General features: G+C 39.1%; 4 protein-coding genes across 4 annotated transcripts; all 4 read left to right on the plus strand.

The window, feature by feature from the left end:
• Positions 1-3783: 3783 nt before the first annotated feature.
• On the plus strand, positions 3784-7054 carry LOC146617504 (uncharacterized). Its single transcript, XM_085373468.1, has 6 exons — positions 3784-3844; positions 4102-4384; positions 5165-5260; positions 6402-6496; positions 6605-6742; positions 6939-7054. The coding sequence occupies exons 1-6, from the start codon at positions 3784-3786 to the stop codon at positions 7052-7054; spliced, it is 789 nt and encodes a 262-aa protein (XP_085229594.1).
• Positions 7055-17656: 10602 nt separating this feature from the next.
• On the plus strand, positions 17657-20010 carry LOC146617505 (uncharacterized). The gene is made up of 6 exons (XM_085373469.1): positions 17657-17672; positions 17906-18238; positions 18804-18890; positions 18964-18992; positions 19705-19773; positions 19879-20010. The coding sequence occupies exons 1-6, from the start codon at positions 17657-17659 to the stop codon at positions 20008-20010; spliced, it is 666 nt and encodes a 221-aa protein (XP_085229595.1).
• A 9872-nt stretch (positions 20011-29882) lies between these two features.
• Positions 29883-32578, plus strand: LOC146617506 (uncharacterized). The gene is made up of 7 exons (XM_085373470.1): positions 29883-29898; positions 30137-30472; positions 31108-31254; positions 31649-31735; positions 31848-31876; positions 32283-32351; positions 32459-32578. The coding sequence occupies exons 1-7, from the start codon at positions 29883-29885 to the stop codon at positions 32576-32578; spliced, it is 804 nt and encodes a 267-aa protein (XP_085229596.1).
• A 3149-nt stretch (positions 32579-35727) lies between these two features.
• Positions 35728-37389, plus strand: LOC146617507 (uncharacterized). The gene is made up of 6 exons (XM_085373471.1): positions 35728-35788; positions 36027-36362; positions 36750-36866; positions 36905-36914; positions 37111-37187; positions 37274-37389. The coding sequence occupies exons 1-6, from the start codon at positions 35728-35730 to the stop codon at positions 37387-37389; spliced, it is 717 nt and encodes a 238-aa protein (XP_085229597.1).
• The last annotated feature ends 34700 nt before the right edge of the window (positions 37390-72089 follow it).

Raw genomic sequence — 72089 nt, forward strand, 5'->3', positions numbered from 1 at the left:
TTCTGAACAGAGGATGAAAATCTACAAAATCAAGGCTGTTGGATCTGAGGAGGATGACATTGGCATTGTGCTGGAGGGTGTGAGAGTTATGCCTGCTCTGGGCAATTTTCCAAGAGCATGCGCAATGCTGGTTGGATTGACATATGCAGTCGATCTTGCCTATCCCAAAGAGCTAAAATACACCTTGGAAGTATTCCAGAAACTTTTCCTTGAACTGGATTGTGCTAAGCTCTCACCAAAAGTGAACAGCCTCAAGAACAAGTTATTGGCTTAAACGAGGACTCTGAAAGAATGAAAGGGAAGTAAGCTCACTGAAAACCTTTGGTTTGTCTTTGTTAGATGCAGCTATCTTTTCAGTTTTTAAGTTAATTTCATCTTATTCATATCTTACCCAAATGACCTGCAATGTGTCAGGCTGTATTTGTGCTCTTCATTTTAATTTTGTTTTTTATTACCTACAAGTTTCTTAGGAATATTCTGTTTGAAAGGCAGCAAATTGGAGGAATCACTAGTGAAGCTTTTCTTTGTTTATAGTGTATGTTACTATAAAACATTGGTTTAAAACAACTTTAAAATTTAACAGAAGTGCAGTCCTGTAGCTGTAGAAATGTTACTTCCTCTTACATGTGTCTTAGATTTTCTCAGGTTAAACATCCAAATTGGGATAAAAGGTTGATTTACATTATTGATATTCCATGTACATGAGTGAAAAACCTTTGTTCTACAGTTATATTGAGTGATTCAATTTAACAAAAGATTGACAAACTAAAGTTTTTGTTTGTCAATCATAAATAAGTAACAGAGATAAAGGAAACGGTAAAGGATATTCAAATTTCAGGTTCATGTTGATATTACAGTCTAAAGATTAATTTCTTTTTTACAAAACTGGTTTACATTCATGCAGTTTATGTTGCTGTTGCTCTGTACACAAAGCTGTGTGATAAACTGTTTATGACACTAAAACAAATTTACAGCAGAGGAATGTATTTAGGAGATCAGGAGATTGTTGATGAGAATTCAGTGTATACGAGCAGAAAAATGTTATATTATAAATTACTGTGTTTTATTTTCCACAATAAAACAAATTACTGTTTTGATGTTTTCTTTGTGAAATTGATTCATTTTACTCAGAAAATAAGTAAAATTCATTTCATTTTCTCTTATTATTCAGTCATTATTTTTAAGGTTTATTTGGAAAATTATTGAATCCAATTTGAGTTTTACTGAAAAAACAAGAAGATTTCATTTCTTTGTAATGGATATTTTAGGAAGTTTTTACTAAACCTTTGCCAGATAGTTAGTAAATTCAAAGTAATTTTTCTCAGAGACTTATTTCATATCAATTATTTTTTTTGGTAAAGTTGGGCAATTTCAACCTTCAGTTTGAGATTTTGACCCTAAATCCAACACATATTTACAGTTTAATTCTATTAATATCTACTTTTGTTTTCTATTTGAATTTAATTAACATTTTCTCTACATTTCACATAAATCTTTTGAAATTAAAATCTACTTAATTATTTCAAGTGTCACTTTGTTGCCATAACTTTTTTAAGTAACCTCTAGTCACAGTTTTTACAGTGTGCATATTCATATAAACAAATATAACGAAACACTGCACTACTTTGAGATTAATATAGTTTAATATAATTAAATCTATAGTTTTATAGATTAAGATAGTTTTTAATTAATATTTAAAACTATCACAGTAGGGATAGTTTAACCAAATTTTATGGATCTTTTCTCCCAGTTTCTTAAATTCTTAAGGACAGTGAATTGCACAAAAACAACAGACATTTGTCACCAGCTGTCTTCATGAGACGTTCACAGGAAGAAGAACTTTGTGTGTGATATGTATGTGGTCAGCTTTAGAGGGTTAAACCTCCACAGCTCTGCATATCCTCACCAAACTACTTCCCTTTCACAAATAATTACTTTAAAAAAAAAAAAAGGGGGGGGGGGGGGGGGGAGAGAAAGGAAAGAAAAGGTGGAGTGAGACCACCAATAATTGTTAATATGTTTTTTGTTTTTTTCCCAATTGCTAGCACCGGTGACCTGTGCTGCCCATTCCCTATTTTTTCTTTTATGATGGATAATATGTGCTCTATCAGTTACTGAGCAGGGGGAAGACATCAGTGACAGTAACTAATGTTATACTACATATTATGTTTTTTTTATTGCACGTTTTGCTCTGTCTCCTGACACCTAAGACTAAAGTAGCAGCTAGCATTTATTTTTTTGTGTTAACCATTTATCTGTCAGAAGTTCATCTGGTCATCATGAAACCTTCAGAGCTCTGTTGCTGTTGTACCCACATTCTCACCAAAGCACTTCCCCTTCACTTCTCAGAAAACAAAAAGAGGTGCAATGAGAACCAACAGGTCTCAAACCACTAACACATCTCATTTAGTTTTCTTTTGTAGCTGCTAATAGTGTTTACTGCTGCAGTATCATCATGTTTAATCGTAAAAACTTGGATCAAATTCAGGTGAGTAGAGGTTGAATCTTAACCTCTTATCATGTGTTCAGGAAAACATAGTTATGAACCTGTTTTCTAATAATAAACTATGAGAGAACATTATATACAGTGAGTGAATATATACAAAGAGGACATTGTGTGCAGTAAGCAAGTGAATTATATACATTATATAAAAAAAATAAAATAAAACAATGTGGAAATTTACAGTTCAAAATATGAGAATGTACATTGTGTGTGTGGGGTGTTAAAGTGTCTTGTGCCGTAGTAAAGCCAGAAGAATCAGGCGTGATCTAAGTATGTGTTAGCAATGAGTCCTGTCTCAGTCACTTACTTGTTTGATAATTTACTTCTTTGATATTGAGCTTCGAGCGCACTTGTTGTCAAATGCATTAGTGGTCAGTGGTCACATCTTTTTATCTGGTCCCAAAAATCTTGGAAGAAAATTGAGCTTGGTTCCAAAAATTGAATGCTGCAAACTGAAATTATTATGAAACTACAACTGCATTGAGAATAGGTGAGCACGGATTAAGACTCACACTTTTTTTTCTTCATTTTTCTTAAAGATGCAGTTTCAGATTTTTACTATTACAATTAAATGCAACAGACAGATCAAAATCACTGGTTGTTTTAATTGTGTCATCTGTGTATTTGAATTTTTATCTCTCCTCTTTTGTACTTCTTGAGGTTTGAGCTCAGTTCAAAAGATAATTACAGACAGTAATATGGAGCATGTTATGCTCCTTATTACGATTACAATATTTTCTGTAACTACTTCTCTCTGTGTTCCTTGTACTGTATGTTAATAAATATGTTGCCAGTCTATTGCAGGGTGTTCCTACCATATGATTTCAAATGTTATTAAAATGAAAAAATAATACAAAATTATCTGCAATAGTGTGAAGAGTTTTGATCTCTTTCACATGTGGACAAGAACCACCATAAACACAATTTTAAACAATAAACCGTCAACAAAAGCTGCAAAAATAGACACATCTCAACTAATTATTTTCACACATTTGACTTCTTCTATTCCATTATTGATCATTTTCCATTGTTGCACAGTCCATTAAAGGCACTATAAGTGAGTTTGCAAAATGGATTAAAATACGAATATTTAAATATTTAAAAGGTTTTTACTTCTTTCATATTGAGAGAGAGGTGAGGATGCTTAAAATCTATGAACTGAAATAATTCAGCAAGAGGAGAGAAAAGGAGTGATGTCACTATGAGGAAGTGAGCAGGAAGTTGACGCTGTGTTCATCTCTGAGAGCAAGAACAGAGACTGAGAGAGACAGAGAAGCACGATGGCTGCATTCACATGGATTCAAATGTCTTCATTACTGATACTGATGCTTCAGTTTAAAGGTAAGTGTGCATAGAAACACATTCAATTAATAAACTGCATTATTATCACAAGTGTTATTTATTCTTCCTTTAACTGAGACAGTCATGATTAACTTTTTGACTTTAGCTGATTCTTGGAAACTAAAGTTGAAACTTGTGTTGTATTTAAAATAAACGTCACGTTATAAACATAACACTCATATTCATAACATATTTGATGTTTCACATTTCTCTCCCTCTCTTTTTCTCAACACCTGGACAAAATCAAACTGTCACAGCTGGACGTGGACATGATGTTACTCTGCCTTGTAAAAATGTGATACAAGGTCAGCATAACTGTATCACTACTACCTGGATCTTCAGTGATTCAAGCACCACAGTATCACTCTTTGAGTTTGGGCATATTAAAGAAGCCAAACCTGAATCAGACAGACTGAGTCTTTCTGCAAACTGTTCTCTGGTTATAAAGAAGGTCACAGATCAGGATGTTGGTCGTTTTACCTGCAGACAGTACAAAACAGCAACAGGATCACAAGAAGGTCCAGACTTTATGATTGATCTGTCTGTTATTAACAGTGAGTATTTACATCTTAATGTTTTCAGCTCAAACTGTCCTGTTAGAACAACAAACTGAAACACCACAATAATTATGATCACAGTGATGAAGTTCATTTTTCTATTGTTGCTTTTCTCTTACAATATCTCCATCTTCACCAGTGTGTGTACATGAGAACAATGATAATGTCATGATCCTGGGTCCTTTTGACCCAGCGTTTTGTGTTTTCTCTTCGTGATTGTGGTTCTGTTAATTCTCTGGTTAGTGTTTACTCTGTTGGCCGACTAGAGCACACTGTAGGCATCAAGGGCGCTGCCTTGGATTGGTTTAAATCTTACCTCTCCAATCGGCTCTCTTCGGTTCACTTGGCCACCTCGTCTTCTTCCGCTGTACCTGTTTGCTGTGGTGTCCCCCAGGGATCTGTGTTAGGCCCTACCCTGTTCTCATTATATATGCTTCCTTTAAGTGCTATCTTTGAGAAATACCACATTGCTTTTCATTATTATGCCGATGACATCCAGATCTATTTTGAGTTAAATGATGATCTAGCTCTGTCCTTGAGTAGCTTTCGAGAGTGCATGTGTGAGGTCAAGCAATGGCTTCTGGCAAATACTCTTATCTGATAAGAAAACTGAAATTATGATCTTTGGTAGTGACGCTCTCCGTGCCAAACTTCGTGATGCCTTTGGTTTTCTCACTAGCTCTTTCTCTGACACTGTTAGGAATCTGGGTGTGCTACTTGATAGCTCATTTAAACTTGATAAACAAGTGTCTGCTGTCGTCAGATCCAGTTTTTACCAACTTCGCCTTATTTCTAAGGCCAAACACTATATCCCGCACAATGACCTGGAAAAGCTCATCCATGCCTTTGTAACGTCAAGGTTAGATTATTGTAATTCACTTTATTTTGGTCTCCACTCTACCCTTCTACATAGATTACAGACAGTCCAGAATGCCGCTGCACGCATTCTAACTAAAACTAAGAAGTTTGCTCACATCACTCCCGTCCTTGCTGATCTGCACTGGTTGCCTGTGAAATTTCGTATTCAATTTAAAATTCTGTTGCTTACTTTTAAAATTACTAATAACACAGGACCAAGCTATCTTAAGGAACTCTTAAACTCATATGCTCCTGCGAGGGCTTTAAGATCATCCTCACAGTTATTGTTGGTTCAGCCCAGATCTAGTTTGAAGTCTAGAGGTGATCGAGCGTTTGCTCTAGCTGCACCTGAGCTGTGGAACAATCTCCCGATTGGCATCCGGGCGTCTGATTCTATTCAATCTTTTAAATCACGGCTTAAAACTTACCTGTTTGAACTAGCTTTTTCTACCAGTTAAATCCTGGCCTTGTTTGCAGTGAGTTATTCTATTAATTTTTCTGTTTGTCTTGCGTTGTCTTGCGTTGTCTTGCGTTGTCTATGTTCTCTATCACTGTGTTTGATGGTACAGCTTTACTTTGCTATAGCTATGTGCTATAGTTTACTCTTATTAGTGGTTTTTACCTGTGAACATAATTCCACACTTATATGACTCTGATGTTATAATGTTAATTGTTTTATTGTTTTATTCTTTTATGTAAAGCACTTTGGCATGCCCTTGGCTTTTAAATGTGCTCTATAAATAAAGATTGTTGTTGTTGTTCTGTTCTGCCCGTGTGTTACTGTATCTAGTCCGTGTTTCTTAGTTTGTGTCTTTTCTTGTGTAAGTTCCTGTTTTATTGTGAAGGTCTGTGTCTTATGTGAGTGTTTTCAGTTTGCCTCCCTAGTCTCGTCATGTTAATCACTCCCAGCTGTGTTCCCACCTGTATGTAATCTCCCTGTGTTCTCTGAGTGTATTTAAGTTGTGTCTTCTGTCATAGTAATTGCTGATTCGTCTGTGTTATTTCCCTTCCACCCTTCTGTGTTGATTCTCTGGTCATTCTCCCTGCAAGTCACGTTCGTATTCCGCAGCCTGCAGTTTGGATCCATTATTATTCACACGGCTTGCCCCGGCAAACCGTGACAGATAAAGCATCTTGAACAGCTCTGTGTTGACATATGAACACTGTAGACTCACAGTTGAGTGTCTGTATGAAGATAAAGAGAACATATCCTCAGACATCATCAAAAATGAGACTTGTTAGACTGTTAAACATCTCACCACTGTTTCCTCTCTGTTGTTGTTCACTTACTTTCAAGTCTCTTCTTACTGTCAGTGTCTTTAATGTTGTTATTGTTTTTCTTTAGGTGAAGATGTGAAAACGACAAAATCAGCAAAATCACCAATTAAATTAACATCAACAATAACAAACATGTGGACAAGAAAAGATGAAATAAAACCATCAGAGGGGACACTGACAGCACCATCAAATAGTCAATCAGGAGGTAGAGACTGAATCTCTCTTCTTTTAAAGTGTGGGTGTCAGAGTGAGACTTGGCTCTATGTATTGAGAAATTCATGTTCATGTTTATCATGTTTTAATAATCTCTCCAGTTCCCTCAGGGTTTATCATCATTTCTGTGGGTTTAGCGGTGCTCTTAATAACTGTTGTGGTGATCAAAATTGTTTCTGTCTTTTCAGATTTTCTGTATTTGTTGAGATGCATCATCGTGTCTGTGGGTTTAGCAGCTCTCTTAATATCTGCTGTTACAGTCAACATGTGGATGAAAACTAAAGGTGAGAACATTCACAGATGAAACTTTTATACATAAAAAGCTTTGAGTTTAACTGTTTACTGTACTCTTGTTTTAATTATTTTGTCTTTTCAGTAAGCAAAACACAGTTGGAGAAAACCACTGTGAGTTTGAACACTCAATAGTCCTCTCTAACTTTATAGAGCAAAATCTCTTTGTGGTGTCTGTTCCTGTTTGACACGGTTGATATACAAAGATAGAAAATAATGAAAGATAAGAATATACTGTGCTGACCATGTTCAACTGAAACTTAACTGTAATCATAAGGAATCTAAAAAAAATCACGAGAGTGAAAACATCAGACAAATGAGCAAAATAATATCACAAAGTATGAATATCTGTCACGGTCCTGTGGGGGGGACCCAGTGTTTTGTGCCTTTAATCATTAATAGTCTTTGTTTTCATTATTATTTAGAATTTTTAGTCTCTTGGTTTCTGCGCTCTTCCTGTGATCCATGTGTCCTTTGTGTCCCCTGTCAGTCGTGTCTCCTTGTTTCAGCGTAAAGTCTGTGTCTTCTTGTTTGACTTTGACAGTCTTGTGTGCCGTGTTAGTTTTTTCCGTTTTCCTTCTTCCGGGTCTCGTTGCGTGTGGTTTCTCCAGCTGTGTTTTCCTCCTGTGTCTCATTCCTTCATTACCTTTGTGTTCCTCTGTTTGTTGCTGGGTCGTCTGTGTTTCTCCTTCTGCTATTTCTGTTTTCATTGGCCCTTGTCTCAGATTTTCATGTTTCATATTCAGGCTTTATTCTCAGGTTTAGATTCTTTATATTTATTTCTAGTTTTTCCCAGTTCAGGTTTTAGTTAGTTTTTCACAGTCTCTGATCGCCTTTTGTTTTGGTGTTTTTTGCAGCCCACAATAAAGGCTCGCTTTTTGTTAAACATTCTCCTGCATCTCTGTGTCTGCATTTGGGTCCACGTTCTCTCCTCTTCAGGCCATCTGCCTCATCAGACGTGACAATATCAGAGAGAATCTAAAGTGTGTTGTGTTGTTTTCCACAGGAGCATAATGATGAGGGTGAAGATGGAGTGAACTATGAAAATATTGGAGACTCTTCTGCTTCTGTCAGACTCCACTGATCAACAACTCAAACATCATCTCATCACATAAATTAGCCCATTGCTGTTGAAAACACTGTGTGTCTGTGTGTGTGACTGGGTCTTTGTCTGAGACTTGCTGAGCCTTGACCACTGTGGGACATGGTTATAGAAGGTGAGGGTTGCTCCTCCCTTCCACTCCCTTCTGGTCATTGCCCATGAGAACAGTCCTGAGCTCATGCTTGGATGGTTCTGGCTCTTAAACATTCACCATGGGAGCTCTTTCTGGGCCTCCCTTGTCATTCGTTTCTCCTTCTACTTGTGTCAGCACACGGTTGTCATCTGGACGTGTGGGCTTGGGTCTGCAGTAGTCTTGGGGTGGAGGGCCCAACTAAACTATGTGTTTCTCTTTCATATAAACACAGACATGCAAGATTGTGCATTTTTCTGAGGTGCTGTTTGTTTTTTGTATGTTTTTCTTACAGGTGCAACAGGTGGTGATCTGCTGAGTTGAGCTATGTGTGCTGTGTCCTTTTGGTTTTGTCTTCTCTCAATTTTTCTCTGTTTTTCTTTTTTCCCTTTCTCCTCTCTACCCATTCTTACCTCTCCCTACCTGTCAGCTCTGGTATTGATCAATTACACATAAGTTAATGTGAATAACAATGAAAATGAATAAATCAAGTAGAATAAAAAGAAAGACTAAGATAAGAAACCTATACAAAATTCATATAGCTCCTGGCAAGCAAATGTGTTGGTACAACAGAGCATTCAGATCATGTTTCTGATTGTGAATGCTGTTGGACAAGACAGGTTTAAATAAAGGAAACAAAAATTACATTTTGATTTTATCTCATATTTAGCTAAAAACTTTTTCATGTACATTTAGATTGATCTAACAAGTAAAATACCGTACAACAATTATTTATCCTTTATTTAATTATGATAAACTGAATCTTTTGTTTGTTTAAATTTGCTGTTGATGATTTTTATTAAAGGTTACCCACTGAGTTAAAAATGACAGCTTATTCATTGCTGTTTAAATTTTGTGTTATTTGATTGTTAGTCTTCATACTTTATTTTTATTCCTGAGGTTAATTTTAATGGGATTTAATAACAGTAACAGATCTAATGATCCAAATTAAAACTTTTTGCTTTTTTGCTGCACGATAATAAGAATAAATGTAAATATGTTTGTGGACAACTTTGTGTGTTTTTAAACTCTCTCCATCTCACACCTCACACACACCTGATCCCTCCACCACAGACCACAGTACAATCTACCGTCTGTTATTGTCTCCAGTTTGACTTCCTCTTCTTTCATATTCAGTATTAAACTTTTACTCTGCTGGTTCGAACAGCTCTGTTTGTACTGAACTTGTATTATAACATTTCCAAACATGTGCAAACATCTGCTTTCATTGTTAATATTATTCTTCTGAATTATACTTACACAACATTAAAAAAATAATATGGACCTGCTGTGTGTAGAAACTGCTGTGAATCCTAAAGACAGTTTAGTGTCACGTTCATCGATGTGTTAACCATTTATCTGTCAGAGGTTCATCTGGTCATCATGAAACCTCCAGAGCTCTGCTGCTGTTGTACCCACATTCTCACCAAACACTTCCCCTTCACTTCTCAGAATGAATGACTTCAGAGGTTCAAAGAGGAACAAACAGGTCACAGACCACTAACACATCTGATCTGTGTTCTTATCAAGCTGCTAACAGCGCTCACTGTGGCAGTGTTAGCATGTTTCATTGCAATCATTAAGACTCAGATTCTAGTGTGTAAATAATTTGAGTCTTCACCCTATTTCATGTGTGCAGACAAACATCATCATAAACCTATTTTCTAATAAGAAACACAATGTACAGAAGAGCTGCGTTAATGTAAACACTCACCTCATCTAACAGTCTTCACACATTTAACTTCCTGTGTTCTTTTAATGATCAAGACAGTTTAAACTGTTGAACAGTCCTTTAAAGGAAAAACAGGGGAGTTTGCAAAAGAGATTAAAAACAAAAGTTATTAAATGTTAAAAAGGATTCAGCAAATTTTATATCTACATTAAGACAGAGGGGCAGATACAGATGAGTTCAGATCTGTATCATACAGATTCAGTAAGAGGAGAGTAAAGGAGTGATGTCACTATGAGGAAGTGAGCAGGAAGTTGATGCTGTGTTCATCTCTGAGAGCAAGAACAGAGACTGAGAGAGACAGAGAAGCACGATGGCTGCATTCACATGGATTCAAATGTCTTCATTACTGATTCTGATGCTTCAGTTTAAAGGTAAGTGTACATAGAAACACATTCAATTAATACACTGCATTATTATCACAATGGTAAATGGCCTGCATTTGTATAGCGCTTTTCTAGTCCCTAAGGACCCCAAAGCGCTTCACACTACATTCAGTCATTCACCCATTCACACACACATTCACACACTGACGATGGCAAGCTACATTGTAGCCACAGCTGCCCTGGGGCGCACTGACAGAGGCGAGGCTGCCGGACACTGGCGCCACTGGGCCCTCTGACCACCACCACTAGGCAAACATGGGGTTAGTATCTTGCCCAAGGATATTTAGCATGCAGCCAGGAGGCAGCCTGGGATCGAACCACTGACCTTCTGATTAGTGGCTGACCTGCTCTGCCACCTGAGCTACAGCCACCCCTACAGTGTTATTTATTCTTCCTTTAACTGAGACAGTCATGATTAACTTTTTGACTTGAGCTGACTCTTGGAAACTAAAGTTGAAACTTGTGTTGTATTTAAAATAAACTTCACATTATAAACATAACACTCATATTCATAACATATTTGATGTTTCACATCTCTCTCTCTCTCTTTTTTTTTCAACAGGAACAACTGAGCAAAATCAAACTGTCACAGCTGGACGTGGACATGATGTTACTCTGCCTTGTAAAAATGTGATACAAGGTCAGCATAACTGTATCAGTACTACCTGGATCTTCAGTGATTCAAGCAGCTCAGTAGAACTCTTTGAGTTTGGGCAGATTAAAGAAGCCAAACCTGAATCAGACAGACTGAGTGTTTCTGCAAACTGTTCTCTGGTTATAAAGAAGGTCACAGATCAGGATGTTGGTCGTTTTACCTGCAGACAGTACAAAACAGCAACAGGATCACAAGAAGGTCCAGACTTTATGATTGATCTGTCTGTTATTAACAGTGAGTATTTACATCTTAATGTTTTCAGCTCAAACTGTCCTGTTAGAACAACAAACTGAAACACCACAATAATTATGATCACAGTGATGAAGTTCATTTTTCTATTGTTGCTTTTCTCTTACAATATCTCCATCTTCACCAGTGTGTGTACATGAGAACAATGATAAAGCATCTTGAACAGCTCTGTGTTGACATATGAACACTGTAGACTCACAGTTGAGTGTCTGTATGAAGATAAAGAGAACATATCCTCAGACATGAGGCATCATCAAAAATGAGACTTGTTAGACTGTTAAACATCTCACCACTGTTCCCTCTCTGTTGCTGTTCACTTACTTTCAAGTCTTTTCTTACTGTCAGCATCTTTAATGTTGTTATTGTATTTCTTTAGGTGAAGATGTAACAACGACAACAAAATCAACAAAATCCCCAATTAAACCCACATTAAAAGTAACAAACATGTGGACAATGAAAGAAGAAGTAACAACATCAGAAGGAACGGTGACAATAGCGTCAAATACTCCATCAGCAGGTAGAGACTGAATCATTTACTCAAGCCTAAAGTCTCCAGATTGACTCTGTGGTTTTGATGGAGAGTTTCTTTGGTTCAGTTTCAAGTCAAGTCAAGTCAAGTCAACTTTATTTGTCAATTCTGCCACATGTACAGGACATACAGAGAATAGAAATTTCGTTACTCTCAAACCCTAGTGATTAAAAAATGCAAATAAAATAATTAAAAAGTAAAAATTTTAATAAATACAATACAATTTTACGTATAACAAAAAAAAATCTATGCAATATACAATATACAATATTCAGGTAAGGGTAAATGACATTGAGTGTAAACCAGGCAGAGTAGTGCAAATAGGCAAATAGTGCAAATGGAGATTTAGTAATATACGGTAAGAGATAGTATAACAACAAAGTCTTATGAGGTGATGGCAGTCCAATGCTCCACAAAGTGACTGGTAACTGGTGCAGGCCAGTGAGTGAGTCAGAGAGTGTGTGTGTGTGTGTGTGTGTGTGTGTGTGTGTGTGTGTGTGTGTGTGTGTGTGTGTGTGTGTGTGACAGAGTTCAGTGAGACTGTGGAGGGGAGAGGGGGCAGAATCGGGAGGGAGTTAAGCTTCCTGACAGCCTGATGGATGAAGCTGTCCTTCAGTCTGCTGGTCCTGGCCTGGAGACTCCGCAGTCTCCTCCCTGACGGCAGCAGCTTGAAGAAGCTTTGCATTGGGTGCGTGGGATCAGCCGCTATGCAAAGGGCTTTTTTAGTGTGACGGGTGCTGTAAATGTCCTGGAGGGAGGGGAGAGAGACACCAATGATCCTCTCTGCAGCTCTCACTATGCGTTGGAGGGTTCTATGACAGGACGCATTGCAGGCTCCAAACCACACAGTGATGCAGCTCGACAGGATGCTCTCGATGGTGCCTCTGTAGAAAGTGTACATGATGGGGGCTGGTGCTCCTGCTCTTCTTAGTTTGCGGAGAAAGAAGAGACGCTGCTGTGATTTCTTGGCCAGTGCTGTGGTGTTGTACGTCCAGGAGAGATCCTCTGTGATGTGCACACCCAAGAACTTGGTGCTGCTCACTCTCTCCACAGACGCTCCGTCAATGGTCAGAGGAGCATGTTGGGTGTGCCTTCTCCTGAAGTCCACAACAATCTCCTTTGTCTTCTCCACATTCAGAGAGAGATTGTTGTCAGCACACCACGTGGCCAGGCGTCTCACCTCACTTCTGTAGTCGGTCTCATCCCTGTTGCTAATGAGACCCACCACCGTTGTGTCGTCCGCAAACTTGATGAAGAGGTTGGAGCTATATGATGGAGTGCAGTCATGGGTCAGCAGAGTGAAGAGGAGGGGGCTCAGCACACATCCCTGCGGGGCCCCCGTGTTTAAAATGATGGTGCTGGATGTATTACTGCCAACCCGTACTGCTTGAGGTCTTCCGGTGAGGAAATCCAACAGCCAGTTGCACAGTGAGGTGTTGAGCCCCAGCTGGACCAGTTTTTGAATGAGCTGTTGGGGGATTATAGTGTTGAATGCTGAACTGAAATCTATGAACAGCATTCGAACATATGAGTCTTTTTTGTCCAGGTGTGTGAGTGCCGAGTGGAGTGCAGTGGAGATGGCATCATCGGTTGAGCGGTTGGGCCGATACGCAAACTGGAAGGGATCCAGGGAGGGGGCAGGACAGTCTTGATGTGTTTCATGACTAGTCGTTCGAAGCACTTCATCAGGATGGGAGTAAGTGCAACAGGACGGTAGTCATTAAAGCAGGAGGGAGATGACTTTTTTGGAACCGGAATGATTGTGGTGGCTTTAAAACATGTGGGGACGACAGCCTGGATGAGTGATATGTTGAAGATGTCTGTGAAGACATCAGTGAGTTCCACTGCACAGTCTCTCAGTACACGACCAGGAATGTTGTCAGGACCCGGAGCTTTACGTGCATTGATCCTGCTGAGGGATCTCCTCACGCTGTCCGGGGACAGAGTCATCACCTGGTCACCAGGAGGGGGTGGGGTCTTCTGTGCAGTGGTGCTGTTTCGGACTTCAAAGCGAGCAAAGAAAGTATTCAGCTCGTTCAGCAGGGGGATAGTGCTGCTGAACGTTTATTTAACATTTAACAACTTAAAATCTTTAATGGTTTGAGGTGTTTACAGGGTTCCAGTATTACAAATCTTTAACAAAAACATTCTAAATTATTTGAAACTTGTATTGATAATAAGAAAGATTAGTGAGTGTTAGCTGATTTTTGTACTTTTTGTTCTTGGTTTTTTTTTAGTATACTTTAATTAGAATTTAGAATAAATACTACAGCTAAAAAGTCCTCAGTCCAAAAACACATTCAATCGTCACCACTGTTAGAAAACTGACTGCTTTTCTCACATTTGAAAATCTTTTTTATTTTTGAACTTAACAAAAGGTTAAAGTAAATTTTTTTTATTATTTTCAGATTGTCTGTATTTGTTGAGAATTATCATTGTGTCTGTGGGTTTAGCAGCTCTCTTAATATCTGCTGTTACAGTCAACATGTGGATGAAAACTAAAGGTGAGAACATTCACAGATGAAACTTTTATACATAAAAAGCTTTGAGTTTAACTGTTTACTGTACTCTTTTTTTAATTATTTTTAAAATTATTTTCAGGAAGCAAAACACAGATGGAAAAAAATAATGTGAGTTTGAACACTCAATAGTCCTCTCTAACTTTATAGAGCAAAATCTCTTTGTGGTGTCTGTTCCTGTTTGACACGGTTGATATACAAAGATAGAAAATAATGAAAGATAAGAATATACTGTGCTGACCATGTTCAACTGAAACTTAACTGTAATCATAAGGAATCTAAAAAAAATCACGAGAGTGAAAACATCAGACGAATGAGCAAAATAATATCACAAAGTATGAATATCTGTCACGGTCCTGTGGGGGGGACCCAGTGTTTTGTGCCTTTAATCATTAATAGTCTTTGTTTTCATTATTATTTAGAATTTTTAGTCTCTTGGTTTCTGCGCTCTTCCTGTGATCCATGTGTCCTTTGTGTCCCCTGTCAGTCGTGTCTCCTTGTTTCAGTGTAAAGTCTGTGTCTTCTTGTTTGACTTTGACAGTCTTGTGTGCCGTCTTAGTTTTTTCCGTTTTCCTTCTTCCGGGTCTCGTTGCGTGTGGTTTCTCCAGCTGTGTTTTCCTCCTGTGTCTCATTCCTTCGTTACCTTTGTGTTCCTCTGTTTGTTGCTGGGTCGTCTGTGTTTCTCCTTCTGCTATTTCTGTTTTCATTGGCCCTCGTCTCAGATTTTCATGTTTCATATTCAGGCTTTATTCTCAGGTTTAGATTCTTTATATTTATTTCTAGTTTTTCCCAGTTCAGGTTTTAGTTAGTTTTTCACAGTCTCTGATCGCCTTTTGTTTTGGTGTTTTTTGCAGCCCACAATAAAGGCTCGCTTTTTGTTAAACATTCTCCTGCATCTCTGTGTCTGCATTTGGGTCCACGTTCTCTCCTCTTCAGGCCATCTGCCTCATCAGACGTGACAATATCAGAGAGAATCTAAAGTGTGTTGTGTTGTTTTCCACAGGAGCATAATGATGAGGGTGAAGATGGAGTGAACTATGAAAATATTGGAGACTCTTCTGCTTCTGTCAGACTCCACTGATCAACAACTCAAACATCATCTCATCACATAAATTAGCCCATTGCTGTTGAAAACACTGTGTGTCTGTGTGTGTGACTGGGTCTTTGTCTGAGACTTGCTGAGCCTTGACCACTGTGGGACATGGTTATAGAAGGTGAGGGTTGCTCCTCCCTTCCACTCCCTTCTGGTCATTGCCCATGAGAACAGTCCTGAGCTCATGCTTGGATGGTTCTGGCTCTTAAACGTTCACCATGGGAGCTCTTTCTGGGCCTCCCTTGTCATTCGTTTCTCCTTCTACTTGTGTCAGCACACGGTTGTCATCTGGACGTGTGGGCTTGGGTCTGCAGTAGTCTTGGGGTGGAGGGCCCAACTAAACTATGTGTTTCTCTTTCATATAAACACAGACATGCAAGATTGTGCATTTTTCTGAGGTGCTGTTTGTTTTTTGTATGTTTTTCTTACAGGTGCAACAGGTGGTGATCTGCTGAGTTGAGCTATGTGTGCTGTGTCCTTTTGGTTTTGTCTTCTCTCAATTTTTCTCTGTTTTTCTTTTTTCCCTTTCTCCTCTCTACCCATTCTTACCTCTCCCTACCTGTCAGCTCTGGTATTGATCAATTACACATAAGTTAATGTGAATAACAATGAAAATGAATAAATCAAGTAGAATAAAAAGAAAGACTAAGATAAGAAACCTATACAAAATTCATATAGCTCCTGGCAAGCAAATGTGTTGGTACAACAGAGCATTCAGATCATGTTTCTGATTGTGAATGTTGTTGGACAAGACAGGTTTAAATAAAGGAAACAAAAATTACATTTTGATTTTATCTCATATTTAGCTAAAAACTTTTTCATGTACATTTAGATTGATCTAACAAGTAAAATACCGTACAACAATTATTTATCCTTTATTTAATTATGATAAACTGAATCTTTTGTTTGTTTAAATTTGCTGTTGATGATTTTTATTAAAGGTTACCCACTGAGTTAAAAATGACAGCTTATTCATTGCTGTTTAAATTTTGTGTTATTTGATTGTTAGTCTTCATACTTTATTTTTATTCCTGAGGTTAATTTTAATGGGATTTAATAACAGTAACAGATCTAATGATCCAAATTAAAACTTTTTGCTTTTTTGCTGCACGATAATAAGAATAAATGTAAATATGTTTGTGGACAACTTTGTGTGTTTTTAAACTCTCTCCATCTCACACCTCACACACACCTGATCCCTCCACCACAGACCACAGTACAATCTACCGTCTGTTATTGTCTCCAGTTTGACTTCCTCTTCTTTCATATTCAGTATTAAACTTTTACTCTGCTGGTTCGAACAGCTCTGTTTGTACTGAACTTGTATTATAACATTTCCAAACATGTGCAAACATCTGCTTTCATTGTTAATATTATTCTTCTGAATTATACTTACACAACATTAAAAAAAAAATAAGGACCTGCTGTGTGTAGAAACTGCTGTGAATCCTAAAGACAGTTTAGTGTCACGTTCATCGATGTGTTAACCATTTATCTGTCAGAGGTTCATCTGGTCATCATGAAACCTCCAGAGCTCTGCTGCTGTTGTACCCACATTCTCACCAAACACTTCCCCTTCACTTCTCAGAATGAATGACTTCAGAGGTTCAAAGAGGAACAAACAGGTCTCAGACCACTAACACATCTGATCTGTGTTCTTATCAAGCTGCTAACAGCGCTCACTGTGGCAGTGTTAGCATGTTTCATTGCAATCATTAAGACTCAGATTCTAGTGTGTAAATAATTTGAGTCTTCACCCTATTTCATGTGTGCAGACAAACATCATCATAAACCTATTTTCTAATAAGAAACACAATGTACAGAAGAGCTGCGTTAATGTAAACACTCACCTCATCTAACAGTCTTCACACATTTAACTTCCTGTGTTCTTTTAATGATCAAGACATTTTAAACTGTTGAACAGTCCTTTAAAGGAAAAACAGGGGAGTTTGCAAAAGAGATTAAAAACAAAAGTTATTAAATGTTAAAAAGGATTCAGCAAATTTTATATCTACATTAAGACAGAGAGACAGATACAGATGAGTTCAGATCTGTATCATAAAGATTCAGTAAGAGGAGAGTAAAGGAGTGATGTCACTATGAGGAAGTGAGCAGGAAGTTGACGCTGTATTCATCTCTGAGAGCAAGAACAGAGACTGAGAGAGACAGAGAAGCACGATGGCTGCATTCACATGGATTCAAATGTCTTCATTACTGGTACTGATGCTTCAGTTTAAAGGTAAGTGTACATAGAAACACATTCAATTAACAAACTGCATTATGATCACAAGTGTTATTTATTCTTCCTTTAACTGAGACAGTCATGATTAACTTTTTGACTTGAGCTGATTCTTGGAAACTAAAGTTGAAACTTGTGTTGTATTTAAAATAAACTTCACGTTATAAACATAACACTCATATTCATAACATATTTGATGTTTCACATCTCTCTCTCTCTCTTTTTCTCAACAGGAACAACTGAGCAAAATCAAACTGTCACTGCTGGACGTGGACATGATGTTACTCTGCCTTGTAAAAATGTGATACAAGGTCAGCATAACTGTAACAGTACTACCTGGCTCTTCAGTAACTCAACTAAAACACCAGCAGTAACAGTCTTTGAACTTGGGCAGATTAAAGAAGCCAAACCTGAATCAGACAGACTGAGTGTTTCTGCAAACTGTTCTCTGGTTATAAAGAAGGTCACAGATCAGGATGTTGGTCCTTACACCTGCAGACAGTTCAAAACAGCAACAGGATCACAAGAAGGTTCAGACTTTGTGATTGATCTGTCTGTTATTAACAGTGAGTATTTACATCTTAATGTTTTCAGCTCAAACTGTCCTGTTAGAACAACAAACTGAAACACCACAATAATTATGATCACAGCGATGAAGTTCATTTTTCTATTGTTGCTTTTCTCTTACAATATCTCCATCTTCACCAGTGTGTGTACATGAGAACAATGATAAAGCATCTTGAACAGCTCTGTGTTGACATATGAACACTGTAGACTCACAGTTGAGTGTCTGTATGAAGATAAAGAGAACATATCCTCAGACATGAGGCATCATCAAAAATGAGACTTGTTAGACTGTTAAACATCTCACCACTGTTTCCTCTCTGTTGTTGTTCACTTACTTTCAAGTCTTTTCTTACTGTCAGTGTCAAAAACATCATCGACAACAAAATCCACAACATCAACAATTAAAGTAGCCATGAAAATAACAAACATATGGACAACAAGAGAGGAAGTAAAGACATCAGGAGGTAGAAACTGAATCCCTCTTTTTGGTTGTCTGGTTCTTAGACAACAAGTTTACTATGTGTGGAAAAATTCAATGTTTAACATGTTTAATAATCTCTCCAGTTTGGTCAGGGTTTATCATCATTCCTGTGGGTTTAGTAACACTGTTAATCATTGTTGTGGTGATCATCAGATGGAAGAAAATTAAAGGTGAAAACATTCACAGATTAAAGTTTATGATAAGTTGACTCATAAGTAAACTCATCTTTTTTTCTCTTTTCAGAAAACAAAACACAATGTGGCAACAACACGGTGAGTTCAAATTCAGCCATGTCATCTATATCATCATCTATTAACTCTATAGTTTCATACCAGACTGAGCCTATAATTGGAGATTAAATATTGGAATTTCAGGAGTGGGACCATGCCTCCCAACACGCTCCTTCTGGTTCTCATGTATATATATGGGTTCCCCCAGTTCTACAGGCTGCTCGTTCTCATTTACGTTCCCCACCCTCCCTCTCCTTTTCAATTCTTTAACTTCTTTACTTCTGTTTCGTACATTGGGATCTGCCAGCCCTGGCAGCCACCGCCAGTCCCCTTTGAGGCCTTCCCCAAACCACTAAAACACTGTCAAACCTAAAATGAGGGCGTGGGCCCAGCTAGTTCAGTGACATAAAGTATCAAAGGTTCAAAGGAAGAAACAAGGACTGGGAAATACATTGAATTCATTGATTAAATATTCTTTAGATTAAATTTGTTGTTTACACTGAGCCGATTTTAAAAATAAAACTGTATTTTTTCAGGGACTGAGCTTAAACCCTGCAGATACTCAGTCTGGTCCAGGATCCAGTCAGGACATGGTGAGATCACACACTACTCCCAGAATAAAGTTAGTTTCAACAGAGAAGAGCAGAAACTGTGATGTGATGAGGACCTGATGCTGAACTTAAACAGATGTGAAACAGACTCATTATAAATCCACATATTACTGAGCAGTCATTGTGTTGTATTCACTGTGCAGGCTGATGCTGATGATGGTGTTTCCTACGTCTCCATCAGTTTCACCAAGAAGTCCAAGAATAAATCCAGGGTAAGAATTTGATATTCATACAGATGGTGTTAGTAATAACTTCACCATTTTCAAAGCTCCTGTCAGGTTATGTCTTTAAGACATTTTTGTATTATTTTCTTAAAGTCCCGTGGTGATCATGATGATGATGATGGTGACACTGTGACCTACAGCACTGTGAAAGCTTCCTCTTCACCTGCTGGAATTTCCCCTGATCCCAACAACCTCTACTCCACCATCAATTACCCAAAGAAATAGGATGTTACTCATGCTAAGTTTTTTAACTAGATAGATAGATAGATAGATAGATAGATAGATAGATAGATAGATAGATAGATAGATAGATAGATAGATAGATAGATAGATAGATAGATAGATAGATAGATAGATAGATAGATAGATAGATAGATAGATTAGTCAAACATCAAGTTATGTGATTATGTTTACTTGAGAATACAAAGACTGCAGGATTACTTTTTCATACCACTGCATGTGCTCATAGATTCAGTGGATTACTTTGAACAAGGTGAACATTATTACGATGAATATTATTACATTAAAATTCACCTTAAGGTTTCTTAAATCGATTTAGGTCATTTACAAAACCGTTTTTAAGTAGAATATAAAAACAAGTAAACAAAAAACTAAACCAACACAAAACACAAAGTTACAAATAGTGTACTAGTGAAAATAACATGTCTGATTGCACATGCCTACTTTGTGTTAACCAGAATCCTTAAATAGTAGTTAGTATTTCAGGGCTCTGGTGATGTGTCTTACTATGCCGTGCTGACCTGCTTTCCACCTTCATGGTACAGTAAGAAGAATCTGAGCTTTTTAATGCATGCTAAACTTTTTGCTATAAATACACCAACACTGCAGCAGTGCTTTCAATGATATCCTGTGATTATTGGAGTCAATATAGTGAAATAAATGTATGGGTTAAAGTACACTTTGGTCTATGCACAGACAAAGTATGTGATGGAACAGCATGGTTAGCAGGTGACAGCAAATATTCAGACTCACATATGACAGTGTTAGATAAATGAAAATATTCTGCATGTTCATATAAATACATTAATGAAACACTGCACTAAGATTAACATTAAAAACTATCACAGTAGTGATCTCCCTACAACTGTTTAATTCTGGAGCAATTTGCACTAAAAACAGAACTGTGTAAATGTTAGACTTTTCATTAGGCTGACATTTAGTAGTAAGCAGTAAGTGTGAAGTATAAGTAAACTGTTTTCTTTTCTGATTTTTAATTTATGATTAATCGCTGATTGTACACCAAACTTTATGGTCCTTTCTTAAATTCTTAAGGACAGTAAATTCAAGAAAAAATAACAGCAAACAGACATTTGTCACCAGCTGTCTTCATGAGAAGTTCACAGAAAGAAGAAGTGCATGATGTGCATGTGGTCAGCATTAGAGGGTTAAACCTGCACAGCTCTGCATATCCTCACCAAACCACTTCCCCTTCACAAAAAATACATACAAAAAAAGAGACAGGAAAGAAAAGGTTCAATGGGACCACCCATACATTTAATGGGTTTTGTTGGTTGTTTTTGTGCAGTACTCTTTCCTGGCATCGTTGTATTATACTCAATTGTATTTAGCATTTGTATTCTATTTTATTCTATTGTATGTAGTATTTTATTTTATTTTATTTTATTCTACTATGTACAGTTCTGCACAGTATCTTATTGATATCTTATTCCAGTGGGTTCTTTTTCTTCTAATTTTTCTATGTAACTTTGCACTGTCCACTGCTGTAACAAAACAAATTTCCCACGCGTGGGACTAATAAAGGTTATCTTATCTTATCTTTTTCCTAAATGCTAGCACTGGTGACGTGCTGCACATTCCCTATTTTATCTTTTATGATGGAAAATATCTGCTCTATCTTAGTTATTGAGCTGGGAGAGGACATCAGTGACAGTAACTGATGTTTTATTACATAGTATGTTTTTTTTATTTTATTTTTTGCGGCCTGTCTGAGACCTCAGAGCACAGTATCAGCAAGCATTTAATGTTCTCTCCAGTTATCCTTCCTGTTCTTTCATCTTCAATTTTAAATATTTAATTAATGGTTTGAACAGTTTTGTTTGTACTAACCCTTTTCTAAATAATGCATGAATGGCTCTCCTTACATTTCAGCTGTTATATGATTGGAAATTATACTCAGACAGCATTAAAAACAAGATAAAATGATCTAATATATGTCGAAATGTGTGAAACCTCAACATAGTATATTCTCACGCTCATCAGTGTCTTAACCATCTGTCAGAGGTTCATCTGGTCATCATGAAACCTCCAGAGCTCTGCTGCTGCTGTACCCACATTCTCACCAAAGCACTTCTGCTTCACTTCTCAGAAAACAACATCAACAAAAAATAAAAGACTTTAGAGTTCAACGAGGAACCAACAGGTCTCAAGCTACTAACACATCTCATTTAGTGCTCTTATCAGCAGTCACTGCTGCAGTATTACTGTTTCATTGTGAACAGTTAAATCAAATTTTGAGATTGAATCTTGACCTCTTTTTATGTGTGCAGGAAAACATCATCATGAACCTGTTTTCTAATAATAAACCAAACATACAGGAGACTTGGATTTATGCAACGACTTATCTCACTAACAGTCTTCACACGTTTAACTTCCTCTATTCTATTGTTGGGGGATTCCAGCTTCATCTCCACAACATTACTGGCCTTGCTGGTCAGTTTATTGAGTCTGTTGGCATCTGTGACCCGTCACCTGATGCCCCAGCGTGCAACAGCATAGAGGATGGCACTGAGCATTGTCCGACAGATGTTGTAGGACCTCAGCTGCCTCAGAAAATAGAGACGACTCTGGCCCTTCCTGTAAAGTGCAATGGTGTTTTAAACCTAGTCCAGTTTATTGTCTATGTGTACTCCAAGGTATTTATAGTCCTCCACAATGTCCACATCGACCCCCTGGATTGAAACAGGGGTCAAGGGTTACCTAGTCTTCCTAAAATCCATGATCAGTTCCTTGGTCTTTGCCACGTTGAGCTGCAGATGATTCTGCTCGCACCACGTGACAAAGGAGTCGACCACAGCCCGGTACTCTGTCTCATCATCCCTGCTGATGCATCCAACAACCACAGAGTCATCAGAAAACTTCTGAAGATGGCAGGTCTCTGTGCAGTGGCTGAAGTCTGTGGTGTAGAGGGTGAAGAGGAAGGGGTAGAGTACAGTCCCTTGTGGTGCCCCTGTGTTGCTGATGACCTTGTCAGACACACAATGTGGAAGACGCACATATTGTGGTCTTCCTGTCAGGTAATCAACAATCCAGAGGCATCTATCTGCATCGCTGTTAGCTTATCACCCAGGAGGGTTGGCCTGATGGTGTTGAATCCACTGGAAAAGTCAAAAAACGTGACCCTCACAGTGCTCGCCGGCTGGTCCAGATGGGTGTAGACACAATTGAGCAAGTAGTTGATGGCGTCCTCAGATCCAAGGCGGGGCTGATAAGCAAACTGAAGGGGATCCTGATGTGGCCTGACTATGGGTCGGAGCTGGTCCAGGATGAGTCTTTCCAGAGTCTTTCGTCTCTGAGACTGTGTCATTTGTGAACGTGAGAGCAAGAACAGAGACAGAGACAGAGACAGGCAGTGAGGATGTGCTTTTAACTTTTTGACTTTAGGTGATTCTTGGAAACTAAAGTTGAAATTTAAATGTGTTGTATTCAAAATAAACTTCACATTATAAACATAACACTCATATTCATAACATTTGATGTTTCACATTTCTCTTTTTTTCTCAACTGAGGAACATCCAACTGTTCTTGAATCTTCAGTGATACAGTCAGCTCAGTAGCACTCTTTGAACGTGGGCAGATTAAAGAAGTTAAACCTGAATCTAACAGACTGAGTCTTTCTGCAGACTGTTCTCTGGTTATAAAGAAGGTCACAGATCAGGACGTTGGTTGTATTCACAGATTAAAGTGGATCATAAATAGAAATAGAAATTATGATGCTGTCCCAGCATGGTATCCACCCATGGGCAGGGCCTACAGCCTCCCTCACCTGGAGCTGATTCAGGCAACTAGGTTGGAGATTTAAGCTGCTCGCTGACACTGCTTCCTCGCCAGTTTGTCAACTACCCTATGTTGGTAACCAGGCCTCACACTTCATGCCAGTAAGTCTCAAGTGCTTTGCTTACTTGTGATCTTGTGTTCTAGTTGCTCCTGGGTATTCCACAACGCTGAACAACTCATCCTGGAAATCCGGTTCACCTGCCTGCCCTCCTGCCCTTACACTACCACGGAACCTTCCCCGCTCAGGACAGCCGACACACACCACCAAACCCACCCGGACCGCACCCCCTCTCCTTCAACACTTACATCAGCCACCTGCACATTAAGACGAAGATTTTCATAGTTCCCACCCTCTCCAGAACTCCTCATTGGCTAAGATTTTAACACTGCTCTCCTCTCTTCCATATCGTACCTAATCACCAGCCCAGCTCCCGTTGCTTTCTTGGACCTGCCACCTTGCTTTATTCCTCTCTCCTAGCCAAGACCCCACACCCCATTTGTCAAGCCTTAAGCCATTGTAAATATCATCCTTGTGCTAGTTAATAAAATTTTTAAAACCTTTCCTCAGCCTCCACTTTGAGTTCTCTGCACATGGGTTTGGTTTTGGTACTCGGCCTCCGGGCCTTTTTGTGACAATATACCTGTATGTGCACTGTAGATATGATCTTGAATGATAGTTTACAGTAATTTATTATGTGTCTTGTTTGATGCCCGTATTCATTATTATGAACAAAATGTTGAGTATTTTGGACTAGTAGTTGTTATAGTTTAGTCTCAGTTTTACTGTTGAATTTGTTCCCTTAGAGTTTCCTGTCATAGCTTTTTGTGCCAATTTTCTTATGTGAAGTTGATTCATGTGTCTGTTCCCACCTTTAGTTATGGTTCTCACTTCACTGTTTTATTGTCTTTGTGTTTAGTTTTACTAATCAAATTGTCTTTGATTATTTTCACCTACATCTCATCATCCAACTGCATCCACTTCCTGTAATCATGGTACCCTCATTTATAAGCATATAAGTCTTTATAAGTCTTTCCTTCAGTCTTTGTCTCAGTGTCTCTTATCCTGCCTGGGATTACTCAGTTGGTTTTGAACTCTGTTTATTCGTTTCGTGAACTTTGTATTTTGGACATTTTATCAGTGGAAATAAAGGCTTTTTAATGAGTCAGTCAGTCTTTTGTGTTCATTTTAGTCTGGAAACATGAACATAATTACTTTCTCTTCAGGTAAATGCAAATTCAGTGACTGCTAAAAGTACTAAAGGGTGTGTGTGTGTGTGTGTGTGGGGGGGGGGGGGGGGGGGGGGGGATATTTTGAGTACACCTGAAACAGCCACAGTTGGACTGAAACTTATTGGAGAGAAGCTGCTTCTAGTTTAGTTCAGTAAGTGTCATCTACAGATTTCTGTCCACTGATATGAGGTTTAGTAGATGTGTACTCATTTAATCTATTTAAAAGGTTTTTAAATCATTAATTTAAAAGAAACAGGAAATGACAGCATTGTTGTCAGGTGACATATTAAATGCACAAACCAACACATGACACTCCAATAAAATAGCACTTCACTACCTTAGGATTAATAGAAACTCATTCAAAACCATGACAGTAGTGATCTCCCCACAATGATGGTTTAATTGTGGAGATATTACTACTAAATATCAGAAACATGTATTTTGTTAGATCTTCGACTAGGCTGACCCCAGTACTGAACACCTTGTGTAGTAAAGTGTAGTATAACTAAACTGTTTTCTTTTCCGGGCGCATTAGGAGACTGAGCTATAACAAACTGTTATTGTTCTTTTTTCCTAGTTTTTGCTGGGATGGACAACAAGGGCAAATAAACATTTGTTACCATCTGCCTTCATGAGAATTACACACAAGGGTTCATTACTCAAAGCTTTTCAACACAGTGCTCTTTGGCGCCATGTTGTGGACAAAAGCATGAAAAGCAGCTTGAATCTACAACTTGATATGAACTGCTTGATAGTGACTGCCCACTCTACAGAGCTGAGTTTACAGCTTCTGTTTAATATCATGTGACAGTTCTGTGTGATATTGGGCTACCACTGTGGTGCTTTGAACGTGTATTTTTTGTGGGGGGAGGAGGGGATAACAATGTTATGTCTGTTTGATTAATAAATTTTTGATGAACAAACTTTCTTTGTTTGAACATGAGCCATCGTGTGTTCTCCCTTTGTTTGACATCTTGACATTTGAAAACATAACTGACAAAACAATCTTTATAATAATAAAAAAACACTCTTATAGTAGTTTGGGAGTATGCTTGTGCTGTGAGGTCCATGTGACTGCGTGGGTATGTAGCCTCTCCTTAGCTCTGGATTTAACCACCTTCTCTCTGTTTCAGTTGACTCTTGCTAAGTTCTCCATGTCACCTGTCTCATTTCACTGTGTTCAATAAAGTTTTGTTAAAGTCATCATCTTTCTGTCCATTTAGTCTGCTTTTGGGTCTACTACTGAATGAAAAATGACATCATAGTGCCGTATCACCCCATTAGATCTCTTTGCTGTCAGACTGCGGGCTGATGTGGTTCCAAGAGTATCTAGAATGGGAGGTCAGAATGGGAGAATGGGAGTGGTCATTGCTGCAATATTATCTTGTTTCCTTGCGAACATTAAGACTGAAATTCTGGTGTGTGAAGAATTTGTATCTTGACCTCTTTTCATGTGTCCTGAAAAAACCCAGCATGAACACTGTTTTCTAATAATAAGTCAACATGTAAACAATAGCTTCATTAATGCCACACTTACCTCATCTAACAGTCTTCACACATTTAACTTCCCCGTTTCGAGTGTTCATCACAATTTTTTCCATTGTTGTACAGTCCGTTTAAAGGGACGACAGGGGAGTCTGCAAAAAAGATTAAATATAAACGATAAAATTTAAAGATAATATTCATTTTGTATGTACACTGGGAGAGAGATGGAGCTAAGGATGGTTAAAAGCTATGAAGTGAAATAATTCATTCAGCAACACGAGACAAAAGGAGTGATGTCACTATGAGGAAGTGGGAAGGAAGTTGATGCTGTGTTCATCTCTGAGAGCAAGAAAAAGAGACTGGGAGAGACAGAGAAGCACGATGGCTGCATTCACATGGATTCAGATGTCTTCATTACTGATACTGATGCTTCAGTTTAAACGTCACACATTCAGTTGATAAAGTTCATTATTATCACAAGTGTTGCTTCCTTATTCTTCCTTTAACTCAAACAGTCTTGATGTACCTCCTGACTTTAGCTGACTCTTGGAAACTCAAGTTAAGCCTAAATAAGTTTTGTATTTAAAGAGCAAAGAGAGTTTTGGGCATTTCAATAAGGAGAGATAACTTGAAATAACTGAACATGATTTATTTAGATAGATAAATTAATGTATTTGGCGATTAGACTCTGATAACCCATGGCAGAAGCTCTACACATGGTTATTTTATCATTTAGCTCTGAGAGTAGAATTCGTAAGATTTTTGGTTTTCTTTTTTTTTTTTGCTTGTCCCGTTTGGCTCTTTTGCCATCAGAATTATTGTCTAAAGGCAAAGAAAGATGCCCAACAGATTTACTTTACTAAATGGACCTACCCAGCCTTGCCGTAATGGTCTATTTGATTTTATTTTCACTTGTTAAATATGGGACAGACTTGACTGGGGAAAAGAAATGGGAGAAAGAAAGGGAAATAAAAACAGTGGAGAGGAGGGACGGGGATAAAGGGCAAAAAACAAAAAACAACAAAATAAGCAGACAAAAAATACATATATTACATTATTGTGCAGCACGTAATATCGACAGCACACAGTGTGCTTTGAGGTAGGAGCCAAAAAGGGTGTAGTTTGTGTGTGTGAGCTCCCGTGTGTACACCTGTGAGCATGGACGCGCTTGTATTTAAAAGGTTCCTTCCTGTAATGATCTGCTAGAGGGTGTGGGGAGCCACAGCCCCGTCCTCCAGGGCATGAAGCAGGTATGGAGGAGATCAAAACTCCAGACATCCAGAGTGCCAGAGTGGGGGAGATAGGCCTCCATACCTTGGAGGGCCTGAGATGTCCCCAGAGAGGTGGCGTCTGATACCCAACCTGACATATAGACACAGACATACAGGCACACACAGATACAAACATCCATTCCCACCCTCATGCTCTCATATGCACTTTACTCAACACTCAACCAACGTGGAGACAAACATAGAGAGACACTGTATTTTTGAGATTTTTGGTTTTCTACTTTCCTTGCTGGTTATTAAGCTAAGGCTGATGATGTTTAGTGTACAACAAAAGGTAGAAGACCAAGATCAGAAAAACATGTTCATCACTGCTCTTTACATTTCTTCTTTTGTAGTTGATTGCTAGTCTTTATTCCTCATTTTTATCTCTGGTCTTTCTTGTTGAGCTGCAGTAACTGATGTTATGGTTGTTAGCACCCCCTCTGCTAGGGGACAGGAGGGGAGTAACATACACGAACCCTCACACGAAAACTGAGTAAAATAAAAGGTTTTATTGCAAACTTCAAACAAAGGACCGACAGAGCTGTTCAAAAGACCACTGGGCAACCAATTAACATGTAAAGCATTAACACAGGAAAAAAAAGTAAAAGTTAAGGGTTAACTAAGGCAAGCTAGCATCACAAAACTCACATCAAACTAAGTTCAACCATATACAGGGTTTAACAAACAAAGTTCAAAAAGAGAGGCGGGTGAGGAGGACACGGCACAGCAGCAGCCCTGTAGCGTGAAGGCTCTTCAGCCTTTTATAACTGCAGATGGACACAATCAGCCACTTATTGGCTCTTGGAGTATCATGGCATCCCCAGGTAGCCAATCACCTGCATGGACTGTCACACTTCAGTCTGCATAGAAGAGGGCCGGCACAGGTCTCCAAGTAACCAATCATCCACGAGTCCTGGCATGTTTGGATTTGCTTGAATAAAAAAAGGCAGTCTCGCTCCCTTCGAGGCTCAGGGCCGTAACATGCCCTATATTATAACTTTAATGTTATCTGTAACTATTTTTCTTTGATTTGGGGGTATGAAAATAAATCAAAAAAGTCAAAAGTATTTGAGATTTTATTGTATCTTTTGCGGCGCTTTCTCTCTTTGGCATCTCACACACATCTGATCCATGAACCTCAGACCACAGTACAAAAAACTATTATTGTCTCCAGTCTGACTTCCTGTTCATCTTCAGTATTAAATCTTTACCCTGCTAGTTTAAACAGCTCTGTTTGAACTGAACTCTAAACAGTCTTTTCTAAATAACATATAAATATATCTCCTGTGATATATTTATATATAATTGCAAATTATACCCATATTGCATTAAAAAATTGGATTAAAGGATGAGCGATGTGGGGAAAAAAGTGTGAAACTTAAAGACAGTTCAGTCACACACTTGTAGATGTGTCAGAAGTTCATCCGGTCATCATGAAACTTTTCGAGCACTGTTGCTGTTGAACCCACATTCTCACTGAAACACTTCCTCTTAACTACTGAGAAAAATTAGAAATAACAGGTATCTGACCACTAACACCTCTCATCTGTGTCCTTGTGACTGGTGCAGTCACCACTGTTAGAGCTGCTAACAGTGGTGACTGCACCAGTATCAGAACCTTCACATGATTCATGTATGCAGACAGACATCACCATGGAAACTGTTTTCTAATAATAAACCAAATGTACAGAAGAGCTGCATTAATGTCAACACTTACCTCATCTAACGGTCTTCACACCTTAAGTTCCTCTATTCTGTTATTGATTATTTTCTACTGATGTAGAGTCCTTGGTGATACGAGAGTCTGCAAATTACATTGAATATAAAAGTTAAAATAAAGTTCTTCACTTATTTAATATTTACATTTGGAGAGAGGGGGTAGGTAAGGAAACACCAAAGCTAAAAACTGAAATAATTCAGACACAGAGGAAAAGAAAAGGAGTGATGCCACTGTGAGGAAGTGAGCAGGAAGTTGATGCTGTGTTCGTCTCTGAGAGCAAGAACAGAGACTGAGAGAGACAGAGAAGCACGATGGCTGCATTCACATGGATTCAAATGTCTTCATTACTGATACTGATGCTTCAGTTTAAAGGTAAGTGTACATAGAAACACATTCAATTAATAAACTGCATTATTATCACAGGTGTTGCTTCTTTTTCTTCCTTTAACTGAAACAGTCATGATTAACTTTTTAACTTTAGCTGACTCTTTAATACAAAAGTTAAATCTTAAACTTGTGTTGTATTTAAAATAAACTTCACGTTATAAACATAACACTCATATTCATAACATATTTGATGTTTCACATTTCTCTCTCTTTTTCTCAACAGGAACAACTGAGCAACATCAAACTGTTCAAACTGTCACGGTTGAACGTGGACATGATGTTACTCTGCCTTGTAACACCTCGTTACAAGGTCAGCATAACTGTAACAGTACTACCTGGATCTTCAGTGATTCAAGCACCACAGTATCACTCTTTGAGTTTGGGCAGATTAAAGAAGCCAAACCTGAATCAGACAGACTGAGTCTTTCTGCAGACTGTTCTCTGGTTATAAAGAAGGTCACAGATCAGGATGTTGGTCGTTACACCTGCAGACAGTTCAAAACAGCAACAGGATCACAAGAAGGTCCAGACTTTGAGATTGATCTGTCTGTTATTAACAGTGAGTATTTACATCTTAATGTTTTCAGCTCAAACTGTCCTGTTAGAACAACAAACTGAAACACCACAATAATTATGATCACAGTGATGAAGTTCATTTTTCTATTGTTGCTTTTCTCTTACAATATCTCCATCTTCACCAGTGTGTGTACATGAGAACAATGATAAAGCATCTTGAACAGCTCTGTGTTGACATATGAACACTGTAGACTCACAGTTGAGTGTCTGTATGAAGATAAAGAGAACATATCCTCAGACATGAGACAGCATCAAAAATGAGACTTTTAAAACTGTTAAACATCTCACCACTGTTTCCTCTCTGTTGTTGTTCACTTACTTTCAAGTTTTTTTTTCTCACTGTCGGTGTCTTTAATGATGTTATTGTATTTCTTTAGATGAAGATGTAACAACAACCAAATCAATAACAGTAAAGTCCAGCACAAAAAAAACCATCAACAAAAAAATCCACAAATCTCTCTTATTTTAAAGTTTAATGTTTATATATCAAACTGGCTCTTAACTGTGTGTGGAGAGATTCAGTGTTTTGTTTTACATGTTTTAAATCTTTCCAGTTCAGTTGTGGTTTACTGACATCTAAAGTCAAATCATTAACCGTACGCTCTGTGTTTCTTTTAGATTCAGGTAAAGACTTGGAAATAGCAACATCAACAACAGTGAAGTTCACCACAAGAAAATCAGCAACAGAACCAACAAACATATGGACAACAAAAGAAGAAGTAAAGACATCAGAGGGGACACTGACACCAAATAATCAACCACATGGTAGAGACTGAATCTGTCTTCTTTGGAAATTTTAATGTCAGACTGAGTCTTGTCTGTGTGTGGACAGACCATTCTCACTCCCCAGGCATATACTTACGATTTGTCATGTCTCAACCCTAACCATAACCTTATCCCTAACCTTAACCACTTTAATGACGTTAGATAGTGTTTTCCAAAGTGATTTAAGTAAAATGAACGTACATGTGTAGATTCATTTCAAACGGTTCTCAAGTTTCCTCATTTTTCCGATCTCGTAATATAGGGACATGTTGGGTGCCCGGAAGTGTGATATACTGACGATTTGTCACCTAGCGTAAAATGTTAGGCTTTGGGAGTGAGAACATGTTGGTGTGCAAGAAATTCATTGTTTAACACATTTTAATAATCTCTCCAGTTCAGTCAAGGTTTATCGTCATTCCTGTGGGTTTAGCAGCACTCTTAATAATTGTTGTTGTGATCATCAGATGGAAGAAAACTAAAGGTGAAAACACTGACAGATGAACATTTAACATCATAAGCAGAATGAAGGAAATAAAATGTTGAATTCTTTGATTTCTAATGTGGAAGTTCAACTATTTTTTTTCTCTTGTCAGTAAACAAAGCACAACAGAGCGACAACATGGTGAGTTTAAATCTCCAGATAACAAGTTCTCTTTCACCAATGTTCTTTTCATCATCGTCTTTAGACTCTATAGTTCCACACCAGACAGAGACTCTAAATAACTTAAAGTCAGCTGGAAAATACTTTGAATCAGTTCCTCCTTGAAACAGTTTTGTTAATTCAGTATTATTTTGGTCACAAACTGTATTTTTGCAGCGACTGAGCTTAAACCCTGCAGACACTGAGTCTGGTCCAGGAACCAATCAGGAGACCAGTGAGATCTCTCAGTACTCCCAGTACAAAGTTACACTCAGTGTTATGTTTAGTTCAACAGAGAAGCTGAAAATGAATTTACTTCAATAGATGTGAAACAGTCCCATCATGAATTCACATACTGAGCAGTTTTTATATTGTGTTCACTGTGCAGGCTGATGCTGATGATGGTGTTTCCTATGCTTCCATCAGCTTCACCAAGAAGACCAAGAATAAAGCCCAGGTAAGATTTTGGTATTTACATTGATGATGTTAGCAGTAAGTTTGTGATTTTTAAAGCTCCTGTCAGTTTATTTATTAAATAACATCTTATAATATTTTTTCATATAGGCTTGTGGGGATGATGATGACACTGTGACTTACAGCACTATGAAAGTTCCCTCCTCACCTGCTGGACTTTCCACTGATCCCAGCGATCTCTATTCCACCATCAACAAACCAAAGAAATAGGGTGTTACTCATGAAATGTTTCTAGTTGTTTTTTCTGGATGCTGCATGAATGCTTGGATCATAGAGTAACTTCCTGTTTGTTATTTTTATAGTAACATATATGGTATAATACTGGGTGTATTTGTGCTGGGGTAACAATGGTTATGCTACAGAATTGCTCATTTTAAGATCTCCATTGTTAATGTAGTCTAGTGATAGTTACCTTTATATCAAATTAGATAACCACACAGAATATTGTTATTAAACTTTTATTCATTTGCTGTGTGCCATTTTTAACAATACAAAAAGGGCCATAAAACTAGGCTTGAGAGGTGTATCTCACTGTATCCATGACGATATTAAACTTCCTGTTTGTGACATCCAAAAACATGACAGCAAAAACGCTTAATATTCAACTTAATTTCACTTTTCAGACCCTTTCAAAACAAAAGAAAAAAGAATAGTGTTGATAACATGTCTGATTGTGCACACCTAGTTTTAAAGATAAGTGTGAACCAAAATCCTAAAGTCGTGCATACTGCTTGTCGGCTTTGATGCCAACAGGCTAACTTTCTTACTGCGCTGTGCAGACTTGCTTTCCAGTTTCTTGGTAAGTAGAGTTTGAACTTTTCTAATTTGTGCTAAACTTTCTGTTATGAATATAATTCCATGTCCATTGCAAATATGATCTGTGTTGTTGGATGATATAGGTTAAAGTAGCTTAAAATCCATCTTTTAAGCTGCTTTCAGTGATTATTCTAAAAATAAATAATGAGTATTTTGGAGTCATTGTTATAATTTAGTCTTAGTTTTAGAGTTTCATTTGCTCCATCAGTGTTTCCTGTATTTTCCTCTTGTATCAACTCCCCATGTTAAGTTCATTCATGTGTTTACATTTCCCCATTTAGTTTTGATTGTCTCCTGTTTTTTTTTTTAGATACATATTTTCTTGTCTGGTTATCCAGCTGTATCAATGTCCAATAATTACCCTCGTCTACATTTAGCATTGTCTTTCCTTCAGACTTTGTCTTAGTGCTTGTTATTCTCCCTGTCAGTTCCCAGTTGATTTTAGACATCACTTTTTTCATTTTCTCATGGGACTTTTCATCAGTTGAAGTAAAGGATTGCTTTTCATTAAATCAACCTTTGTTTGTTTTCCTTAGAAGTATGCAGAAAGATGAAGCAGTGCATTATATGTGTGTGGTCAACATTAGAGGGTTAAACCTCAAGAGCTGCTGTATTTTTACCGAAACACTTCCTCTTAACTTCTCAGAAAGAATGACTTCAGAGGTGGAATTGGAAACCAAAAGGTCTCAGACCACTAACACATTTCATCTGTGTTCTCACCTCACAGCTAACAGTGGTCACTGCTGCAGTGTCATCATGTTTCATTGCAAACTTCAAGACTCAAATTCCGACGTGTAATAAGTTTAAATCTTGACCTCTTTTCATGTGTGCAGACAAACATCACCATGAACACTGTTAATCCAAACACTTAACTCATCTAACAGTCTTCACACACTTAACTTTCTCTAATCTGTTGGTAGTCAAGACAACATCAAGACAATCATGTCAATAGATGACAAAGGGAGCCTGCAAAATGCATTGGATGTAAAAGTTAAAATATTGGAAGTTTTTCACTCAGCTAATATCTACAATAGACAAAAGGAGGCTCAGATGCTTAAAAGCCATGAAATATAAGCTTTGGATATAAAATCAGAAGTAAAGACATCAGAAATGACACTGAAAACAGCAACAAACAATCTACCAGGAAGCAGCGACGCTCACTCTTCTTTTGACGACAAAAAGGTGAATATCACACTGACACTTGATCGTGTTTGTGTGGAGAAATTCAGTATGTTTAAAAAATTCCACTTCAGCTGTGGTTTACTGGAGTCTGAGTCAGAAGAAGGTCAGAAGAGCTCTTAGATTCACATCTAGACACTCACTACAATAAGAACTCCTCTCATGGAAAATATTGTTAATGCATCTGTCCGTCAGTTTCACATGTTTCCATAATCTTTGCAGACCAGTTGTTGTTTGCTAAAATCCCTGAGCTACAGTAACTAAGATGTTTGATGGTTTGAGATGTTCAGGGTTTTTTTCAGTATTATTACCTCCTTTTAAATCCCATTTATCAGTGTTTAATTAGAAAGGTCACTCTGGGGCAAACACGACGTCCAGCTGCTCTGCACTGAGTAAAGAAGGTACACTTCTTTGTTTCATGCAGATTATTGCAATGATGTTATGATATATTGAGCAGACAGCTGCCCAAGTTAACTGTGACTATCACCAGTTAATGTGGGCGTGTTTCCTTAATCAGCGGCAGGGGTTAGTGAACAGGATGTGAACAGGATGTATGCAGGCAAACTCCAGAATCCAGCGAGCTGAATGGTAGTTTGTGAGAAACACAGAGTTACGAACTGAAGTGGAAGACAATTTATTTTTTATATTACAATTATTTTATTATTTATGTTGTGTGAAGATAGTATTGATACATATATGCATTTTTACTAGCTGAGACTTTTGTTTTCTTTTAGCCGAAGTCTTTAATCATGTCAAACTGTATGGCACTAAGGTGACCCTGGAGTAAAAACGTAGTAATTAATTTTAGTTGACACATATCGATTTGTTTCTCCTAAATTGTTAATAAGTATTGATATTGTTACAATATGTTAAATTATATTGTGTACAAAACCGTTTTGATACAGTAGTTAAAACACACAGACTGCCTGCAGCCGTTATGGGCTATAGAGGGATAAATGCATTTCTTTACCCAGTGTGATTCCAAATTATAATCAGACAGCAAGTACCTGCTATGTGGTAACAAATGGTGGGAAACCTAAAGACAGTTCAGTCACACACTCAAGGTAACCATTTATCTGTCAGTGGCTCATCTGGTCATCATGAAACCTCCAGTGCTCTGTAGCTCTTGTACCCACATCACCAAAGCATTTCCCTTTCACTTCTGAGAGAAAAAATGACTTCATAGGTGCAATAAGACACCAACAGGTCTCAGACCACTAACACATTTCATCTGTGTTTTATATAGCTGCTAACAGTGGTCACTATGAGGAAGTGAGCAGGACGTTGATGCTGTGTTCATCTCTGAGACTGTCTCATTTGTGAACGTGAGAGCAAGAACAGAGACTGAGAGAGACAGAAGCACGATGGCTGCATTCACATGGATTCAAATGTCTTCATTACTGATTCTGATGCTTCAGTTTAAAGGTAAGTGTGCATAGAAACACATTCAATTAATAAACTGCATTATTATCACAGGTGTTGCTTCTTTTTCTTCCTTTAACTGAAACAGTCATGATTAACTTTTTGACTTTAGCTGACTCTTTAAAACAAAAGTTAAATCTTAAACTTGTGTTGTATTTAAAATAAACTTCACATTATAAACATAACACTCATATTCATAACATATTTGATGTTTCACATCTCTCTCTCTTTTTCTCAACAGGAACAACTGAGCAACATCAAACTGTTCAAACTGTCACAGCTGGACGTGGACATGATGTTACTCTGCCTTGTAACACCTCGTTACAAGGTCAGCATAACTGTATCAGTACTACCTGGATCTTCAGTGATTCAAGCACCACAGTATCACTCTTTGACTTTGGGCAGAATAAAGAAGCCAAACCTGAATCAGACAGACTGAGTCTTTCTGCAAACTGTTCTCTGGTTATAAAGAAGGTCACAGATCAGGATGTTGGTCGTTACACCTGCAGACAGTACAAAACAGCAACAGGATCACAAGAAGGTTCAGACTTTGTGATTGATCTGTCTGTTATTAACAGTGAGTATTTACATCTTAATGTTTTCAGCTCAAACTGTCCTGTTAGAACAACAAACTGAAACACCACAATAATTATGATCACAGTGATGAAGTTCATTTTTCTATTGTTGCTTTTCTCTTACAATATCTCCATCTTCACCAGTGTGTGTACATGAGAACAATGATAAAGCATCTTGAACAGCTCTGTGTTGACATATGAACACTGTAGACTCACAGTTGAGTGTCTGTATGAAGATAAAGAGAACATATCCTCAGACATGAGACATCATCATGAGACTTGTTAGACTGTTAAACATCTCACCACTGTTTCCTCTCTGTTGGTGTTCACTTACTTTCAAGTCTTTTCTTACTGTCAGTGTCTTTAATGATGTTATTGTTTTTCTTTAGGTGAAGAGTCGGCAACAACAAAATCAACAACAGTGAATTCCACCACAAAAACATCATCGACAAGAAAATCCACAACATCAACACCGTTAGAAGAGACATCAAATGATCCAGCAGCAGGTAGTGACTGAATTTGTCTCTGAATGTCAGACTGACAGTTGAATCTTTGTGGGAAAATTCAGTATCACGTTCAACTTATAAGAATAAATACTTTAGAAACTCCACAGTCTAAAAAAAACACTCAAACATCATCACTACATGTTAGAAAACTGACTGTTTTTATCACATTTGAAATCTTTTGAGTTGAACAAAAATTTGACGCCAACATTTTTGTATTATTTTCAGATTGTCTGTATTTGCTGAGATGCATCATCGTGTCTGTGGGTTTAGCAGCACTCTTAATATCTGCTGTTACAGTCAACATGTGGACAAAAACTAAAGGTGAGAACATTCACAGATGAAACTTTATACATAAAAAGCTTTGAGTTTTACTGTTTGGTGTATGCATTTTTTTTTTGTCATTTCAGGAAACAAAACACAGACTGAAGAAAACTGTGAGTCTGAACACTCAATATACTCTAATTTCTGTACTGTGCCTGACCCAGGGGAAATCTGGACCAACAGGAAGCGATACACAGACTAAGGGGCACTGCAAAGCCATTCATATAGAAACTGTGGGTTAACAGAGAGGACACCGAAGCTAGTGTCTTGCTTGAGCCGGAGCTCTTTTATTTCTGAGCTACAATTCCCTCATTCACTCATGTACACAGTACAAATCAAATTAATCCCAATTACTCTAAAAAAAAAAAAACATTTCGCTAACAACAGTAAATAAAGTTATTTAAAGCATTCTTACCAAACCCCCCCAAATTTAAATGAATTCAGATAATTAAACCTATATTCACATTTATTTCTGAGCTGAAGGGCTTAAACAGCACCATCTACTGACATAATGAGGTATATAACAGGTCACAATAATAAAAAAGGGGGAATGATTGATTTTCCAAACATAAACATGTACCATTCTTGAACCTACTGCATTATCGTTAGAAATCTCAAAAATGTAACAAAAATATTAACAGAAAATGGAAAATATCAGAAAAAAAGTATCATAATGTATGAATATGAGAGATAATCTACGGTGTGATGCGTTGTTTTCCACAGGTGTCTAATGATGAAGATGAAGGTACAGTGAACTATGAAAACACTGGAGACTCTTCTGCTTCTGTCGGACTCCACTGATCAACAACTTCCACATCAACTGATCACAGAAATGAATCCACTGATGTTTAAAATATTTACATTTTGATTTTATCTCATATTTAGAATCCAAAACCTTTGTGTGTCTCAAACAGTTTATCCAGTTAGTTACATAAAGAAAAGACTCTCAGACTGAGAACATTGCATTCAGATGGTTGACTGAGAAGTCGAGTTATGACAAAGGAAACTGCTTCAGCCATGAAAAGGCAAGGCCAGTATAATCAGAATAACAGCTTCTTTTTTGGTGTTTACATTTATTTTTTAATGCATTTGATTGTTACACTTTATCTTTATTTGTGACACCAACGTTATATTCAATGTTATAACTTTTATGTTATCGATAACTTTTGTCACAACCCGGCTCAAAGGATGTGACAAGTAGGTGGGAGGCCACAAAGGCTGTAAGATATTTTAATGAGATAAAGTAAAGAAATCCAAACACAGATTGAATGGTACAACAGCCATAACCAAACATAACCAGGGGAGCATAATGAGCCACAGACGAAGGAGGCCGGAGGTTCATTCAAAGTGTCTTTATAATGCACTGGGACTGGCCTTCTCAGGTTTGCTGCATCTATAATTGGGTCAGCTCCACCTACCAGATATCTGAAAGAGACAGGCAACAAGAAAACAAGGCCAGCCCACTGAGTGTCACACTTTGTTTTGGCTGTATGACAATACGAATGATTTTTTAAAGCATTTGTAACTGATTTTATTTGTTAGCAAGCTCTCTCTTTCTGACACTTCACACACCTGAATAATAATAGACTACAAGCTAGTCTCAATTATTCTCTCCACTTTGACCTGCTGTTCTTTCATCTTCAGTATTAAACCTTTACTCTTAAGCAGCTCTGTTTGTACTGAACTCTTTTTATCTTTTTCATGAATTCAGAAAGATAGAAGCAGATTTAACATGAGCTCTGCTTTTCAGTTTTAAACCCTTTGTAAATGTTTAGACGTGTGCTGAGAAGAGGAGCTTCATGGCTGAGTCCTGGTTGTAATTTTCATGTAATCTGCATCCTGCAGAATGCACGAATGCTAATAAGCTAGTTAAAACTTCTTTGAACCAGTCCAGGTTGAGTGATAACAAGAAAGAGCAAATAAAAATCTGTACATGCTGTTAGGAGATCCACTTGAAACATCCATTAGAAAGTTATTCAGTTAAGATGGGCAGGTAGTAACATCTGGGCAAATTATAAGCAAATTGCAACCAGGACTCAGCTGCAAAGCTCCTCCTCCCACTCCCAGCCTCAGTCCCTCCCACACACTCCAAAACATTATTGAAGCTGAAAACCAGAGAGAAAAAGATAAATTGTAAGAAAACTGTAATGTAAAAAAAAGAGTTTAAAAATGTAACAAAAACCAAGAACCAATTCAGTGTTAATGGTTCGTTTTAGTTTCATTTTATATCTTTCAATGGAAGTTTTATACTTAAGCGTTATTAACCACAATTACACGTAACACACAGAGATCCTGTCATGGCCTCTCCCTGTCATCTCTCAACAAATAAATTCAGTGCAACACTGCCACCTTCTGGTGCAGGAGAGAGAAAAAGGTTGGAAAGACGTAAGACGAGAGAGCGCAGCATGGTGCTTATGATGTGTGGTGAAAGAAGGCTGATGGGGTATTTTTCTGGGATGTTAATGCCAAACAACTTGATGAGAGACTCGATGAACTCTCCTCAGGTCAACTTACTTTCAAGTCTTTTCTTACTGTTAGTAACTTTAATGTTGTTTGACAACAAGAACATCATCAACAGAATCCACAAAATCAACTATTAGACCAACATTACAGTTTTTCTCAAATGCTAAAACACATGTCACAAACGTTACCACCAGGTCCCCCAATGTCCAAACACAACACCCTTCTCTAAAGCTACATAAACACAACCACACCTTCCCACTGCAAAACTCAAACTCCCACACCAAGAGAGCAGCTCGAAGCTGTCAAAACTATAAACACTATACACAGCATTACACACTACAGCAAAACAATTGAAAACACAATGCTCAATTTGTGAGAAGGTTCTTTGTTTCATAACTGCCAATGCATATTTTAGAAACTATACAGTAACGGATCGTCGTAGATCTCTGCAGAGGATTAGGCATTTAGATTTGTGAGTTTCATATGAGTAGTATAAATCTATAGAAAATCCTGCATGTACGTACACTACTGTAACACAACTCAATGCAAAAACAGAATCTATTGCACACAACAGTAATCTTGAAAACATGAACAGGGTGTGAAGTTTTTTTATTTACGTTATTCACACCACACACACACCACAATCACTGTGCGGCATCATGTCGCTGAGCTGTTGCTCGCATCTCGTCCGTAATGATGGTGCGAGGTTGTCTTGCTCTCCCTCCTGGACCTTCTCCTCTCCCATGTTGGCCTTCTCCTCTTCCTCGTTGGTCGCTCCTCTTCCTCCTCTCATTTGAACTCCTCTTCCTCATTGGCCTGCTCCTCTTCTTCCAGGGCCAGCTCTTCTCCCTCCTCTGCATCAAATTCCTCTTCCCCTGACTCTGCCTTCATCCATTGTGTTTGTTTGGAACCTTCAGCATACTGTGCACTCTGAACTTGCTTTTACATGTGGGTACAGCATTAGCAACAAGTGTCTTCAATTTTGAGTCATTGTGTGTAGTGAATGACGCCAGGTGTGTTCCCTGTGTTCAAAGATTGGTGACTGTGGCAAGCATTTTGCATCACATGGGCTTTCATTTGAGGATATGAGCAGAGTTGTTTTGCAACATGTGTTTTAGCAAGGAAAAATGTGTTTAGATTTATGAGTACAGAGGGTTGTGTTTTGTGAATTGTGTCTTCATGTGACATGTGTTTATGGTACTGGAATATGGTGGCTACATTTAGTAAATGTGTTTAGACTACTGGTCATTTGGGTTACAGGATTGGCTTTTGTGTTTTAACATTTGAGAAAAACTGTAAACTTAACAAACAAATTGACAACAAAATAGGAAAAAAACATCAAAAGGGACACTGACAGCACTAAATAATCTACTAGAACAGTCTGAATTTTTCTTATTTTCAAGTCTAGAATGTCAGACTGACACTTGACTGTGTGTGTGCAGAAACTCAGTGTTATGTTTTAATAATTTTTTCAGTTCAGTTGTGGTTTACTGATGTCTAAAGTCATAAGATTACAGTTTTTTCTGATTGCTTAAGCACATTTTTTGTAACTATTGGCTAATTTTGCAAAACTCTTCACACAAATAAGAAAACCTGTCACCCAATAATCAAAACATTGTAGTTCTCTTGCAAAAGCAAACACAGCTAGATTAACTCTTCACACCTTCGTAAAAGTGGTGTTTCCGTATCAAACAGTACACACAAGCCATCATCTACTAAGCACACAATGCGCCAACTGCACACTGATGGTATGAATACAAAACACATCTGGCTTTTGCTTTCTCTGTGCACAAGGTAGGCTATGTCAGTTTGAGCTCATACTTCTGTCATAGATCCATAAGCATAGAGGGATCCAAACTTCAAGTACTGGTGTTTATTCAAACACATCAAAACAAACACAAGTGTTCATTTCCAAGTATAGGATTATTTGCAATCGCCATAATGACTATATGGGTTACTTGGTCTGCAGTGAACATGCTTCCTCTGCCCCCAGCATCTGGTCATCTAGCAATTCTGTAAAGTAACAATTTCCGTATTTTTACATCAATGGTATTGGTGTGTTTCTCATTGGCATATGGCAGTGCTACAAATCTTTGTGCGAAGTGACTGTACTAACCGATTCTCATTTCAAGATGTCCTTATGGTACTTGCTACAGTGTAGCGGCTCGAGTTAGGCTGGACCCGTTGGCCAGCTACCCTCAGGGTATTGTAGCTCTGATGTCATCAGTAATTCTATTTCTTACTCTTCCTACCCTTCCTCTCCCCCCTCCTCATCTTCCTCTCCCCCCTCCTCGTCTTCCTCTTGCTCCTCCTTGTCCTTGTCGTCCTCTTCGTCCTACTTCTTCACCTCCACGTCCTCTTCCTCGGCCTCCTCTACTTCTCACTCTTTCTGCTCCCTCCATTGTACTCCGCACACACAGCTTACCTGTATTATAGTGCTTAGGCTGATTGCAAAGTGAACGAATTATCTAAAAAAGTTTTCACATGTGAAAGTGTGCCAGACAGTTGGCAAATTAGTGTTAATGATAGCCATACATGTGTATACTTTTGCTAGGAGTGTGTTGGAAATTTGGTAATTGAGTGTTGTGCAGTGAATTGTGCCTACAGTTTTGCAAAGTGTGTGTTACAAAATTGCAAACTGAGTGCAAAGCAGTTTTTGTGCTTTTAGTTTTGCAAACTCAGTGAGTGGTTTTGCTATAAGTCTGAATAGTTTTAGAGATTGTGCTACAGGAATCACAGTTAGGGTTTAAGCATTCAGAAAAAACTGTAACGTTGAGCTCTGGGTGGAGAGTTTTTTAGATTTAGATAGAGATACTCACCACCCTAACAACACCCTGCACCAGGCCTGGAAGAACTGTGATCATGGAAAATGTTATAAATCCATCTTCAGTCACACGAGGAGGATGTAGAAGAGCCATTTTCCAACTGCTATCAGGCAGATTTATGACTCTTTGGATTTTTCTGTTGTGTCAGGCTATTAAGCATATCTGAATGATATTGTTATTTAAAGAAGTGTTTAAATAAGTACAAATTTTGGTAGGCAAAATGGGTGCTCTAAGGAACAATAGTTAGCACTGGATGGATAAAGATAAGATGAGAGGAGATAAGATGGGCTTTTCAACCCTCGTTCTAACATCAGCTTCACACACACACACAAAAACAAGAACAAAGACCAGGTAGGATTTTGATACCTGCTCATGTAAGGTTACAAGTTGTTTTTCTGGATGCTGCATGAATGTTGGGATGACAGAGTAACTTCTTTGTTCTTTTTTAAAGGAACATGTATGGTGTATTATAAACATATGTATGCGATAGAGCATTCAGTAAGTTGCATGAGTTTGAACTGAGTCAGAATTAATTATTGCATCACCTCACATGTTTTTACATAAATAACATCAGTGTTGTTTAGCTTAAGCACATTAGTAGATTCATCTTCCGTCATTGTCGTTTGGTTTAATTCTTTTGATTAGGTAAGTTTGATTTATCCCTAAGATAGGCTCCCTTTTGTTTGTTGTTTTGGCCTTGGGTTCACCCCAAAGTTGTAATTCGCTCCCTTCCTTTGTTTCTAAATGTACTCATTGTAAATAAATCACTGTCAAAAAGTATTAATTGCGTGATGTGCTGCTCGGGATCGGACGGGGATGGATCACCCCTTATGTTATGGTCTGGCCAGGCCTAGACGGGTCAACTTTTATGATTGATATATTATTAGGGACCCTAAAGCTCCCCCAAAATAGGGAGAAATATTTTTTTCCCCAAAAATTAAAAAGTCATGCTTGTGAAGCAGACTCATTGTAAATCCACATATTACTGAGCAGTCATTGTGTTGTATTCACTGTGCAGGCGGATGCTGATGATGGTGTTCCCTATGCCTCCATGAGCTTCACCAAGAAGACCAAGAACAAATCCAGTGTAAGATTTTCATATTTTTAAAGATTGTGTATGATGATAATGTATGTATATATATATGTATATATATATATATATATATATATATATATATATATATATATATATATATATATATATATATATATATATATATATAACACCCAGCACGCCCCTGCGGGCGGTTTATCCTTCAAGCTCGGGTCCTCTACCAGAGGCCTGGGAGCTTGAGGGTCCTGCGCAGTATCTTAGCTGTTCCCAGGACTGCGCTCTTCTGGACAGAGATCTACGATGTTGTTCCCGGGATCTGCTGGAGCCACTCGCCTAGCTTGGGAGTCACCGCACCTAGTGCTCCGATTACCACGGGGACCACCGTTACCTTCACCCTCCACAACCTCTCGAGCTCTTCTCTGAGCCCTTGGTATTTCTCCAGCTTCTCGTGTTCCTTCTTCCTGATATTGCTGTCATTCGGAACCGCTACATCGATCACTACGGCCGTCTTCTTCTGTTTGTCTACCACCACTATGTCCGGTTGGTTAGCCACCACCATTTTGTCCGTCTGTATCTGGAAGTCCCACAGGATCTTAGCTCGGTCATTCTCCACCACCCTTGGGGGCATCTCCCATTTTGACCTCGGGACTTCCAGGTTATACTCGGCACAGATGTTCCTGTACACTATGCCGGCCACTTGGTTATGGCGTTCCATGTATGCCTTGCCTGCTAGCATCTTGCACCCTGCTGTTATGTGCTGGATTGTCTCTGGGGCATCTTTACACAGCCTGCACCTGGGGTCTTGCCTGGTGTGATAGACCCCAGCCTCTATGGATCTTGTGCTCAGAGCTTGTTCTTGTGCTGCCATGATTAGTGCTTCTGTGCTGTCTTTCAGTCCAGCTTTGTCCAGCCACTGGTAGGATTTCTGGATATCAGCCACCTCCTCTATCTGCCGGTGGTACATACCGTGCAGGGGCCTGTCCTTCCATGATGGTTCCTCATCTCCCTCCTCTTTCTTGGGTTTCTGCTGCCTGAGGTATTCACTGAGCACTCGGTCAGTTGGGGCCATCTTCCCAATGTATTCTTGGATGTTCGTTGTCTCATCCTGGACTGTGGTGCTGACACTCACCAGTCCCCGGCCCCCTTCCTTCCGCTTAGCATACAGCCTCAGGGTGCTGGATTTGGGGTGAAACCCTCCATGCATGGTAAGGAGCTTTCTTGTCTTTATGTCAGTGGCTTCTATCTCCTCCTTTGGCCAGCCTATTACCCCAGCAGGGTACCTGATCACGGGCAGGGCGTACGTGTTGATGGCCCGGATCTTGTTCTTACCATTCAGCTGACTCCTCAGGACTTGCCTGACCCTCTGCAGGTACTTGGTGGTTGCAGCTTTTCTAGCGGCCTCTTCATGGTTCCCATTCGCCTGTGGGATCCCCAAGTACTTGTAACTGTCCTCTATGTCTGCAATGTTGCCTTCTGGTAGTTCAATCCCCTCAGTTCTGACTACCTTCCCTCTCTTTGTTACCATCCGACTACACTTCTCCAGTCCGAACGACATTCCAATGTCATTGCTGTATAGCCTGGTAGTGTGGATCAGTGAATCGATGTCTCGTTCACTCTTGGCATACAGCTTGATGTCATCCATGTACAGGAGGTGGCTGACAACTGCTCCGTTCTGTAGTCGGTATCCGTAGCCAGTCTTGTTAATGATCTCACTGAGGGGGTTCAGGCCTATGCAGAACAGCAGTGGGGACAGAGCATCTCCTTGGTAGATCCCGCACTTGATGGTGACTTGTGCTATGGGCTTGGAGTTGGCCTCTAGTGTTGTACGCCACATCCCCATTGAGTTCCTGATGAAGGCTCTTAGGGTCCCATTGATCTTGTACAATTCTAGGCATTCCAGTATCCAGCTGTGGGGCATTGAGTCATAGGCCTTCTTGTAATCAATCCAGGCAGTGCACAGGTTGGTCAGTCTGGTCTTGCAGTCTCGGCTGATTGTTCTGTCTACCAGTAGCTGGTGTTTTGCGCCTCTGGTATTCTTGCCAATTCCTTTCTGTGTCCCGCTCATGTATATATATATATATATATATATACACATATATATATGTATGCATACAGCTGCATACGCTATCCAGCTGTATGCAGGCACTAAGATGAACAGGCACATGGGTCAGGTCAATACATGAGCGGGGCAAAGAAAGGGATGAGCAAGAATACCAGAGGCGCAAAACACCAGCTACTGGCAGACCAAGCAGTCAGCCGAGACTGCAGGACCAGGCTGACCAACCTGTGCACTGCCTGGATTGATTACAAGAAGGCCTATGACTCAATGCCCCACACCTGGATCCTGGAATGCCTAGAATTGTACAAGATCAACAGGACCCTGAGAGCCTTCATCAGGAACTCAATGGGGATGTGGCGGACAACACTGGAGGCCAACCTCAAGCCCATAGCACAAGTCACCATCAAGTGCGGGATCTACCAAGGAGATGCTCTGTCCCCACTGCTGTTCTGCATAGGCCTGAACCCCCTCAGTGAGATCATTGACAAGACTGGCTACGGGTACCGACTACGGAATGGAGCAGTTGTCAGCCACCTCCTGTACATGGATGACATCAAGCTGTATGCCAAGAGTGAACGAGACATCGATTCACTGATCCACACTACCAGGCTATACAGCAATGACATCAGAATGTCATTCGGGCTGGAGAAGTGTAGTCGGATGATAACAAAGAGAGGGAAGGTAGTCAGAACTGAGGGGATTGAACTACCAGAAGGCAACATTGCAGACATAGAGGACAGTTACAAGTACCTGGGGATCCCGCAGGCGAATGGGAACTGTGAAGAGGCCGCTAGAAAGGCTGCAACCACCAAGTACCTGCAGAGGGTCAGGCAAGTCCTGAGGAGTCAGCTGAACAGTAAGAACAAGATCTGGGCCATCAACACGTACGCCCTGCCCATGATCAGGTACCCTGCTGGGGTAATAGGCTGGCCAAAGGAGGAGATAGAAGCCACTGACATAAAGAAAAGAAAGCTCCTTACCATGCATGGAGGGTTTTACCCCAAGCCATGCACCCTGAGGCTGTACGCTAAGCGGAAGGAAGGAGGCTGGTGAGTGTCAGCACCACAGTCCAGGATGAGAAAACGAACATCCACGAATACATCATGAAGATGGCCCCAACTGACAGCGTGCTCAGTGAACACCTCAGGCAGCAGAAACCCAAGAAAGTGGAGGAAGGCGAGGAACCATCATGGAAGGACAGGCCCCTGCACGGTATGTACCACCGGCAGATAGAGGAGGTGGCTGATATCCAGAAATCCTACCAGTGACTGGACAAAGCTGGACTGAAAGACAGCACAGAGGCACTAATCATGGCAGCACAAGAACAAGCTCTGAGCACAAGATCCATAGAGGCTGGGGTCTATCACACCAGGCAAGACCCCAGGTGCAGGCTGTGTAAAGATGCCCCAGAGACAATCCAGCACATAACAGCAGGGTGCAAGATGCTAGCAGGCAGGGCATACATGGAACACCATAACCAAGTGGCCGGCATAGTGCACAGGAACATCTGTGCCGAGTATAATCTGGAAGTCCCGAGGTCAAAATGGGAGATGCCCCCAAGGGTGGTGGAGAATGACCGAGCTAAGATCAGAATCAGAATCAGAATCAGAATCAGAATGGGGTTTATTGCCAAATGTTGAGCAGGTTTACAACATTAGGAAATTGCTGCGGTGCTTCAGTGCAAACATAGTGTCATAAATAGCACTTAAATAGACATGGAAAAAAATAAAAGTAGGGATAAGAATTAAAAGTGCTACGTGGAAAGATATGTGCATGAGATATACATGAGATATATACATGAGAATAAGAATTAAGAGTGCTACGTTGAAAGATATATACATGAGTGCAGGTGGTGATCAGTGCCAAACATGGAATGATGCAGTGACACAGCGTAGGGTCATGTGTTAGTGGTGGGAACAGTCATATGGTTATTGTTCATGTGTCCAACAGCAGAGGGGAAGAAACTGTTCTTATGGCGAGAGGTTCTGGTGCGAATGGACCGGAGCCTCCTGCCTGAGGGGAGCAGGTCAAACAGACTGTGTCCAGGGTGAGAAGGGTCAGCTGAGATCCGAGCTGCACGCCGCAATGTCCTGGAGGTGTACAGGTCCTGCAGAGATGGGAGTCTGCAGCCAATCACCTTCTCAGCAGAGCGCACAACACGCTGCAGTCTCTGTTTGTCCCTGATAGTGGCTCCAGCGTACCACACGGTGATGGAGGAGGTGAGGATGGACTCGATGATTGCAGTGTAGAACTGCATCATCGTCCGTGTTGGCAGGTTGAATTTCTTCAGCTGCCTCAGGAAGTACATCCTCTGCTGGGCTTTCTTGATGACGGAGGTGATGGTGGGCTCCCACTTCAGGTCCTGGGTGATGGTGGTACCCAGGAAGCGGAATGAGTCCACAGAGGTGATGGGGGTGTCAGTCAGGATGATGGGGGGGAGTGGGGCTGTGTGCTTCCTGAAGTCCACAATAATCTCCACTGTCTTCTGGGCATTCAGCACCAGGTTGTTGTGGCTGCACCAGGACACCAGACGTTCAACCTCCCTCCTGTAGGCAGACTCGTCCCCGTCCGAGATGAGTCCAATAACGGTGGTGTCATCTGCAAACTTGATTAGCTTGACAGACTGGTGGGTGGAGGTGCAGCAGTTGGTGTACAGGGAGAAGAGCAGAGGAGAAAGAACACAGCCCTGAGGGGAGCCGGTGCTGATGGTCCGGGAGTCCGAGACATTCTTTCCCAGCCTCACATGCTGCTTCCTGTCCGTCAGGAAGTCAGTGATCCACCGGCAGATGGGATCAGGCACATTCATCTGGGAAAGCTTGCCTCGGAGATGGTCTGGAAGGATGGTGTTGAAGGCAGAGCTGAAGTCCACAAACAGGATCCTGGCGTAGGTTCCTGGGGAGTCCAGATGCTGCAGGATGAAGTGTAGGGCCATGTTGATGGCGTCGTCTACAGACCTGTTGGCTCTATATGCAAACTGCAGGGGGTCCAGGAGGGGGGCCGTGAGGGTCCTGAGATGGGAGAGAACTAGGCGCTCAAAAGACTTCATGACCACAGATGTCAGAGCCACGGGTCTGTAGTCATTTAGTCCAGTGATCCTAGGTTTCTTGGGGACAGGGATTATGGTGGAGGACTTGAAGCAGGCAGGCACATGACATGCCTGCAGTGAGGAGTTGAAAATGCCAGAAAACACTGGGGCCAGCTCGTTTGCACAGTGTCTGAGGGTGGCAGGAGACACGCCGTCTGGGCTGGGAGCTTTCCGAGCATTCAGGTTCTTAAACTGCTTCCTCACATCTGCTTCATGAATATGAAGAGTTGTGGTGGGAGGAGGTGGTGTGAAATCCTCTTTTGTGTGGGGTGAGGAGGGGGGTGTTGTAGGTGAACGGTTTGAAGGTGGTGATGGCTCTATGGAGGGGGGAGAGGTGGGGGAATTAGTGTCCAAAGTGTCTCTATTGTTGGGGCCGTTGGAGGTGTGAAGGCTGCCTGATGGCTCGTCAAAACGGCAGTAAAAGTCGTTAAGGGTGTTGGCTAAGAGCAAGTCATCAGTGGAGTGGGGGGTTTTAGGCTTGTAGTTTGTGATATTCCTAAAACCTTTCCACACAGAGGCCGAGTCATTCTCTGAGATCTGCTGCTGCATCTTCTCAGAGTGCTGATGTTTAGCAATGTCCACTTCTTTAGTGAACCTGTACTTGGCCTCTCTGTAGCAGTCCCTGTCTCCGCTTCTGAACGCCTTTCTCTTTTCCAGCCACAGCTTTTTGAGTTTAGGAGTAAACCAGGGTTTGTCATTGTTATAACTCACCCTGGTGCGTGATGGCACAATGCTGTCCTCACAGAAGTGGATATAGGAGGTGACAGTGTCCGTAAACTCGTCCAAGCTGTTAGAAGCAGCCTTCAATGTGTCCCAGTCTGTGGTCTCCAAACACGTGCGAAGCTCCTCCACAGCCTCGTTGCTCCACAGTTTTTTAGTCCTCACGACAGGTTTGGAGAGCTTCAGCCTCTGTCTGTACGCGGGGATTAGGTGGATCATGACGTGGTCAGAAAGTCCGAGTGAAGCGCGCGGCACCGCGCGATAGGCCCCGCTGATCGTGCTGTAACAGTGGTCTAATGTCCTCTCCTCTCTGGTCGGGCATTTAATATACTGCTTATATTTTGGAAGCTCATGGCTCAGATTGGCTTTGTTAAAGTCCCCAAGAGCAATGATGAGAGAGTCCGGGTATGTCCGCTCCGTGTGGAGAATCTGCTCCGCGAGTGCGCACTGAGCTGCCTGCGCATCTGCGTCTGGCGGGATGTAAACAGCGGCCAGGATGAATGAAGCAAACTCCCGCGGAGAATAAAACGGTTTGCAGTGGATAAAAAGATATTCCAGAGAGGAAGAGCAGTGCTGAGCAATCACTGTCACATCTGTGCACCAGCCACTATTGATGTAGAAGCAGAGACCTCCACCTTTGGACTTACCGGAGAGAGCGGCCTGCCGGTCCGCGCGCAGCAGATGGAAGCCCTCCAGCTTGAGCGCGCAGTCTGGGATGTTCTCACTGAGCCACGACTCCGTAAAACATAAGACACAGGAGGAGGCAAAGTCTCTGTTCATGCTTCTCATCAGGGCCAGTTCGTCAATCTTATTGCCGAGTGAGCGTACATTAGAAAGGAAGATCCCAGGAAGAGCAGTTCGCAGTCCGCGTCTCCTCAAACGCACGAGTGCGCCGGCTCGCTTCCCTCTCTTTCGGCGTCTCGCTTTCCTGGTCAGAGTCAGCAGTAAATCTGCCGCAGATGCGACAAATATTGGAAATAAATCCACAGGCGTTGTAGTCCTGTAGTTAAGGAGCTCTTCTCTGGTGTACGAGTATCCAGAGGAGTCCCCAGACACTGTGGGACTTCCAGATACAGACGGACAAAATGGTGGTGGCTAACCAACCGGACATAGTGGTGGTAGACAAACAGAAGAAGACGGCCGTAGTGATCGATGTAGCGGTTCTTACTATGCTGTGCTGACCTGTTTTCCACCTTCATGATACAGTAAGCAGAATCTGAGCCTTTGAATGCATGCTAAACTTTTTGTTATATGCCAACACTGAATCAGTGCTTTCAGTGATATCCTGTGATTAATGGAGTCAATACCATGACATAAGTGTATGGGTAAGAGTACTTATTGGTCTATGCACAGAGTATGTGATAGAAATAACAGCATGGTTACAGGGGAAACAGCAATTGTTCAGACTCACATATAATAATAATGGATTGCATTTATATAGCGCTTTTCAAGACCCTCAAAGCGCTGTACAATTCCACTATTCATTCACTCTCACATTCACACACTGGTGGAGGCAAGCTACAGTTGTAGCCACAGCTGCCCTGGGGCAGACTGATAGAAGCGAGGCTGCCATATCGCGCCATCGGCCCCTCTGGCCAACACCAGTAGGCGGTAGGTGAAGTGTCTTGCCCAAGGACACAACAACCATGACAGACAGAGCTGGCGATCAAACCAGCAACGTTCCGGTTACAAGATGAGCTTCCAAACCCCCTGAACCACGGTCGCCCCAGATGTCAGTGTTAGACAAATGAGAAAATCCTGCATGTTCATATAAACAAATATAACAAAACACTGCACTACTTTAAGATTAATATAGTTTAATATAATTAAATCTATAGTTTAATAGATTAAGATAGTTTTTAATTAATATTAAAAACTATCACAGTAGTGATAGTTTAACCAAATTTTATGGATCTTTCCTCCCAGTTTCTTAAATTCTTAAGGACAGTGAATTGCACAAAAACAACAGACATTTGTCACCAGCTGTCTTCATGAGACGTTCACAGGAAGAAGAACTGTGTGTATGTATATGTATGTGGTCAGCTTTAGAGGGTTAAACCTCCACAGCTCTGCATATCCTCACCAAACTACTTCCCTTTCACAAATAATTACTTAAAAAAAAAAAAGGGGGGGGGGGGGGGGGGGGGGGGAGAAAGGAAAGAAAAGGTGGAGTGAGACCACCAATAATTGTTAATATGTTTTTTGTTTTTTTTCCCAATTGCTAGCACCGGTGACCTGTGCTGCCCATTCCCTATTTTTTCTTTTATGATGGATTATATGTGCTCTATCAGTTACTGAGCGGAGGGAAGACATCAGTGACAGTAATTAATGTTATACTACATATTATGTTTTTTTATTGCACTTTTTGCTCTGTCTCCTGACACCTAAGACTAAAGTAGCAGCTAGCATTTATTTTTTTGTCCAGCTTAACTTCCGGTTCTTTCATCTTCAATTTTAAAGATTTAATTAGTGGGTTGATCAGTTCTATTCTTACTGTACCCTTAACACCTTTTTCTAAATAACGCATGAATGGCTCTGCTTACATTTCAGCTGTTATAGGATTTCAAATTATACTCAGACAGCATAAAAAACAAGATAAAATGATCTACTATAGGTTGAGAATGGTGTGAAACCTCAACACAGTTCAGTCTCACACACCTGGATGTGTTAACCATTTATCTGTCAGAAGTTCATCTGGTCATCATGAAACCTTCAGAGCTCTGTTGCTGTTGTACCCACATTCTCACCAAAGCACTTCCCCTTCACTTCTCAGAAAACAAAAAGAGGTGCAATGAGAACCAACAGGTCTCAAACCACTAACACATCTCATTTAGTTTTCTTTTGTAGCTGCTAATAGTGTTTACTGCTGCAGTATCATCATGTTTAATCGTAAAAACTTGGATCAAATTCAGGTGAGTAGAGGTTGAATCTTAACCTCTTATCATGTGTACAGGAAAACATAGTTATGAACCTGTTTTCTAATAATAAACTATGAGAGAATATTATATACAGTGAGTGAATATATACAAAGAGGACATTATGTGCAGTAAGCAAGTGAATTATATACATTATATAAAAAAAATAAAATAAAACAATGTGGAAATTTACAGTTCAAAATATGAGAATGTACATTGTGTGTGTGGGGTGTTAAAGTGTCTTGTGCCGTAGTAAAGCCAGAAGAATCAGGCGTGATCTAAGTATGTGTTAGCAATGAGTCCTGTCTCAGTCACTTACTTGTTTGATAATTTACTTCTTTGATATTGAGCTTCGAGCGCACTTGTTGTCAAATGCATTAGTGGTCAGTGGTCACATCTTTTTATCTGGTCCCAAAAATCTTGGAAGAAAATTGAGCTTGGTTCCAAAAATTGAATGCTGCAAACTGAAATTATTATGAAACTACAACTGCATTGAGAATAGGTGAGCACGGATTAAGACTCACACTTTTTTTTCTTCATTTTTCTTAAAGATGCAGTTTCAGATTTTTACTATTACAATTAAATGCAACAGACAGATCAAAATCACTGGTTGTTTTAATTGTGTCATCTGTGTATTTGAATTTTTATCTCTCCTCTTTTGTACTTCTTGAGGTTTGAGCTCAGTTCAAAAGATAATTACAGACAGTAATATGGAGCATGTTATGCTCCTTATTACAATTACAATATTTTCTGTAACTACTTCTCTCTGTGTTCCTTGTACTGTATGTTAATAAATATGTTGCCAGTCTATTGCAGGGTGTTCCTACCATATGATTTCAAATTTTATTAAAATGAAAAAATAATACAAAATTATCTGCAATAGTGTGAAGAGTTTTGATCTCTTTCACATGTGGACAAGAACCACCATAAACACAATTTTAAACAATAAACCGTCAACAAAAGCTGCAAAAATAGACACATCTCAACTAATTATTTTCACACATTTGACTTCTTCTATTCCATTATTGATCATTTTCCATTGTTGCACAGTCCATTAAAGGCACTATAAGTGAGTTTGCAAAATGGATTAAAATACGACTATTTAAATATTTAAAAGGTTTTTACTTCTTTCATATTGAGAGAGAGGTGAGGATGCTTAAAATCTATGAACTGAAATAATTCAGCAAGAGGAGAGAAAAGGAGTGATGTCACTATGAGGAAGTGAGCAGGAAGTTGATGCTGTGTTCATCTCTGAGAGCAAGAACAGAGACTGAGAGAGACAGAGAAGCACGATGGCTGCATTCACATGGATTCAAATGTCTTCATTACTGATTCTGATGCTTCAGTTTAAAGGTAAGTGTACATAGAAACACATTCAATTAATAAACTGCATTATGATCACAAGTGTTATTTATTCTTCCTTTAACTGAGACAGTCATGATTAACTTTTTGACTTTAGCTGATTCTTGGAAACTAAAGTTGAAACTTGTGTTGTATTTAAAATAAACGTCACGTTATAAACATAACACTCATATTCATAACATATTTGATGTTTCACATTTCTCTCTCTCTCTTTTTCTCAACAGGAACAACTGAGCAAAATCAAACTGTCACTGCTGGACGTGGACATGATGTTACTCTGCCTTGTAAAAATGTGATACAAGGTCAGCATAACTGTATCACTACTACCTGGATCTTCAGTGATTCAAGCACCACAGTATCACTCTTTGAGTTTGGGCAGATTAAAGAAGCCAAACCTGAATCAGACAGACTGAGTCTTTCTGCAAACTGTTCTCTGGTTATAAAGAAGGTCACAGATCAGGATGTTGGTCGTTTTACCTGCAGACAGTACAAAACAGCAACAGGATCACAAGAAGGTCCAGACTTTGAGATTGATCTGTCTGTTATTAACAGTGAGTATTTACATCTTAATGTTTTCAGCTCAAACTGTCCTGTTAGAACAACAAACTGAAACACCACAATAATTATGATCACAGTGATGAAGTTCATTTTTCTATTGTTGCTTTTCTCTTACAATATCTCCATCTTCACCAGTGTGTGTACATGAGAACAATGATAATGTCATGATCCTGGGTCCATTTGACCCAGCGTTTTGTGTTTTCTCTTCGTGATTGTAGTTCTGTTAATTCTCTGGTTAGTGTTTACTCTGTTGGCCGACTAGAGCACACTGTAGGCATCAAGGGCGCTGCCTTGGATTGGTTTAAATCTTACCTCTCCAATCGGCTCTCTTCGGTTCACTTGGCCACCTCGTCTTCTTCCGCTGTACCTGTTTGCTGTGGTGTCCCCCAGGGATCTGTGTTAGGCCCTACCCTGTTCTCATTATATATGCTTCCTTTAAGTGCTATCTTTGAGAAATACCACATTGCTTTTCATTATTATGCCGATGACATCCAGATCTATTTTGAGTTAAATGATGATCTAGCTCTGTCCTTGAGTAGCTTTCGAGAGTGCATGTGTGAGGTCAAGCAATGGCTTCTGGCAAATACTCTTATCCTTAATGATAAGAAAACTGAAATTGTGATCTTTGGTAGTGAAGCTCTCCGTGCCAAACTTCGTGATGCCTTTGGTTTTCTCACTAGCTCTTTCTCTGACACTGTTAGGAATCTGGGTGTGCTACTTGATAGCTCATTTAAACTTGATAAACACGTGTCTGCTGTCGTCAGATCCAGTTTTTACCAACTTCGCCTTATTTCTAAGGCCAAACACTATATCCCGCACAATGACCTGGAAAAGCTCATCCATGCCTTTGTAACGTCAAGGCTAGATTATTGTAATTCACTTTATTTTGGTCTCCACTCTACCCTTTTACATAGATTACAGACAGTCCAGAATGCCGCTGCACGCATTCTAACTAAAACTAAGAAGTTTGCTCACATCACTCCCGTCCTTGCTGATCTGCACTGGTTGCCTGTGAAATTTCGTATTCAATTTAAAATTCTGTTGCTTACTTTTAAAATTACTAATAACACAGGACCAAGCTATCTTAAGGAACTCTTAAACTCATATGCTCCTGCGAGGGCTTTAAGATCATCCTCACAGTTATTGTTGGTTCAGCCCAGATCTCGTTTGAAGTCTAGAGGTGATCGAGCGTTTGCTCTAGCTGCACCTGAGCTGTGGAACAATCTCCCGATTGGCATCCGGGCGTCTGATTCTATTCAATCTTTTAAATCACGGCTTAAAACTTACCTGTTTGAACTAGCTTTTTCTACCAGTTAAATCCTGGCCTTGTTTGCAGTGAGTTATTCTATTAATTTTTCTGTTTGTCTTGCGTTGTCTTGCGTTGTCTATGTTCTCTATCACTGTGTTTGATGGTACAGCTTTACTTTGCTATAGCTATGTGCTATAGTTTACTCTTATTAGCGGTTTTTACCTGTGAACATAATTCCACACTTATATGACTCTGATGTTATAATGTTAATTGTTTTATTCTTTTATTCTTTTATGTAAAGCACTTTGGCATGCCCTTGGCTTTTAAATGTGCTCTATAAATAAAGATTGTTGTTGTTGTTGTTCTGTTCTGCCCGTGTGTTACTGTATCTAGTCCGTGTTTCTTAGTTTGTGTCTTTTCTTGTGTAAGTTCCTGTTTTATTGTGAAGGTCTGTGTCTTATGTGAGTGTTTTCAGTTTGCCTCCCTAGTCTCGTCATGTTAATCACTCCCAGCTGTGTTCCCACCTGTATGTAATCTCCCTGTGTTCTCTGAGTGTATTTAAGTTGTGTCTTCTGTCATAGTAATTGCTGATTCGTCTGTGTTATTTCCCTTCCACCCTTCTGTGTTGATTCTCTGGTCATTCTCCCTGCAAGTCACGTTCGTATTCCGCAGCCTGCAGTTTGGATCCATTATTATTCACACGGCTTGCCCCAGCAAACCGTGACAGATAAAGCATCTTGAACAGCTCTGTGTTGACATATGAACACTGTAGACTCACAGTTGAGTGTCTGTATGAAGATAAAGAGAACATATCCTCAGACATCATCAAAAATGAGACTTGTTAGACTGTTAAACATCTCACCACTGTTTCCTCTCTGTTGTTGTTCACTTACTTTCAAGTCTCTTCTTACTGTCAGTGTCTTTAATGTTGTTATTGTTTTTCTTTAGGTGAAGATGTGAAAACGACAAAATCAGCAAAATCACCAATTAAATTAACATCAACAATAACAAACATGTGGACAAGAAAAGATGAAATAAAACCATCAGAGGGGACACTGACAGCACCATCAAATAGTCAATCAGGAGGTAGAGACTGAATCTCTCTTCTTTTAAAGTGTGGGTGTCAGAGTGAGACTTGGCTCTATGTATTGAGAAATTCATGTTCATGTTTATCATGTTTTAATAATCTCTCCAGTTCCCTCAGGGTTTATCATCATTTCTGTGGGTTTAGCGGTGCTCTTAATAACTGTTGTGGTGATCAAAATTGTTTCTGTCTTTTCAGATTTTCTGTATTTGTTGAGATGCATCATCGTGTCTGTGGGTTTAGCAGCTCTCTTAATATCTGCTGTTACAGTCAACATGTGGATGAAAACTAAAGGTGAGAACATTCACAGATGAAACTTTTATACATAAAAAGCTTTGAGTTTAACTGTTTACTGTACTCTTGTTTTAATTATTTTGTCTTTTCAGTAAGCAAAACACAGTTGGAGAAAACCACTGTGAGTTTGAACACTCAATAGTGCTCTCTAACTTTATAGAGCAAAATCTCTTTGTGGTGTCTGTTCCTGTTTGACACGGTTGATATACAAAGATAGAAAATAATGAAAGATAAGAATATACTGTGCTGACCATGTTCAACTGAAACTTAACTGTAATCATAAGGAATCTAAAAAAAATCACGAGAGTGAAAACATCAGACAAATGAGCAAAATAATATCACAAAGTATGAATATCTGTCACGGTCCTGTGGGGGGGACCCAGTGTTTTGTGTTTTGAATCATTAATAGTCTTTGTTTTCATTATTATTTCCAATTTTTAGTCTCTTGGTTTCTGCGCTCTTCCTGTGATCCATGTGTCCTTTGTGTCCCCTGTCAGTCGTGTCTCCTTGTTTCAGTGTAAAGTCTGTGTCTTCTTGTTTGACTTTGACAGTCTTGTGTGCCGTCTTAGTTTTTTCCGTTTTCCTTCTTCCGGGTCTCGTTGCGTGTGGTTTCTCCAGCTGTGTTTTCCTCCTGTGTCTCATTCCTTCGTTACCTTTGTGTTCCTCTGTTTGTTGCTGGGTCGTCTGTGTTTCTCCTTCTGCTATTTCTGTTTTCATTGGCCCTCGTCTCAGATTTTCATGTTTCATATTCAGGCTTTATTCTCAGGTTTAGATTCTTTATATTTATTTCTAGTTTTTCCCAGTTCAGGTTTTAGTTAGTTTTTCACAGTCTCTGATCGCCTTTTGTTTTGGTGTTTTTTGCAGCCCACAATAAAGGCTCGCTTTTTGTTAAACATTCTCCTGCATCTCTGTGTCTGCATTTGGGTCCACGTTCTCTCCTCTTCAGGCCATCTGCCTCATCAGACGTGACAATATCAGAGAGAATCTAAAGTGTGTTGTGTTGTTTTCCACAGGAGCATAATGATGAGGGTGAAGATGGAGTGAACTATGAAAATATTGGAGACTCTTCTGCTTCTGTCAGACTCCACTGATCAACAACTCAAACATCATCTCATCACATAAATTAGCCCATTGCTGTTGAAAACACTGTGTGTCTGTGTGTGTGACTGGGTCTTTGTCTGAGACTTGCTGAGCCTTGACCACTGTGGGACATGGTTATAGAAGGTGAGGGTTGCTCCTCCCTTCCACTCCCTTCTGGTCATTGCCCATGAGAACAGTCCTGAGCTCATGCTTGGATGGTTCTGGCTCTTAAACGTTCACCATGGGAGCTCTTTCTGGGCCTCCCTTGTCATTCGTTTCTCCTTCTACTTGTGTCAGCACACGGTTGTCATCTGGACGTGTGGGCTTGGGTCTGCAGTAGTCTTGGGGTGGAGGGCCCAACTAAACTATGTGTTTCTCTTTCATATAAACACAGACATGCAAGATTGTGCATTTTTCTGAGGTGCTGTTTGTTTTTTGTATGTTTTTCTTACAGGTGCAACAGGTGGTGATCTGCTGAGTTGAGCTATGTGTGCTGTGTCCTTTTGGTTTTGTCTTCTCTCAATTTTTCTCTGTTTTTCTTTTTTCCCTTTCTCCTCTCTACCCATTCTTACCTCTCCCTACCTGTCAGCTCTGGTATTGATCAATTACACATAAGTTAATGTGAATAACAATGAAAATGAATAAATCAAGTAGAATAAAAAGAAAGACTAAGATAAGAAACCTATACAAAATTCATATAGCTCCTGGCAAGCAAATGTGTTGGTACAACAGAGCATTCAGATCATGTTTCTGATTGTGAATGTTGTTGGACAAGACAGGTTTAAATAAAGGAAACAAAAATTACATTTTGATTTTATCTCATATTTAGCTAAAAACTTTTTCATGTACATTTAGATTGATCTAACAAGTAAAATACCGTACAACAATTATTTATCCTTTATTTAATTATGATAAACTGAATCTTTTGTTTGTTTAAATTTGCTGTTGATGATTTTTATTAAAGGTTACCCACTGAGTTAAAAATGACAGCTTATTCATTGCTGTTTAAATTTTGTGTTATTTGATTGTTAGTCTTCATACTTTATTTTTATTCCTGAGGTTAATTTTAATGGGATTTAATAACAGTAACAGATCTAATGATCCAAATTAAAACTTTTTGCTTTTTTGCTGCACGATAATAAGAATAAATGTAAATATGTTTGTGGACAACTTTGTGTGTTTTTAAACTCTCTCCATCTCACACCTCACACACACCTGATCCCTCCACCACAGACCACAGTACAATCTACCGTCTGTTATTGTCTCCAGTTTGACTTCCTCTTCTTTCATATTCAGTATTAAACTTTTACTCTGCTGGTTCGAACAGCTCTGTTTGTACTGAACTTGTATTATAACATTTCCAAACATGTGCAAACATCTGCTTTCATTGTTAATATTATTCTTCTGAATTATACTTACACAACATTAAAAAAAAAATAAGGACCTGCTGTGTGTAGAAACTGCTGTGAATCCTAAAGACAGTTTAGTGTCACGTTCATCGATGTGTTAACCATTTATCTGTCAGAGGTTCATCTGGTCATCATGAAACCTCCAGAGCTCTGCTGCTGTTGTACCCACATTCTCACCAAACACTTCCCCTTCACTTCTCAGAATGAATGACTTCAGAGGTTCAAAGAGGAACAAACAGGTCTCAGACCACTAACACATCTGATCTGTGTTCTTATCAAGCTGCTAACAGCGCTCACTGTGGCAGTGTTAGCATGTTTCATTGCAATCATTAAGACTCAGATTCTAGTGTGTAAATAATTTGAGTCTTCACCCTATTTCATGTGTGCAGACAAACATCATCATAAACCTATTTTCTAATAAGAAACACAATGTACAGAAGAGCTGCGTTAATGTAAACACTCACCTCATCTAACAGTCTTCACACATTTAACTTCCTGTGTTCTTTTAATGATCAAGACAGTTTAAACTGTTGAACAGTCCTTTAAAGGAAAAACAGGGGAGTTTGCAAAAGAGATTAAAAACAAAAGTTATTAAATGTTAAAAAGGATTCAGCAAATTTTATATCTACATTAAGACAGAGGGGCAGATACAGATGAGTTCAGATCTGTATCATACAGATTCAGTAAGAGGAGAGTAAAGGAGTGATGTCACTATGAGGAAGTGAGCAGGAAGTTGATGCTGTGTTCATCTCTGAGAGCAAGAACAGAGACTGAGAGAGACAGAGAAGCACGATGGCTGCATTCACATGGATTCAAATGTCTTCATTACTGATGCTGATGCTTCAGTTTAAAGGTAAGTGTACATAGAAACACATTCAATTAATAAACTGCATTATTATCACAAGTGTTATTTATTCTTCCTTTAACAGTCATGATTAACTTTTTGACTTGAGCTGATTCTTGGAAACTAAAGTTGAAACTTGTGTTATATTTAAAATAAACTTCACATTATAAACATAACACTCATATTCATAACATATGTGATGTTTCACATTTCTCTCTCTCTCTTTTTCTCAACAGGAACAACTGAGCAAAATCAAACTGTCACTGCTGGACGTGGACATGTTGTTACTCTGCCTTGTAAAAATGTGATACAAGGTCAGCATAACTGTATCAGTACTACCTGGATCTTCAGTGGTTCAACTAAAACACCAGCAGTAACAGTCTTTGAGTTTGGGCAGATTAAAGAAGCCAAACCTGAATCAGACAGACTGAGTGTTTCTGCAAACTGTTCTCTGGTTATAAAGAAGGTCACAGATCAGGATGTTGGTCGTTTTACCTGCAGACAGTTCAAAACAGCAACAGGATCACAAGAAGGTTCAGACTTTGTGATTGATCTGTCTGTTATTAACAGTGAGTATTTACATCTTAATGTTTTCAGCTCAAACTGTCCTGTTAGAACAACAAACTGAAACACCACAATAATTATGATCACAGTGATGAAGTTCATTTTTCTATTGTTGCTTTTCTCTTACAATATCTCCATCTTCACCAGTGTGTGTACATGAGAACAATGATAAAGCATCTTGAACAGCTCTGTGTTGACATATGAACACTGTAGACTCACAGTTGAGTGTCTGTATGAAGATAAAGAGAACATATCCTCAGACATGAGACATCATCATGAGACTTGTTAGACTGTTAAACATCTCACCACTGTTCCCTCTCTGTTGTTGTTCACTTACTTTCAAGTCTTTTCTTACTGTCAGTGTCTTTAATGATGTTATTGTTTTTCTTTAGGTGAAGATGTGAAAACGACAAAATCAACAACAGTGAAGTTTACCACAACAAATTCATCGACAACAAAATCCACAACATCAACAATTAAACCAACCGTGAAAATAAACACATGGACAACAAGAGAGGAATTAAAGAAATCAGAAGGGACACTGACAACAGCATTAAATATTCCATCTGGAGGTAGAGACTGAATCCCTCTTTTTTCGAAGTCTGGATGTCAGACTGAGACTTGACTATGTGTGGAGAAATTCAGTATCATGTTTAACATGTTTTAATAATTTCTCCAGTTCCCTCAGGATTTATCATCGTTTCTGTGGGTTTAGCGGTGCTCTTAATAACTGTTGTGGTGATCAAAATTGTTTCTGTCTTTTCAGATTTTCTGTATTTGCTGAGATGCATCATCGTGTCTGTGGGTTTAGCAGCTCTCTTAATATCTGCTGTTACAGTCAACATGTGGATAAAATGTAACGGTGAGAAAATTCACAGATGAAACTTTATACATAAAAAGCTTTGAGTTTAACTGTTTACTGTACTCTTGTTTTAATTATTTTGTCTTTTCAGCAAGCAAAACACAGTTGGACACAGTATGTTTTTCTTACAGGTGCAACAGGTGGTGATCTGCTGAGTTGAGCTATGTGTGCTGTGTCCTTTTGGTTTTGTCTTCTCTCAATTTTTCTCTGTTTTTCTTTTTTCCCTTTCTCCTCTCTACCCATTCTTACCTCTCCCTACCTGTCAGCTCTGGTATTGATCAATTACACACAAGTTAATGTGAATAACAATGAAAATGAATAAATCAAGTAGAATAAAAAGAAAGACTAAGATAAGAAACCTATACAAAATTCATATAGCTCCTGGCAAGCAAATGTGTTGGTACAACAGAGCATTCAGATCATGTTTCTGATTGTGAATGCTGTCGGACAAGAAAGGTTTATTAAATAAAGGAAACAAAAATTACATTTTGATTTTATCTCATATTTAGCTAAAAACTTTTTCATGTACATTTAGATTGATCTAACAAGTAAAATACCGTACAACAATTATTTATCCTTTATTTAATTATGATAAACTGAATCTTTTGTTTGTTTAAATTTGCTGTTGATGATTTTTATTAAAGGTTACCCACTGAGTTAAAAATGACAGCTTATTCATTGCTGTTTAAATTTTGTGTTATTTATTTGATTGTTAGTCTTCATACTTTATTTTTATTCCTGAGGTTAGTTTTAACAGGAACAGATCTAATGATCCAAATTAAAACTTTTTGCTTTTTTGCTGCACGATAATAAGAATAAATGTAAATATGTTTGTGGACAACTTTGTGTGTTTTTAAACTCTCTCCATCTCACACCTCACACACACCTGATCCCTCCACCACAGACCACAGTACAATCTACCGTCTGTTATTGTCTCCAGTTTGACTTCCTCTTCTTTCATATTCAGTATTAAACTTTTACTCTGCTGGTTCGAACAGCTCTGTTTGTACTGAACTTGTATTATAACATTTCCAAACATGTGCAAACATCTGCTTTCATTGTTAATATTATTCTTCTGAATTATACTTACACAACATTAAAAAAAAAATAAGGACCTGCTGTGTGTAGAAACTGCTGTGAATCCTAAAGACAGTTTAGTGTCACGTTCATCGATGTGTTAACCATTTATCTGTCAGAGGTTCATCTGGTCATCATGAAACCTCCAGAGCTCTGCTGCTGTTGTACCCACATTCTCACCAAACACTTCCCCTTCACTTCTCAGAATGAATGACTTCAGAGGTTCAAAGAGGAACAAACAGGTCTCAGACCACTAACACATCTGATCTGTGTTCTTATCAAGCTGCTAACAGCGCTCACTGTGGCAGTGTTAGCATGTTTCATTGCAATCATTAAGACTCAGATTCTAGTGTGTAAATAATTTGAGTCTTCACCCTATTTCATGTGTGCAGACAAACATCATCATAAACCTATTTTCTAATAAGAAACACAATGTACAGAAGAGCTGCGTTAATGTAAACACTCACCTCATCTAACAGTCTTCACACATTTAACTTCCTGTGTTCTTTTAATGATCAAGACATTTTAAACTGTTGAACAGTCCTTTAAAGGAAAAACAGGGGAGTTTGCAAAAGAGATTAAGTATAAAAGTTATTAAATGTTAAAAAGGATTCAGCAAATTTGATATCTACATTAAGACAGAGAGACAGATACAGATGAGTTCAGATCTGTATCATAAAGATTCAGTAAGAGGAGAGTAAAGGAGTGATGTCACTATGAGGAAGTGAGCAGGAAGTTGACGCTGTATTCATCTCTGAGAGCAAGAACAGAGACTGAGAGAGACAGAGAAGCACGATGGCTGCATTCACATGGATTCAAATGTCTTCATTACTGATGCTGATGCTTCAGTTTAAAGGTAAGTGTACATAGAAACACATTCAATTAACAAACTGCATTATGATCACAAGTGTTATTTATTCTTCCTTTAACTGAGAAAGTCATGATTAACTTTTTGACTTGAGCTGATTCTTGGAAACTAAAGTTGAAACTTGTGTTGTATTTAAAATAAACTTCACGTTATAAACATAACACTCATATTCATAACATATTTGATGTTTCACATCTCTCTCTCTCTCTTTTTCTCAACAGGAACAACTGAGCAAAATCAAACTGTCACTGCTGGACGTGGACATGATGTTACTCTGCCTTGTAAAAATGTGATACAAGGTCAGCATAACTGTAACAGTACTACCTGGCTCTTCAGTAACTCAACTAAAACGGCAGCAGTAACAGTCTTTGAACTTGGGCAGATTAAAGAAGCCAAACCTGAATCAGACAGACTGAGTGTTTCTGCAAACTGTTCTCTGGTTATAAAGAAGGTCACAGATCAGGATGTTGGTCCTTACACCTGCAGACAGTACAAAACAGCAACAGGATCACAAGAAGGTTCAGACTTTGTGATTGATCTGTCTGTTATTAACAGTGAGTATTTACATCTTAATGTTTTCAGCTCAAACTGTCCTGTTAGAACAACAAACTGAAACACCACAATAATTATGATCACAGTGATGAAGTTCATTTTTCTATTGTTGCTTTTCTCTTACAATATCTCCATCTTCACCAGTGTGTGTACATGAGAACAATGATAAAGCATCTTGAACAGCTCTGTGTTGACATATGAACACTGTAGACTCACAGTTGAGTGTCTGTATGAAGATAAAGAGAACATATCCTCAGACATGAGGCATCATCAAAAATGAGACTTGTTAGACTGTTAAACATCTCACCACTGTTTCCTCTCTGTTGTTGTTCACTTACTTTCAAGTCTTTTCTTACTGTCAGTGTCAAAAACATCATCGACAACAAAATCCACAACATCAACAATTAAAGTAGCCATGAAAATAACAAACATATGGACAACAAGAGAGGAAGTGAAGACATCAGGAGGTAGAAACTGAATCCCTCTTTTTGGTTGTCTGGTTCTTAGACAACAAGTTTACTATGTGTGGAAAAATTCAATGTTTAACATGTTTAATAATCTCTCCAGTTTGGTCAGAGTTTATCATCATTCCTGTGGGTTTAGTAACACTGTTAATCATTGTTGTGGTGATCATCAGATGGAAGAAAATTAAAGGTGAAAACATTCACAGATTAAAGTTTATGATAAGTTGACTCATAAGTAAACTCATCTTTTTTTCTCTTTTCAGAAACTAAAACACAATGTGGCAACAACACGGTGAGTTCAAATTCAGCCATGTCATCTATATCATCATCTATTAACTCTATAGTTTCATACCAGACTGAGCCTATAATTGGAGATTAAATATTGGTATTTCAGGAGTGGGACCATGCCTCCCAACATGCTCCTTCTGGTTCTCATGTATATATATGGGTTCCCCCAGTTCTACAGGCTGCTCGTTCTCATTTACGTGCCCCACCGTCCCTCCCCTTTTCAATTCTTTAACTTCTTTACTTCTGTTTCGTACATTGGGATCTGCCAGCCCTGGCAGCCACCGCCAGTCCCCTTTGAGGCCTTCCCCAAACCACTAAAACGCTGTCAAACCTAAAATGAGGGCGTGGGCCCAGCTAGTGAAATGATTTTCAACGATAAGTTCAGTGACATAAAGGTTCAAAGGTTCAAAGGAAGAAACAAGGACTGAGAAATACATTGAATTCATTGATTAAATATTCTTTAGATTAAATTTGTTGTTTACACTGAGCCGATTTTAAAAATAAAACTGTATTTTTTCAGGGACTGAGCTTAAACCCTGCAGATACTCAGTCTGGTCCAGGATCCAGTCAGGACACGGTGAGATCACACACTACTCCCAGTACAAAGTTAGTTTCAACAGAGAAGAGCAGAAACTATGATGTGATGAGGACCTGACGCTGAACCTAAACAGATGTGAAACAGACTCATTATAAATCCACATATTACTGAGCAGTCATTGTGTTGTATTCACTGTGCAGGCTGATGCTGATGATGGTCTTTCCTACGTCTCCATCAGTTTCACCAAGAAGTCCAAGAATAAATCCAGGGTAAGAATTTGATATTCATACAGATGGTGTTAGTAATAACTTCACCATTTTCAAAGCTCCTGTCAGGTTATGTCTTTAAGACATTTTTGTATTATTTTCTTAAAGTCCCGTGGTGATCATGATGATGATGATGGTGACACTGTGACCTACAGCACTGTGAAAGCTTCCTCTTCACCTGCTGGAATTTCCCCTGATCCCAACAACCTCTACTCCACCATCAATTACCCAAAGAAATAGGATGTTACTCATGCTAAGTTTTTTAACTAGATAGATAGATAGATAGATAGATAGATAGATAGATAGATAGATAGATAGATAGATAGATAGATAGATAGATAGATAGATAGATAGATAGATAGATAGATAGATAGATAGATAGATAGATTAGTCAAACATCAAGTTATGTGATTATGTTTACTTGAGAATACAAAGACTGCAGGATTACTTTTTCATACCACTGCATGTGCTCATAGATTCAGTGGATTACTTTGAACAAGGTGAACATTATTACGATGAATATTATTACATTAAAATTCACCTTAAAGTTTCTTAAATCGATTTAGGTCATTTACAAAACCGTTTTTAAGTAGAATATAAAAACAAGTAAACAAAAAACTAAACCAACACAAAACACAAAGTTACAAATAGTGTACTAGTGAAAATAACATGTCTGATTGCACATGCCTACTTTGTGTTAACCAGAATCCTTAAATAGTAGTTAGTATTTCAGGGCTCTGGTGATGTGTCTTACTATGCCGTGCTGACCTGCTTTCCACCTTCATGGTACAGTAAGAAGAATCTGAGCTTTTTAATGCATGCTAAACTTTTTGCTATAAATACACCAACACTGCAGCAGTGCTTTCAATGATATCCTGTGATTATTGGAGTCAATATAGTGAAATAAATGTATGGGTTAAAGTACACTTTGGTCTATGCACAGACAAAGTATGTGATGGAACAGCATGGTTAGCAGGTGACAGCAAATATTCAGACTCACATATGACAGTGTTAGATAAATGAAAATATTCTGCATGTTCATATAAATACATTAATGAAACACTGCACTAAGATTAACATTAAAAACTATCACAGTAGCGATCTCCCTACAACTGTTTAATTCTGGAGCAATTTGCACTAAAAACAGAACTGTGTAAATGTTAGACTTTTCATTAGGCTGACATTTAGTAGTAAGCAGTAAGTGTGAAGTATAAGTAAACTGTTTTCTTTTCTGATTTTTAATTTATGATTAATCGCTGATTGTACACCAAACTTTATGGTTCTTTTCTTAAATTCTTAAGGACAGTAAATTCAAGAAAAAATAACAGCAAACAGACATTTGTCACCAGCTGTCTTCATGAGAAGTTCACAGAAAGAAGAAGTGCATGATGTGCATGTGGTCAGCATTAGAGGGTTAAACCTGCACAGCTCTGCATATCCTCACCAAACCACTTCCCCTTCACAAAAAATACATACAAAAAAAGAGACAGGAAAGAAAAGGTTCAATGGGACCACCCATACATTTAATGGGTTTTGTTGGTTGTTTTTGTGCAGTACTCTTTCCTGGCATCGTTGTATTATACTCAATTGTATTTAGCATTTGTATTCTATTTTATTCTATTGTATGTAGTATTTTATTTTATTTTATTTTATTCTACTATGTACAGTTCTGCACAGTATCTTATTGATATCTTATTCCAGTGGGTTCTTTTTCTTCTAATTTTTCTATGTAACTTTGCACTGTCCACTGCTGTAACAAAACAAATTTCCCATGCGTGGGACTAATAAAGGTTATCTTATCTTATCTTTTTCCTAAATGCTAGCACTGGTGACATGTGCTGCACATTCCCTATTTTATCTTTTATGATGGAAAATATCTGCTCTATCTTAGTTATTGAGCTGGGAGAGGACATCAGTGACAGTAACTGATGTTTTATTACATAGTATGTTTTTTTTATTTTATTTTTTGCGGCCTGTCTGAGACCTCAGAGCTCAGTATCAGCAAGCATTTAGTGTTCTCTCCAGTTATTCTTCCTGTTCTTTCATCTTCAATTTTAAATATTTAATTAATGGTTTGAACAGTTTTGTTTGTACTAACCCTTTTCTAAATAATGCATGAATGGCTCTCCTTACATTTCAGCTGTTATATGATTGGAAATTATACTCAGACAGCATTAAAAACAAGATAAAATGATCTAATATATGTCGAAATGTGTGAAACCTCAACATAGTATATTCTCACGCTCATCAGTGTCTTAACCATCTGTCAGAGGTTCATCTGGTCATCATGAAACCTCCAGAGCTCTGCTGCTGCTGTACCCACATTCTCACCAAAGCACTTCTGCTTCACTTCTCAGAAAACAACATCAACAAAAAATAAAAGACTTTAGAGGTCAACGAGGAACCAACAGGTCTCAAGCTACTAACACATCTCATTTAGTGCTCTTATCAGCAGTCACTGCTGCAGTATTACTGTTTCATTGTGAACACTTAAATCAAATTCTGAGATTGAATCTTGACCTCTTTTTATGTGTGCAGGAAAACATCATCATGAACCTGTTTTCTAATAATAAACCAAACATACAGGAGACTTGGATTTATGCAACGACTTATCTCACTAACAGTCTTCACACGTTTAACTTCCTCTATTCTATTGTTGGGGGATTCCAGCTTCATCTCCACAACATTATTGGCCTTGCTGGTCAGTTTATTGAGTCTGTTGGCATCTGTGACCCGTCACCTGATGCCCCAGCGTGCAACAGCATAGAGGATGGCACTGAGCATTGTCCGACAAATGTTGTAGGACCTCAGCTGCCTCAGAAAATAGAGACGACTCTGGCCCTTCCTGTAAAGTGCAATGGTGTTTTAAACCTAGTCCAGTTTATTGTCTATGTGTACTCCAAGGTATTTATAGTCCTCCACAATGTCCACATCGACCCCCTGGATTGAAACAGGGGTCAAGGGTTACCTAGTCTTCCTAAAATCCATGATCAGTTCCTTGGTCTTTGCCACGTTGAGCTGCAGATGATTCTGCTCGCACCACGTGACAAAGGAGTCGACCACAGCCCGGTACTCTGTCTCATCATCCCTGCTGATGCATCCAACAACCACAGAGTCATCAGAAAACTTCTGAAGATGGCAGGTCTCTGTGCAGTGGCTGAAGTCTGTGGTGTAGAGGGTGAAGAGGAAGGGGTAGAGTACAGTCCCTTGTGGTGCCCCTGTGTTGCTGATGACCTTGTCAGACACACAATGTGGAAGACGCACATATTGTGGTCTTCCTGTCAGGTAATCAACAATCCAGAGGCATCTATCTGCATCGCTGTTAGCTTATCATCCAGGAGGGTTGGCCTGATGGTGTTGAATCCACTGGAAAAGTCAAAAAACGTGACCCTCACAGTGCTCGCCGGCTGGTCCAGATGGGTGTAGACACAATTGAGCAAGTAGTTGATGGCGTCCTCAGATCCAAGGCGGGGCTGATAAGCAAACTGAAGGGGATCCTGATGTGGCCTGACTATGGGTCGGAGCTGGTCCAGGATGAGTCTTTCCAGAGTCTTTCGTCTCTGAGACTGTGTCATTTGTGAATGTGAGAGCAAGAACAGAGACAGAGACAGAGACAGGCAGTGAGGATGTGCTTTTAACTTTTTGACTTTAGGTGATTCTTGGAAACTAAAGTTGAAATTTAAATGTGTTGTATTCAAAATAAACTTCACATTATAAACATAACACTCATATTCATAACATTTGATGTTTCACATTTCTCTTTTTTTCTCAACTGAGGAACATCCAACTGTTCTTGAATCTTCAGTGATACAGTCAGCTCAGTAGCACTCTTTGAACGTGGGCAGATTAAAGAAGTTAAACCTGAATCTAACAGACTGAGTCTTTCTGCAGACTGTTCTCTGGTTATAAAGAAGGTCACAGATCAGGACGTTGGTTGTATTCACAGATTAAAGTGGATCATAAATAGAAATAGAAATTATGATGCTGTCCCAGCATGGTATCCACCCATGGGCAGGGCCTACAGCCTCCCTCACCTGGAGCTGATTCAGGCAACTAGGTTGGAGATTTAAGCTGCTCGCTGACACTGCTTCCTCGCCAGTTTGTCAACTACCCTATGTTGGTAACCAGGCCTCACACTTCATGCCAGTAAGTCTCAAGTGCTTTGCTTACTTGTGATCTTGTGTTCTAGTTGCTCCTGGGTATTCCACAACGCTGAACAACTCATCCTGGAAATCCGGTTCACCTGCCTGCCCTCCTGCCCTTACACTACCACGGAACCTTCCCCGCTCAGGACAGCCGACACACACCACCAAACCCACCCGGACCGCACCCCCTCTCCTTCAACACTTACATCAGCCACCTGCACATTAAGACGAAGATTTTCATAGTTCCCACCCTCTCCAGAACTCCTCATTGGCTAAGATTTTAACACTGCTCTCCTCTCTTCCATATCGTACCTAATCACCAGCCCAGCTCCCGTTGCTTTCTTGGACCTGCCACCTTGCTTTATTCCTCTCTCCTAGCCAAGACCCCACACCCCATTTGTCAAGCCTTAAGCCATTGTAAATATCATCCTTGTGCTAGTTAATAAAATTTTTAAAACCTTTCCTCAGCCTCCACTTTGAGTTCTCTGCACATGGGTTTGGTTTTGGTACTCGGCCTCCGGGCCTTTTTGTGACAATATACCTGTATGTGCACTGTAGATATGATCTTGAATGATAGTTTACAGTAATTTATTATGTGTCTTGTTTGATGCCCGTATTCATTATTATGAACAAAATGTTGAGTATTTTGGACTAGTAGTTGTTATAGTTTAGTCTCAGTTTTACTGTTGAATTTGTTCCCTTAGAGTTTCCTGTCATAGCTTTTTGTGCCAATTTTCTTATGTGAAGTTGATTCATGTGTCTGTTCCCACCTTTAGTTATGGTTCTCACTTCACTGTTTTATTGTCTTTGTGTTTAGTTTTACTAATCAAATTGTCTTTGATTATTTTCACCTACATCTCATCATCCAACTGCATCCACTTCCTGTAATCATGGTACCCTCATTTATAAGCATATAAGTCTTTATAAGTCTTTCCTTCAGTCTTTGTCTCAGTGTCTCTTATCCTGCCTGGGATTACTCAGTTGGTTTTGAACTCTGTTTATTCGTTTCGTGAACTTTGTATTTTGGACATTTTATCAGTGGAAATAAAGGCTTTTTAATGAGTCAGTCAGTCTTTTGTGTTCATTTTAGTCTGGAAACATGAACATAATTACTTTCTCTTCAGGTAAATGCAAATTCAGTGACTGCTAAAAGTACTAAAGGGTGTGTGTGTGTGTGTGGGGGGGGGGGGGGGGGGGGATATTTTGAGTACACCTGAAACAGCCACAGTTGGACTGAAACTTATTGGAGAGAAGCTGCTTCTAGTTTAGTTCAGTAAGTGTCATCTACAGATTTCTGTCCACTGATATGAGGTTTAGTAGATGTGTACTCATTTAATCTATTTAAAAGGTTTTTAAATCATTATTTTAAAAGAAACAGGAAATGACAGCATTGTTGTCAGGTGACATATTAAATGCACAAACCAACACATGACACTCCAATAAAATAGCACTTCACTACCTTAGGATTAATAGAAACTCATTCAAAACCATGACAGTAGTGATCTCCCCACAATGATGGTTTAATTGTGGAGATATTACTACTAAATATCAGAAACATGTATTTTGTTAGATCTTCGACTAGGCTGACCCCAGTACTGAACACCTTGTGTAGTAAAGTGTAGTATAACTAAACTGTTTTCTTTTCCGGGCGCATTAGGAGACTGAGCTATAACAAACTGTTATTGTTCTTTTTTCCTAGTTTTTGCTGGGATGGACAACAAGGGCAAATAAACATTTGTTACCATCTGCCTTCATGAGAATTACACACAAGGGTTCATTACTCAAAGCTTTTCAACACAGTGCTCTTTGGCGCCATGTTGTGGACAAAAGCATGAAAAGCAGCTTGAATCTACAACTTGATATGAACTGCTTGATAGTGACTGCCCACTCTACAGAGCTGAGTTTACAGCTTCTGTTTAATATCATGTGACAGTTCTGTGTGATATTGGGCTACCACTGTGGTGCTTTGAACGTGTATTTTTTGTGGGGGGAGGAGGGGATAACAATGTTATGTCTGTTTGATTAATAAATTTTTGATGAACAAACTTTCTTTGTTTGAACACGAGCCATCGTGTGTTCTCCCTTTGTTTGACATCTTGACATTTGAAAACATAACTGACAAAACAATCTTTATAATAATAAAAAAACACTCTTATAGTAGTTTGGGAGTATGCTTGTGCTGTGAGGTCCATGTGACTGCGTGGGTATGTAGCCTCTCCTTAGCTCTGGATTTAACCACCTTCTCTCTGTTTCAGTTGACTCTTGCTAAGTTCTCCA

Source organism: Diplotaxodon limnothrissa, linkage group LG15, assembly GCF_057381915.1.
Source record: "Diplotaxodon limnothrissa isolate DT_005_m linkage group LG15, D_limnothrissa_male_GT1.1, whole genome shotgun sequence".
NCBI classification, from domain to species: Eukaryota; Metazoa; Chordata; class Actinopteri; order Cichliformes; family Cichlidae; genus Diplotaxodon; species Diplotaxodon limnothrissa.

Coding starts and splice junctions, on each gene's coding strand:
- LOC146617506 (XM_085373470.1), top strand. Junction 31,255..31,648: donor ACCAAATAATCAACCACATG/GTAGAGACTGAA, acceptor TAATCTCTCCAG/TTCAGTCAAGGTTTATCGTC. Junction 31,877..32,282: donor CACAACAGAGCGACAACATG/GTGAGTTTAAAT, acceptor TTCACTGTGCAG/GCTGATGCTGATGATGGTGT.
- LOC146617505 (XM_085373469.1), top strand. Junction 18,239..18,803: donor TGATCTGTCTGTTATTAACA/GTGAGTATTTAC, acceptor TAATCTCTCCAG/TTTGGTCAGGGTTTATCATC. Junction 18,891..18,963: donor CAGATGGAAGAAAATTAAAG/GTGAAAACATTC, acceptor TTCTCTTTTCAG/AAAACAAAACACAATGTGGC.
- LOC146617507 (XM_085373471.1), top strand. CDS start 35,728: ATGGCTGCATTCACATGGATTCAAATGTCTTCATTACTGATTCTGATG. Junction 35,789..36,026: donor TCTGATGCTTCAGTTTAAAG/GTAAGTGTGCAT, acceptor TTTTCTCAACAG/GAACAACTGAGCAACATCAA. Junction 37,188..37,273: donor CATGTGGACAAAAACTAAAG/GTGAGAACATTC, acceptor TTGTCATTTCAG/GAAACAAAACACAGACTGAA.
- LOC146617504 (XM_085373468.1), top strand. CDS start 3,784: ATGGCTGCATTCACATGGATTCAAATGTCTTCATTACTGATACTGATG. Junction 3,845..4,101: donor ACTGATGCTTCAGTTTAAAG/GTAAGTGTGCAT, acceptor AAACTGTCACAG/CTGGACGTGGACATGATGTT. Junction 4,385..5,164: donor CCAGACTTTATGATTGATCT/GTCTGTTATTAA, acceptor TGCTGTCGTCAG/ATCCAGTTTTTACCAACTTC.